The 70,807-nt window shown below is 34.7% G+C and overlaps 8 protein-coding genes and 1 long non-coding RNA gene across 12 annotated transcripts; 5 read left to right on the top strand and 4 right to left on the bottom strand.

Annotated features, from left to right (window-relative positions):
* Window positions 1–11,563: 11,563 nt before the first annotated feature.
* LOC140861661 (uncharacterized) lies at window positions 11,564–12,331 on the top strand. The gene has a single exon (XM_073264682.1). The coding sequence runs from the start codon at window positions 11,564–11,566 to the stop codon at window positions 12,329–12,331; it is 768 nt and encodes a 255-aa protein (XP_073120783.1).
* Window positions 12,332–21,830: 9,499 nt separating this feature from the next.
* LOC140864659 (remorin-like) lies at window positions 21,831–24,231 on the top strand. The gene is made up of 5 exons (XM_073268951.1): window positions 21,831–22,237; window positions 22,875–22,925; window positions 23,039–23,126; window positions 23,624–23,705; window positions 23,803–24,231. The coding sequence occupies exons 1-5, from the start codon at window positions 22,063–22,065 to the stop codon at window positions 23,995–23,997; spliced, it is 591 nt and encodes a 196-aa protein (XP_073125052.1). The 5' UTR covers window positions 21,831–22,062; the 3' UTR covers window positions 23,998–24,231.
* A 4,903-nt stretch (window positions 24,232–29,134) lies between these two features.
* On the bottom strand, window positions 29,135–32,213 carry LOC140866640 (uncharacterized). Of its 3 annotated transcripts, none has more exons than XR_012144947.1 (4): window positions 32,056–32,213; window positions 30,325–31,194; window positions 29,987–30,124; window positions 29,135–29,612 (listed from the first exon to the last, which is right to left on the bottom strand). It is a non-coding gene; the product is annotated as an uncharacterized lncRNA (long non-coding RNA). The 3 variants fall into 3 exon arrangements; XR_012144948.1 differs by having other exon boundaries at window positions 29,141–29,612; window positions 30,912–31,194; XR_012144946.1 differs by having other exon boundaries at window positions 29,143–29,612; window positions 29,987–30,127; window positions 30,912–31,194.
* Window positions 32,214–35,966: 3,753 nt separating this feature from the next.
* Window positions 35,967–37,543, bottom strand: LOC140867004 (transcription factor LAF1). Its single transcript, XM_073272071.1, has 3 exons — window positions 37,405–37,543; window positions 36,645–36,774; window positions 35,967–36,555 (listed from the first exon to the last, which is right to left on the bottom strand). The coding sequence occupies exons 1-3, from the start codon at window positions 37,541–37,543 to the stop codon at window positions 35,967–35,969; spliced, it is 858 nt and encodes a 285-aa protein (XP_073128172.1).
* Window positions 37,544–51,417: 13,874 nt separating this feature from the next.
* On the bottom strand, window positions 51,418–55,096 carry LOC140864355 (pre-mRNA cleavage factor Im 25 kDa subunit 2). Its single transcript, XM_073268493.1, has 7 exons — window positions 54,788–55,096; window positions 54,573–54,618; window positions 52,783–52,876; window positions 52,576–52,649; window positions 52,149–52,235; window positions 51,942–52,052; window positions 51,418–51,778 (listed from the first exon to the last, which is right to left on the bottom strand). Exons 1-7 carry the CDS (start codon window positions 54,904–54,906, stop codon window positions 51,707–51,709), a joined length of 603 nt encoding a protein of 200 aa, XP_073124594.1. The 5' UTR covers window positions 54,907–55,096; the 3' UTR covers window positions 51,418–51,706.
* An 873-nt stretch (window positions 55,097–55,969) lies between these two features.
* On the top strand, window positions 55,970–58,429 carry LOC140867411 (uncharacterized). Its single transcript, XM_073272475.1, has 3 exons — window positions 55,970–56,266; window positions 56,521–56,731; window positions 58,157–58,429. The coding sequence occupies exons 1-3, from the start codon at window positions 56,117–56,119 to the stop codon at window positions 58,222–58,224; spliced, it is 429 nt and encodes a 142-aa protein (XP_073128576.1). The 5' UTR covers window positions 55,970–56,116; the 3' UTR covers window positions 58,225–58,429.
* Window positions 58,430–59,627: 1,198 nt separating this feature from the next.
* On the bottom strand, window positions 59,628–61,863 carry LOC140866494 (uncharacterized). Its single transcript, XM_073271492.1, has 2 exons — window positions 61,595–61,863; window positions 59,628–59,895 (listed from the first exon to the last, which is right to left on the bottom strand). The coding sequence occupies exons 1-2, from the start codon at window positions 61,787–61,789 to the stop codon at window positions 59,821–59,823; spliced, it is 270 nt and encodes an 89-aa protein (XP_073127593.1). The 5' UTR covers window positions 61,790–61,863; the 3' UTR covers window positions 59,628–59,820.
* Window positions 61,864–63,659: 1,796 nt separating this feature from the next.
* LOC140894510 (fasciclin-like arabinogalactan protein 21) lies at window positions 63,660–64,694 on the top strand. Its single transcript, XM_073303013.1, has one exon. The coding sequence runs from the start codon at window positions 63,660–63,662 to the stop codon at window positions 64,692–64,694; it is 1,035 nt and encodes a 344-aa protein (XP_073159114.1).
* A 2,727-nt stretch (window positions 64,695–67,421) lies between these two features.
* LOC140865449 (protein phosphatase inhibitor 2) lies at window positions 67,422–70,400 on the top strand. 2 transcript variants are annotated; one of them, XM_073270104.1, is made up of 5 exons: window positions 67,422–67,500; window positions 68,230–68,301; window positions 68,775–68,887; window positions 69,562–69,735; window positions 69,925–70,400. In XM_073270104.1, exons 2-5 carry the CDS (start codon window positions 68,294–68,296, stop codon window positions 70,155–70,157), a joined length of 528 nt encoding a protein of 175 aa, XP_073126205.1. In that variant the 5' UTR covers window positions 67,422–67,500; window positions 68,230–68,293; the 3' UTR covers window positions 70,158–70,400. The 2 variants fall into 2 exon arrangements, with proteins under 2 accessions (XP_073126205.1, XP_073126204.1); XM_073270103.1 differs by lacking the exon at window positions 67,422–67,500 and adding an exon at window positions 67,649–67,755.
* Window positions 70,401–70,807: the final 407 nt, after the last annotated feature.

Here is a 70,807-nt window from a genome sequence, read left to right as displayed (position 1 = left end):
ATCTATTTGTTTAAGTTTTGATGTATTAGTTTCTTGAGTTATTGAGAAATTTAAATTTGAAGTAAAAATATTTTCTAAGGCATGAAATTTGAATGTTGGATTTTTTCAATGCGTTTAGATGGCTCGTCGTCGTGATCAGCATGCAGTTACGCCTCCACGGCCGCCGCCTTCACCGCCACCGCAGGTGGATGTAGGAGGACAGGTGCTAGCGGGATTGGCCCGCATTCTCGAGCGTCATGTGGATGCTCCTAGAGCTGGAGTGGGGACTGTTTATGAGCAGTTCCGGAAGATGAATCCGAAGGACTTCGCTGGCACCACTGATCCGTTGATAGCGGAGGGTTGGATCCGTTCTCTGGAGGTGATCTTTCGCTATATGCAGCTGGGAGATCCAGATAGAGTGAGGTGTGCTGTGTTTCTCCTCCAGGATGATGCCGCCCTCTAGTGGGAGGGAATGGAGAAGATTGTGGACCCAGCTACTCTACCTTGGACTGAGTTCAAGAAGCTGTTCTTTGAGAAGTATTTTACTGCTGATGTGAGAGCCCGTTTGAAGACGGAGTTTATGAGCTTGAGACAGGGAGATTTGTCGGTGGCACAGTTTGTGGTGAAGTTCGAGAGGGGCTGCCATTTTGTGCCTTTGATTGGAGATGACGAGAAGGAGAAGCTGGAGCACTTTCTTGTGGGGCTTTGACCCGCCATCCGTAGGGATGTACTTATGGCGGAGCCAGCTGATTATGCTTCAGCGCTGAGGCGTGCCTTGAGGTCCGAGCAGACACTGAGAGATATTAGCGCGGAGGCGCATGGCAAGAGGCCCTTCCCTCATCAGGGCCACTCTCAGCAGCAGCAGCACGGCAAGAAGCCGTATCATGGACCACCGAGACAGCAGGGACAGCAGGCACCACAGGGCGTCAGGCCCAGAAACAGGCTCCTCCCAAGGCTGGGGAGAAGCCTATTTGCCAGGTTTGCCACCGCCCACACTTTGGGAGATGTTTGAAGGACGCTGGAGTTTGCTTCAAGTGCAAGAAGCCAGGCCATATTTCTACCCATTGTCCAGATCTGAGGAGGCCCGTGCAGGGCAGAGTGTTCGTGATGGAGGCCGAGCAGGCCGACCCAGACACTACTCTTCTCACAGGTAATATCTTAACTTTTGGGTTAGAGCAGTTAAAGATTTGTTGATGCATGCGACTCTAAGTCTTTGCTTGTTTGAGGTTTTACTCTAGTAACTTGTTGCATATCTTAGGACCTTTGACTGTTTAGCATGAATAGTATCTTGTTTGGGAATTGTTGAATTAGAATGAGCCTAAGTAGAACTCGTGGTTTTAACTTCAACCTTTTTGTCGTTGTAACTGCTGCTTTGCAGGTAGGATTGTTGTGGCAGGAGTAGCGACGAGAGCCTTATTAGACTCAGGGGCTACCCATTCTTTTATATCGGAGTCTTTTGCCCTTGAGAGGGGCATTCAGAGCGAGGAATTGGAGGTCTGATTCTCAGTTACTATCCCCTAAGGGGAAGAGCTATCCACCAGGAGCTTGGTGAGAGATCTTGTATTGCTTTTGCAGGGTCAGTCAGTGGTAGCAGACCTCATAGTGCTACCTTTGCCAGAGTTTGACCTGATTCTTCGGATGGATTGGATGACGAAGAATGTGGTGATGATAGACTTCCAGCAGAGATCAGTGCTAGTCAGGCCTAAGGGCGAGGAACCGTTTTGGTTCGAGGCTACTAAGAGCTTGAGGAAGACTCAAGTCATTTCTACCATGCAAGCTCAGAGGCTTGTACTTAGTGGGTGCGAGTCATTTTTAGCCAGTTTATCTTTGACAGAGCTGCCAGAGCGACCAGTTATTTCTGATGTGGCTGTCGTCAGGGAGTTTGAGGATGTGTTCCCTAGCGATGTTGTGGGAATTCCGCCCGATAGAGAAGTGGAGTTCTCTATAGATTTGATTCCCGGTACTGTGCCTATCTCCAAGGCACCGTACAGATTGGCTCCTACCGAAATGAAGGATTTAAAAGAGTAGATTCAAGAGTTGCTTGACAAGGGATTCATACGCCCTAGTTTCTCCCCATGGGGCGCACCAGTTCTCTTCGTTAAGAAGAAGAACAGTAGTCTAAGATTGTGCATAGACTACCGAGGTTTGAACGGAGTGACTGTGAAGAACAAGTACCCATTACCTAGGATCGAGGACCTCTTCGATCAATTGCAAGGTGCATCCGTCTTTTCGAAGATTGATCTTCGTTCAGGTTATCACCAGTTGAAGGTGAAGGAGTCAGATGTGTCGAAGACAACTTTTAGGACTCGTTACGGTCATTACGAGTTCCTTGTGATGCCGTTTGGGATGACGAACGCGCCCGCGGTTTTCATGGATCTTATGAACCGCGTGTTTCAGCCTTACTTGGACCGCTTTGTCATTGTTTTCATCGATGACATCCTCATTTATTCGAAGGATAGAGTGGAGCATGAACAGCATTTGAGGACCGTTCTTGAGGTGCTTCGAGAGCACAAGTTGTTGGCCAAGTTTGATAAGTGTGAATTCTGGTTGGAGAAAGTTGCTTTCTTGGGTCATATTATTTCTAAGAGCGGTGTGGAAGTAGACCCTTCAAAGGTTCAAGCAGTGAAGGAGTGGGCTATACCGAGGAGCGCGTCTGAGATTCGCAGTTTTCTTGGATTAGCCGGATATTACCGAAAATTTATCAAGGGTTTTTCCTCCATTGCTGTGCCTATTACAGCGTTGACTAAGAAGAACGCCAAGTTTTTTTGGAGTGCCGAGTGTCAAAAGAGCTTTGATACTTTGAAGGAAGCTCTTACGACAGCGCCAGTGTTGACCATGCCATCCGGGCAAGGTGATTTTGTGGTGTATACTGATGCTTCCAAGTTGGGATTGGGAGCAGTTCTGATGCAGCGAGATAGATTTATTGCCTATGCTTCTAGGCAATTGAAGGAGCACGAGAAGAACTACCCTACTCATGACTTAGAGTTGGCAGCGGTAGTGTTTGCTCTTAAGATTTGGAGACACTATCTTTACGGAGAGAAGAGTCAGATCTTCACAGACCACAAAAGCCTCAAGTACTTCTTCACCCAGAAGGAGTTGAATATGAGGCAGCGTAGGTGGTTAGAGTTGGTGAAGGACTATGACTGCAATATTAGCTACCACCCTGGTAAAGCTAATGTGGTTGCAGATGCTTTGAGCAGGAAGACTGCAGTGATTACCTCCTTGTCAGTGTCTAGACCGTTGCAGGTTGAGATTCAGAGGTATGGTCTAGAGTTTTATGCAAGTGGTAGAGCTCCCAGATTGTCTTCACTAAGTGTGCAGACTACACTTTTTGATCGTATCCGTGCAGCGCAGTCAGTTGATGAGCAGGTCAGAAAGTGGAGACAGAGAGATGAGGAGAAAGGCAGCGGTTTGTATGCTGTGGTAGATGGGATCGTGAGGTACAGAGGTAGATTTTGGGTTCCCGCAGGTGATTCTCTGCGAGTTACTATCATGGCAGAGGCACATACATCGCCGTACTCAATCCACCCTGGTAGTACGAAGATGTATCGGGATCTTCAGCAGCTTTATTGGTGGCCAGGCATGAAAAGTGACATTGCCCGATTCGTGTCAGAATGCCTGACATGCCAGCAGGTCAAGGCGGAGCATCAGAGACCGGCCGGATTGCTTAAGCCTCTCCCTATTCCTGAGTGGAAATGGGAGAATATCACCATGGACTTTGTTGTGGGATTGCCAAAGACAGTGAGAGGTTCAAATGCTATTTGGGTTATTGTAGACCGTCTCACTAAGTCGGCTCACTTTTTACCGGTGAAGATGACTTTCACGATGACTCAGTTCGCGGAGTTGTATATCCGGGAGATAGTCAGACTACATGGTATTCCAGTCTCCATAGTGTCTGATAGAGATCCACGGTTTACTTCGTATTTTTGGAAGAGTCTTCATTCCGCTATGGGTACGAAGCTACTTTTTAGCACCGCCTTCCACCCGCAGACTGATGGCCAGTCAGAGAGGGTGATTCAGATTTTGGAGGATCTTTTGAGGGCATGTGCTATTGATTTTCAAGGTAGTTGGGAGTCGAGACTACCACTAGTGGAATTCGCGTATAATAATAGTTTTCAGTCCACTATTGGCATGGCTCCCTACGAGGCACTTTATGGGAGGAAGTGTAGATCTCCAGTGTTGTGGGATGAGATAGATGAGAGATCAGACTTTGGTCCGGAGATTGTTCAGTTGACCACCGAGGTAGTGGCTAAGATCCGTGATAGGATGAGGACTGCCCAGAGTAGGCAGAAGAGTTATGCTGATCACCAGAGGAGAGACTTGGAGTTCTCGGTGGGTGATCATGTATTCATCCGTGTAGCGCCGCTGAAGGGAGTTTTGAGGTTTGGGAAGAAAGGAAAGTTGGCACCGAGGTTTATAGGACCCTTTGAGATTTTGGATAGGGTAGGGGCACTGGCTTATAGAGTGGCCCTGCCGCCTAACCTTGATAAGATCCATAGTGTCTTCCATGTGTCGATGTTGAGGAAGTACATCTCGAACCCATCCCATGTGCTCAGTTCGGAACCGCTTCAACTATCTCCTCACCTGTCCTATGAGGAGACGCCCATCCGGATTTTGGATAGACAGGAGAGAAGACTCCGTAACAAGTCAATTCCAATGATCAAGGTGAGATGGCAGAACCATTCGGATGAAGAGGCCACTTGGGAAGCAGAAGCAGATTTCAAAGATCTCTATCCGGAGCTTTTTGGTGAGTTTTAATTTCGAGGACGAAATTCCTTATTAGGGAGGGAGGAATTGTAACACCAAGAACTTTTAAAATTTGAATATCATGCCTAAAATTATTTTCAGTATTTATATTTTTAATTTCTTGAAGTTAATTGTTTAAGTTTCAGTCAAAGATAGCATTGCTTTACTTATTTGAATTAAATGCCTTGAATTGTTTAGTTAGTGAGTTTCTATCCCGGCAGGCGACGATGGTGGGCTTCGGTGGTATATTTTCAAGACTTTCGTTTTTAAGATTTTAAGTTAGAGGAAAAAGGGAATTTTGGCCAAAAATGTGAATTTTGAACTTTTAAGGGGTCAAAAAGCAATTTTATCATTTTCTTGGATTATTTTCTAAACTTTTCATAAAATAGGATTTTATTAAATCCGGGCTAGTGTAATTTCAATTAAAATATTGAGAGTTGAAATTTTAAACTTAGAAGTTTTAAAGGTGCAAAAGTTTTGAGGTAAAGAGTTGTAATAGTGCTAGTAGCACTTTTACAAGTACAAAAGCAACTTTAAAACACTACACACAATACACTCTCATTTATTTCCCTCTAAAATACACATTTACAACCTAAATTAAAAACCCTAGCCCTTTCCCCCTCAAGAGCCGCCACCCCCCCCCCCTTCCCCTTGAGGTTTCACTTCGGCCGGCTCCTCTCCCTCGCCTCCTAGCTGCCGCCGCCGCCAACCATCGCCGTCCCCACCGCCGGAGGAACTCCACAAGAAGCATAGCTTGGTGTTTGGCTAGTGTCCAGCCCTTTCCTCCCCCTTGTTTTCGATTTTCTTGTTGGTAAAGGTTGGAAGGCAAGTATAAATTGTTCTTGGGCTTTCATTCAAGCAATATCTATCCCCACCCTTAACTTTCTTTTGCAAAATTTCGAAATGCATGATGTATATGTATGTAGGGTTTGGTTTTTGCATGATTTAGTGGAGGTAGGGCTGTTTTTTTTTTAAGTATTGCATTTGAGTTGTGTTTATGTGATTAAATGATGAATTTAGAAGCTATGGCATGGATTTTTATGAGTGGGTTTGCATAATTTCGAAAATTCAGAAGTGAGGTGCCCTAAATTTTGAAGTTTTGCATGTGTAAGGGCTGGAATTGAAATGATGTTGAGGCATTTAATTGATTTGCATGAGTCTTGATTGATTACCCAATATTTTGAGGCTTTTGATGCTTAAAATTTCAAGTTTTCGAAATGTGAGGTGAAAGTGTGGTTGGGTGTTATCCAAGTGCTTGGGAAAAGTCCTAAGTGATGTTATTTGAGGTGTATTGATGTTTGGTATGGAGAAAAGTTGAGGAAAGAGGGTTATGGGGTTGAATTTTTTAGTTAGAGGTAAGTTGGGTGTTGTTGAGTGTGCAGGGCAGTACTGTTAACGGGGCAGGGCAGGTCTTGGCTGAGGTCTGGGCAGTGTTAGGGCTGTACCATAGTAAAGTTCATGATGTTGTGGTCGTGTCGGTATAAAATGGGCTTATTTCGGATAAGTTTGGACCAAGTTATGAGTCTTTTAAATTGGAGGTGTAGGTGCAGATTTTTCTTTGTAAAAAGGGGCTGTCCAATTTTCTTGTCTTGTCAATTAGCTCGTTTGATCATTTGATGTTACCACCTATTCCTAGGGGTAATTTGAAGTGTTTGTTAAGTGTCGGTTCAAGCGAGACGGGTTTTGGTTAAGGCATGACAAAGTTTAGGGTCTTACGGTTCTCTTGCTCGGGCTACGTCAAGTTTGAGGGAAATTGTTGAGTGAAGTGTTTCTTTTGTCTTAGGGGCAGCCACTCATCCACCTTACACCCACATTTTTGAGTTGAGTCTCATGTCTTAAAGGTTGCCTATTCGTGTGCATATGACATGTTCTTGAGTTTCATAAAGTGAAAGGAAGTTTTCTTGTTTTGCATGCTATAAAGAGGTGTGAGTCGAGTCTTAATGAATGAAAAGAAAAAGAAAGTAAATGTTTTTGAATGAAGTGATTTGTTTGTGACAAAGAGGGGTGTTGCTAGGTCGGGGGATGCCTCGGTCTACTCACCAAGAGGTTATAGAGGTTTAGGTAGGGAGCAAGAGACATCTTGTTTATCCTTGCCACAGAGGGCAATGTGGGATCGGGAGTAATCTCGGTCTCCTTGCCACATAAGGGCAATGTGGGATCGGGAGTTATCTCGGTCTCCTTGCCACAGAGGGGTTAAGTTCGTCGGGAGAAATCTCGTCGTCTTTCCGGCATAGTGCACTGCAGCCATGATCATGATCGAAACAGAGGGTCACAAATCAAGGAACTGATTTCTATGAGGAAAAAGAAAAGGAAAAGAAAAGTTTAAAAGTTAAAGTTTCATTATTTCAGTTGACTCGTCTTACGTTGATGTCAGTCAGCCATGCATGAGGTTAAGTAAAGTATGAGGTTGATGTTAAGAAAGTTGAAAGTCTTTTATAGCGTGAGTTCATCAGTGCATGTTTTCTATACCTTCTAGTTTCATGCATATTACAGTTAAAGTTGAGCTATTGCATCACGTATTTTAAACCCTTGTTATTACACTGTTTATACTTGTTGAGTCTTTAGACTCACTATGCTTGAATGTTTGCAGGTGAGGAGACTGTTGTTGAGATGGAGGGGCATGATCTACTGGGATGAGGCCATCGGCGGTGCAAGGCCCAGTGACCGTTGCTTCTTTATGTTTACGTTTTTCCGCACATTACTCTGTTATGTAATAATGAAGAGTTATTTGAGTACTTTCAGTATTTATAGCCAGGATGTGCTTTCCCTGTGCTACAGTTGATGAATTTGTAGTATGTCTACACCTATGCATGTTTATGATTATTGCGAACTTTTAAATGCCTTAGTTTACTTTATGCTGTAACCGGGAGGTGGTTACTAGGATTGCATGTTTATGATTAGCGCACTTGAGTTTTTAAGTCAGTTTTTCTTTCCTTATTTGAATTGTTGACTGGGTTAAGATGGCTTGTTTGCTTTGCAAACAAGTCATGGCAAAAATTTTAAAAAAATCCGCAAATTTTCATTTAAATTATTTTTTTTAGTCTAGTAGTTAGGGTCGTTTCATTTTGTTACGTATATTTATTGAAAAGCAAAGATGAAGCAATTGAAGATTTCAAGAAATATAAGACTAAGATTGAAAATCAACGAAGTTCAAAAATTAAAATGATTCGAAATGATCGAGGTGGAGAGTATGTGGCTTCTTTTGAAGAATTTTGCTGAACTTCAGGCATCATTCATCAAACGACAGCCCCTTACTCACCTCAATCCAATGGCGTTGCATAATGCAAAAATCGAACATTAAAGGAAATGATGAACGCGTTGTTAATAAATTCGGGCTTACCTCAAAATATGTGGGGTGAAGCGATTCTCTAAGCAACTCACATTCTAAATCGGATTCCAATAAAAGGAAAAGACGAAACACCATATGAACAGTGGAAAGATCGTAAACCTTCTTACCAATACCTCAAAGTGTGGGGGTGTTTGGCTAAAGTAGAAGTACCTAAGCCAAAACAAATAAAAATTGGGCCTAAAACGGTTGACTGTATATTTATTGGTTATGCATACAATAGTAGTGCATATCGATTTTTAGTACATAAGTAAATTATTCCTGATGTACATGAATGCACAATTATGGAGTCAAGGAATGATGTATTCTTTGAAAATATCTTTCCATGTAAAAAAAGGAAAGAAATTAATTCGAACAAGCGAACTCATGAAAACACAACTGAAACTCCACAAAACAACGAGGAACCACGACGCAGCAAGCGTGTAAGAGTTGAAAAGTCGTTTGGTCTTGATTTTCTAATATACATGTTAGATAATGAACCAAGACCTCTTCAAGAGGCTTTATCAAATCCTGAAGCTCCTTTTTGGAAGGAAGCCATACAAAATAAAATAGATTCTATCATGCACAATCATACGTGGGAGTTGGTTGATCTCCCTCCGGGATGTAAATCTTTAGGATCCAAGTGGATTCTTAAAAGGAAATACAAAGAAGATGGATCTATAGATAAATATAAAGCTCGATTAGTGGTTCAAGGTTTTAGACAAAAGGAGGGATATGATTTCTTCGATACCTACTCTCCTGTTTTAGAATAACACCCATTCGTGTTCTCATAGCTATTGCAGCATTGCATGATCTAAAGATACATCAAATGGATGTTAAAACAGCGTTTTTGAATGGAGAGTTGGACGAAGAAATATATATAAAACAACCAGAAGGGTTTATTATACCCGGAAAAGAAGGAAATGTGTGTAAACTTGTCAAGTCATTGTATGGACTCAAACAAGCACCTAAACAGTGGCATCAAAATTTTGACACTGCAATGTTGTCAAATTGTTTCACAATAAATGAATGTGACAAATGTGTCTACATCAAAGGTACTAAAAATGCATATGTAATTATTTGTTTTTATGTAGATGACATGTTAATCATGGACAGCAACCGTGAATTGATTGTGAAAACCAAGAAAATGTTGAGACAACATTTTGACATGAAGGATTTGGGATTGTGTGATATTATTCTAGGAATTAAAGTCTCTAGACTTCCTACTGGAATTATGTTATCCCAAACTCATTATGTAGAAAAAGTTCTTGAACGATTTAATTCCAAAAATCGTCCTCCGACTAGAACACCTATGGAATTGGGTACACATTTAGCCAAAAATAGAGGAGAACCTGTTTCACAAGTGGAATATGCAAGGGTGATAGGAAGTTTAATGTACTTAACTAACTGTACCCGTCCTGATCTTGCATATACTGTAAACAAACTTAGTCGGTTCACAAGTAATCCAAGTGATGATCATTGAAAAGCACTAATGAGAGTGCTTGGATATTTGAAATACACTTCTAGTTATGAAATAGTGTATACAAAATATCCTGCAGTCCTAGAAGGATATTGTGATGCAAATTGGATTTCTGACACGAAAGACTCCAAGTCTACGAGTAGATATGTGTTCACAATCGGTGGAGGAGCGGTGTCATGGAGATCCTCTAAACAAACTTGTATAGCTCGGTCGACTATGGAGTCCGAGTTCATTGCTCTAGATAAAGCTGGAGAAGAAGCCGAGTGGCTTTGAAACTTTCTAGAAGATATTCCATGTTGGAATAAACCGGTGTCTTCCATTACGATTCATTGTGACAGTCAGTCAGCAATAGGAAGAGCACAAAGTAGTATGTACAATGGTAAATCTCAACATATTCGTCGGAGACACAATACCATAAGACAATTGATCTCGAATGGGGTTATTTGGTTGACTATGTGAAGTCAAAGGAAAACCTTGCGGATCCGCTTACAAAAAGTATAAATAGAGATCAAATGTACAAACTACTTGGAGGAATGGGTTTAAAATCCACAAATTAAAAATATTTATAGCGGTAACCCAACCTTGAGAATTGGAGATCCCAAAACATTGGTTCAATGGGATAACTAAGTTATAAATATTAGTCTGAGTGCTTGGAATTGTTACTTGCTCATTCCTAAAATATCCAAGTATAAATAACCTGCAAAATGTGGTGAGGTTAAGTTTTCTTTTAATGATTCCTATACCTATGAGGTGGAGTAACGCATGATACTTTTGATAGGAGATCACCTATATAAGTGCGAAGTATTGGCCGCTTTGATTGCAACACTTATGAATCTAAGATACGGTCCAGGACCGAAATGGACACAACGTGAGAACAAAATATGTTAGAGTATTGTTATGTAAGTACTATTGTCTTGGTTTACACAAACGGTTGACTAGTTCAAGACATCGCGTCACTATCCAACTAGTAAATCCGATAGTATTTTACTACGGTAGGTTCAAAGCCACAAGCTACCTATCCTGATGTAACAATAACTCAAAATGACTTTCTAGTGAGAATGCTAATTTACGTGAAATTCATTCATGTGGGGGATTATTGGAAATATTGAATGAATTATGATTGTTGGAAGAAATGGGCTTGAAAGGGTTTGAAATGATTGATCCAAATGGCTTGAAACACTTGTCCCAAGTATTGAAAAATTCAAAACTTTGGTGAAATAAATTGTAGGGAAATGGGGAATTGGTTGTCCCACATTGGAACAACTCCAATTTGTTGTTCACCTTAAATAACCCATGTTTGGTTTATGGGATTGGGCCCTTAGGGCACCAGATGTTTTGTAATGGGGCAAGACGTTAATCGATGCAACAAACACACACGCGCGCGCGGCCGGCCGGTCCGGCTAGGCGAGGTCTTATGATAAATTATTTTTTTTAGATAAAATTTATTTAAAATAATATTTTATTATTGAGTGCGCCCGGGCGGTAAATAATTACCGCTCGAGCGCATCACCTCGTCAAAGTAGGTGTGCGCCCGAGCGGTAAAATATTACCGCCCGCACGCGACACCTATTAGGTGCGAGTTCTGAAAAGTCACGACTCTTTTTGGGCTTTTTCTATCATGGGTTGCATCCTTACGCCTTCAAATGTGTTGTTTCATGTATAAGACTATATATACATTGGTTATAACACATAAAAGTTACATAGAAACATCTGATAACGTATATATCAGATTTCTGATTTCTGAAAAATCTCTCCCTCACTTTCTCAAAGAAAAGTTGAAACTTATTTTCGTTCGCTGAAGTTCGTGATATTTGTAGTGCTGCTATATCACGATCGTTAGTCGTTGTATCTTAGAGACGATTGCCGCCAACGTTGAGCACTGTTAACGGAAAATTTTGTCTTGCGGATAGAGAGATTCTCTTGCCTCGACTAGTTGTTGCCGTTGCTGCTGTTGTTGTACACGTTTTCAGAATTCGAAGTACACCTTTATAACAATCGCAAGACGAACTTTTTGTATTTCTCGGATTCTGAAGATGTCTACTGTTTTATTCACTCCGCTCACTTCCACCCCTGCACATGGAGAAAAGCCGCCAAAGTTTTATGGTGCCGACTTCAAATGTTGGCAGCATAAGATGTTGTTCTATCTGACAACGCTCAATCTGTCTAGATTTCTGAAGGAGGATCCCCCTATCGTCGTTGATGGCGATTCTGACACCCAAATGAGGACCGTTGTTGATGCATGGAACCACAGCGATTTTCTGTGCAGAAACTATATTCTGAATGGCCTTGATGACACTCTCTATAGTGTTTATTCATCAGTCAAGACGGCCAAGGAACTCTGGGATTCATTGGAGAAGAAATACAAAATGGAAGACGCAGGTATAAACAAGTTCGTGGTTGGCAAATTTCTGGACTTCAAGATGATAGACTCAAAAACTGTAATGAGTCAAGTGCAAGAGATACAAATCATCTTGCATGACTTATTGGCCGAAGGGATGGAAATCAATGAACCATTCCAAGTCGCGTCTATCATTGAGAAGTTGCCTCCTATGTGGAAAAACTTCAAAAACTACCTTAAGCACAAACGTAAAGAGTTGAAACTTGAAGATCTTATAGTGCGACTTCGCATTGAGGAGGACAACAGAAATACCGAGACCAAGTCACATAAAAAGATGGAAACCGAGGCCAAAGCAAATCTGGCGGAATCTAGTACGAGTCACAAGATGAAGCGCCCCCATGATGGAAAGCAAAAAGGGAAAGCGAAGAAATTCCAAGGAAGTTGCTACAACTGTGGCAAATAGAATCATATGGCAAGGGATTGCCGAATTCCAAAGAAAAAGAACACAAATCAGAAACGAAATCAATCAAACTTGGTTGAACAAAGGTATGTACCTTTAGCAATTTCTGATATTGATTTAAGTGCCGTTATTTGTGAGACCAACATGGTGGATGATCCGAGAGGATGGTGGATTGATACCGGCTCTACGAGTCACATTTGTGCCGATAAAGATATGTATTCCACCTATGCCACCGTTGGGGATCGAAAGTTGTTCATGGGAAACTCCGCAACGTCTGAAGTTGTGGGAGTGGGAAATGTGGTGTTGAAGATGACCTCGGGTAAAGAGATGACGCTCAAGAATGTGCTGCATGTGCCAGACATTCGGAAGAACTTAGTTTCTGGTTCACTCTTGAGCAAGGCTGGATTTAGAATAGTATTTTAATCTGATAAATTTGTGTTAACTAAATCTGGTGTATTTGTTGGGAAAGGGTACCAAGATAGTGGTCTCTTTAAGTTGAATGTAATGAATGTTTCCCGCCTTGAGGCGAAGAATAAAGTTATTGGTTCTGCTTACTTGACTGAAAGTTATGATATATGGCTTGAACGATTAGGACATGTTAACTTCAACACGTTGCAAAGACTTGCAAATTTAAATGTAATACCTATGTTTAAAAGAAATCCACAACATAAGTGTGAGATTTGTGTTGAAGCGAAAATGGTTAAAACTCCATTTTATAATGTCACGAGAAGTACTACGCCACTTGAATTAATACATACTGATGTATGTGATTTAAAAATGGTACACACACGAGGTGGAAATAAGTACTTTATAACATTCATTGATGATTGCACTAGATTTTGTTACGTATATTTATTGAAAAGCAAAGATGAAGCAATTGAAGATTTCAAGAAATATAAGACTGAGATTGAAAATCAACGAAGTTCGAAAATTAAAATGATTCGAAATGATCGAGGTGGAGAGTATGTGGCTCTTTTTGAAGAATTTTGCTCAACTTCAGGCATCATTCATCAAACGACAGCCCCTTACTCACCTCAATCCAATGGCGTTGCATAACGCAAAAATCGAACATTAAAGGAAATGATGAACGCGTTGTTAATAAATTCGGGCTTACCTCAAAATATGTGGGGTGAAGCGATTCTCTAAGCAACTCACATTCTAAACCGGATTCCAATAAAAGGAAAAGACGAAACACCATATGAACAGTGGAAAGATCGTAAACCTTCTTACCAATACCTCAAAGTGTGGGGGTGTTTGGCTAAAGTAGAAGTACCTAAGCCAAAACAAATAAAAATTGGGCCTAAAACGGTTGACTGTATATTTATTGGTTATGCATACAATAGTAGTGCATATCGATTTTTAGTACATAAGTCAATGATTCCTGATGTACATGAAGGCACAATTATGGAGTCAAGGAATGATGTATTCTTTGAAAATATCTTTCCATGTAAAGAAAGGAAAGAAATTAGTTCGAACAAGCGAACTCATGAAAACACAACTGAAACTCCACAAAACAACGAGGAACCATGACGCAACAAGCGTGTAAGAGTTGAAAAGTCGTTTGGTGCTGATTTTCTAACATACATGTTAGATAATGAACCAAGAACTCTTCAAGAGGCTTTATCAAATCCTGAGGCTTCTTTTTGGAAGGAAGCCATACAAAATAAAATAGATTCTATCATGCACAATCATACGTGGGAGTTGGTTGATCTCCCTCCGGGATGTAAATCTTTAGGATCCAAGTGGATTCTTAAAAGAAAATACAAAGAAGATGGATCTATAGATAAATATAAAGCTCGATTAGTGGTTCAAGGTTTTAGACAAAAGGAGGGATATGATTTCTTCGATACCTACTCTCCTGTTTCTAGAATAACACCCATTCGTGTTCTCATAGCTATTGCAGCATTGCATGATCTAAAGATACATCAAATGGATGTTAAAACAGCGCTTTTGAATGGAGAGTTGGACGAAGAAATATATATAAAACAACCAGAAGGGTTTATTGTACCCGGAAAAGAAGGAAATGTGTGTAAACTTGTCAAGTCATTGTATGGACTCAAACAAGCACTTAAACAATGGCATCAAAAGTTTGACACTGCAATGTTGTCAAATGGTTTCACAATAAATGAATGTGACAAATGTGTCTACATCAAAGGTACTACAAATGCATATGTAATTGTTTGTCTTTATGTAGATGACATGTTAATCATGGGCAGCAACCGTGAATTGATTGTGAAAACCAAGAAAATTTTGAGACAACATTTTGACATGAAGGATTTGGGATTGTGTGATATTATTCTAGGAATTAAAGTCTCTAGACTTCCTACTGGAATTATGTTATCCCAAACTCATTATGTAGAAAAAGTTCTTGAACGATTTAATGTCAAAAATCGTCCTCCGGCTAGAACACCTATGGAATTGGGTACACATTTAGCCAAAAATAGAGGAGAACCTGTTTCACAAGTGGAATATGCAAGGGTGATAGGAAGTTTAATGTACTTAACTAACTGTACCCGTCCTGATCTTGCATATACTGTAAACAAACTTAGTCGGTTCACAAGTAATCCAAGTGATGATCATTGAAAAGCACTAATGAGAGTGCTTGGATATTTGAAATACACTTCTAGTTATGAAATAGTGTATACAAAATATCCTGCAGTCCTAGAAGGATATTGTGATGCAAATTGGATTTCTGACACGAAAGACTCCAAGTCTACGAGTAGATATGTGTTCACAATCGGTGGAGGAGCGGTGTCATGGAGATCCTCTAAACAAACTTGTATAGCTCGGTCGACTATGGAGTCCGAGTTCATTGCTCTAGATAAAGCTGGAGAAGAAGCCGAGTGGCTTCGAAACTTTCTAGAAGATATTCCATGTTGGAATAAACCGGTGTCTTCCATTACGATTCATTGTGACAGTCAGTCAGCAATAGGAAGAGCACAAAGTAGTATGTACAATGGTAAATCTCAACATATTCGTCGGAGACACAATACCATAAGACAATTGATCTCGAATGGGGTTATTTGGTTGACTATGTGAAGTCAAAGGAAAACCTTGCGGATCCGCTTACAAAAAGTATAAATAGAGATCAAATGTACAAACTACTTGGAGGAATGAGTTTAAAATCCACAAATTAAAAATATTTATAGCGGTAACCCAACCTTGAGAATTGGAGATCCCAAAACATTGGTTCAATGGGATAACTAAGTTATAAATATTAGTCTGAGTGCTTGGAATTGTTACTTGCTCATTCCTAAAATATCCAAGTATAAATAACCTGCAAAATGTGGTGAGGTTAAGTTTTCTTTTAATGATTCCTATACCTATGAGGTGGAGTAACGCAGGATACTTTTGATAGGAGATCACCTATATAAGTGCGAAGTATTGGCCGCTTTGATTGCAACACTTATGAATCTAAGATACGGTCCAGGACCGAAATGGACACAACGTGAGAACAAAATATGTTAGAGTATTGTTATGTAAGTACTATTGTCTTGGTTTACACAAACGGTTGACTAGTTCAAGATATCGCGTCACTATGCAACTAGTAAATCCGATAGTATTTTACTACGGTAGGTTCAAAGCCACAAGCTACCTATCCTGATGTAACAATAACTCAAAATGACTTTCTAGTGAGAATGCTAATTTACGTGAAATTCATTCATGTGGGAGATTATTGGAAATATTGAATGAATTATGATTGTTGGAAGAAATGGGCTTGAAAGGGTTTGAAATGATTGACCCAAATGACTTGAAACACTTGTCTCAAGTATTGAAAAATTCAAAAATTTGGTGAAATAAATTGTTGGGAAATGGGAAATTGGTTGTCCCATATTGGAACAACTCCAATTTGTTGTTCACCTTAAATAACCCATGTTTGGTTTATGGGATTGGACCCTTAGGGCACCGGATGTTTTGTAAAGGGGGCAAGACGCTAATCGATGCAACAAACACACACGCGCGCGGCCGGCCGTTCCGGCGAGGCGAGGTCTTATGATAAATTATTTTTTTTGGATAAAATTTATTTAAAATAATATTTTATTATTGAGTGCGCCCGGGCGGTAAATAATTACCGCTCGAGCGCATCACCTCGTCAAAGTAGGTGTGCGCCCGAGCGGTAAAATATTACCGCCCGCACGCGACACCTATTAGGTGCGAGTTCTGAAAAGTCACGACTCTTTCTGGGCTTTTTCTGTCATGGGTTGCATCCTTACGCCTTCAAACGTGTTGTTTCGTATATAAGACTATATATACGTTGGTTATAACACATAAAAGTTACACAGAAACATCTGATAACGTATATATCAGATTTCTGATTTCTGAAAAATCTCTCCCTCACTTTCTCAAAGAAAAGTTGAAACTTATTTTCGTTCGCTGAAGTTCGTGATATTTGTAGTGCTGCTATATCACGATCGTTAGTCGTTGTATCTTAGAGACGATTGCCGCCAACGTTGAGCACTGTTAACGGGCAATTTCGTCTTGCGGATAGAGAGATTCTCTTGCCTCGACTAGTTGTTGTTGCCGTTGCTGCTGTTGTTGTACACGTTTTCAGAATTCGAAGTACACCTTTATAACAGGTTGTGCGAACAGTTTCTTTACATTGTTGTAATTGATTACTTGTACTCTAAAAAAAATTACATGAAAAATTCTATGAACATAACATTGAGATATCACTTTTTTGTCACATATGTGTATATATATATACCTACGGTTATTGAATAATTTGAATCTAACTTAATTAAATTTTTTTTTATTTGAATTGTTTCCCACTTATGGGGAGATGGCCAGATGGGTCATCAAATTTGTCACCATAGCAACAGAATATTTGAGCTGTCAACTTTTAATATTTAATTGCAAATTTATTTTTTTTCCCTTTAATGAATGTGTCTAATTTTTCTTTAAAGCGTGATCACATGATCAGATAATTTCCTTTATTGCATGCTTTTCTGTGGACCTTTTAATTGCAAATAATGAAAATTTAATTTATGTTTTGTGACAGAAAAAAAAAGAAGCAAAGAATTAATGGTTTCTGAAGTGGTTGGCTAGGTGTAATGGAACCCCACAACCCAACAAAAAAACCTAATTATTTAGTGTATCACCCTTTTTATATTGAAACTAATATTTTTATATAATTTTTAATGAATGAAAAATAAAATATGTTTTATTTGCGTGCACAATTTGTTGTTACCTGATCTGGATTTGACAACTATATATAATGTTAATTTAATTATTCTCAAATCTTGGTTTGCTTTTTTTTCCTGTACAAGATATTCATGTTCTAGTTTAAAGCTTTCGGTTCCATATGGAAAATATTATGTTTTTCTAAAAATTTTGAGGATATTTATTATGGCAAACACTTGTATGCAACCGTTGCACGGGTCATATTCGTGTGACGGGTCTCTTATATGGGTTATCCATTAAAAAGTATTACATTTTATGTCAAAAGTATTACTTATTATTATAAATATGGATAGGGTTGACCCGTCTCACGAATGAGACCGTTGCACAGGAGTGTTACTCATTTATTATTGTGCCCCGCCACAATTTGGTACATAAAATCTGATCTTAATTAAAATCAATATCGTATAATATCTTGATGCTTATAGACTTATAGTGCATGAACAAAGGTGGAATTAAGTATAAAGTATACTCAAGAATATGGTAGGAACCCTTTCTGCATTTTTTTTCCTGGGAAAAGAGAAAAGATTTTTTCATGAATAATTAATATTTTCAATTTGAATTATGAGAAAATATAACTTGTAGTTATCGGTACTGGCAAATTACACTTTCGGACATAACATACGATTCTTTTTGCGATTATCAAATTGAGTACTCTTTTTTCCCAAACTCTAATTTTAGTTTGTTTCTGTAAAAACCATTTCCAGATTTTATTTTTCAATTCTCACATAAACAGTCTTGTTGTCCTCTATCTTATTTTATTTTTTATTTTTTAAAAGTGTAATAATATTTTGATTATCTATATTATAATCTATACTATATTATTAAATTGAGACATTGCATTTACAGATCATAACCCCAAAATGTCAAATTTACAATGTCGCGCGTATAAAAAAAAATAAAATGTGACATTTTGCTGTTATGATCCGTCATCGCAGTATCAAATTTACCATAATTTAATTCAATATCATGTCAAGCATGAATCTCTACTTTGGTGCATTGGTATATCCTCACACTTTTTGTCATTTGATAGCTATTTATTTACAGAAATATCATGTTTTTTTTTTTTGCCTGTTATTACATATTTATATATAGAAACATCATTTTTGTATTTTTTTTTATTTCTCTATTTTTTTTTATTTTTTTTAATTAAAAAATAGACTATACAAGTACACAACGCGTGTATTCGAATACTAATATCTACTAAAGTTGAGGATCCTATTGTAAACTAAAACATTGATTTGGTGAATACTTATTTAAAATCACTATAATAATCTCATCATATCACTGATTTTTTTTATTTTCCTAAAATTGCATTTGCTACAGGGGCAGAGCCAGGATTCAAAACTACCTGGGGCTGGCTCCGCCCCGCCCCACCCGTTGTAGTTAATTAAAATGAATATTCGATTAAACTGAATCATTTTTTTAAAAATCGAATTATCGACAAATTAAATCAAATATTCTGAACTTTACTGCAAAACAGAACAAACCAAATCGAACTTAGAGAAAAAAATCAAGTTTTAATTTAAAAATGTAATATAAAATCTGAATTAAATATATTTAAATTTTTATTTATTAAACAATATTTTTTAAAATGTAGTTATATTGCCTCCTAATAATATTTATTATAAAATTTAATAATTTTAAATTTTTTTAATAAAATTCAGTTTGTCAGTTAATTCACTTAGGTTGGTTATTTCGGTTTTAAATAAATAGTTCGCTCACCTCTAGACTATAATAGATGTATGATATTTTAGTTAAAAATAACATAATATTTTTTTATTTTTTTCATTTCCTAAGTTACCGCACTATAAATCTAATCATCCAAAAAATTCTAACACATAATTATTTTCTAAATCTCATAATTATTCAATTTTTGGTTATTATAAATAGAAAAATATCAATACAAGGTACAAACCTAATAATACTTGCAACATCAATAATTCTCAACTACTTCAACCAATTGATTAATTTTCCCAAAATTTGCAACTATAAATTTTTACGTAAAAATTCAAACTCCAAATTCATATTTCATAAACGTTATTAGTCAATATTATCGCAATTCAAATAATAAAAATTAAATATTCAACATAATATTTAACTTGTCAAATTTTACTTCAAAGTTGTATAATTTTTAAACATACGATAATAAATCAAACAATAGAAGAGAATGAAATGTGATTTGTGAAAATTGTTCTATTTTTAAATTTTTTAGATGAGGCTGAATTTTGAAAAATTAAAAAAAATATGGGGCTGAAAAAAAAATTAAAAAATTAACACTAGTAAAAAAAATTTCAAATAGGGATAGGGTGGCTCCGCCCCTGATTTGATAGCAAAGATTTGATAAGAAGTGAGCACGATTTCTCAATTAATTTAGTCCGACGACAAGCGAACGAGTGCGGCTATGCTGTAGCAAAAGCCTCGCGTTCCTATGCAGCTATGCTAGTCCCATGGTGTGGAGCGAGACTCCAAGTAGTATTTTTTCTTTTTTGGATCATGTGTGTAATGACTCTACACATTATTAATAAAATTTTCTTTGTTGAGCTTAAAAAAAATGCATTTGTTAAAAAAAACTTGCAATCCTATATCTATATTTTTTAAAATTGAATCTATTAAAAAATAATGAATTTGAAAATAACAAAAACTACCGAATGAGATAATTATTCCACCTGTATGTTGTATTGCTTATTGCTACCGATGGTTGAGTCGATAGTGAAATTATAGAAAAATGGATATGGTGAACTACTTTTAATTTCTCTGACCAGAAAAAGGGAAGTGGCAGATGTAAAGAATTTTACCAAAAAACACATAGTAACGGTTAAATTTGGCTTTCAAAAAGGAAAAGGGACACCAAAAAGTGTTATTTCAAGTAAAAAGTCGCATTTGTGTGTGGACCACGTTTTATACGAACACATTTAAAGACAAAATAAGGTCACACCTCCCCTCAACGGCTCTCTTGGTCTTGGACTCAACTCCACATGCAAACATCAATTCTTACAACCCAAGCTTTCAAGGCTAAAGTTTTTTTTTTTTTTTTTCAGTAAATTTTAGATTTTTAAAACATTTATATATATATATATATATATATATATATATATCACTAATAATGAAAATGGATCTTCTTTTCTATATTTCACTCGAGAGTTTAAATATCATATTATCACAACAAAACTAAAAAGTCATCTCACGAGCCAATTTTGTAACATATCTTATAACTCCACATGAAATAATTTACTTTTATTAAAATTATTATTTCCACTATAAATATTGATCAAATCAATTGGTATCATATATCATAAGAAACCTAATCATATATCATTATTATTTTGTATTTAATAAGGTGGGGTTTCATTGTCAACAAATGAAATACAACACTCAAAATTGCATAGAAGCCCCATGGTTCTCGTTTGGTCCCTCAAGTATGTGGATGAATAAAACAAATAATTTATTTATATGCAAATTTGTTTTGGATTCTTTAATGATTTGTTTGGATGGAAAGCTTTGGAAAAAGAAAAAAAATATTTCAATTTGTTCATGTAGTTCTTATACTTGTGTATTTGAGATTAAATATCATTTAGCTGTTATTTTTATTTATTCTTATTTTAGTAGTTCATTTCAAATTCTTTAAATGAAATCTATTGATTTTTTTTTAAATGCAATACCTAAAATATATAGTCGAACTTGAGGTGAGACTCAATAGACAATTTCTTCGTACCCAATATCGAGAGGGACCAAAAAAATATTTAATATCTAATCATCAAACAATTACAATTGAAAATTTAATATAACTTGTATAATTCAAATTCTGAGATCTAATTGGTGAATTGATTCAAAATCTTAAATTTGATTCAGATTGAAAAAAGAGCAATGCTACATGTACAACCAAATTTGTACAACAATTTTTACACCACAAAAAATTCAATACAAAATTTTAATTTATCAAATCTCACGATAAATTGAATGCAAAATCTCACGTTATCATATCAAAATCTCACGAGATAATAGCAAAATGTGACGACATAATTGTTATAAATATCGTTGTACGATATATTGGTTGTACCTATAGCATTATTCTTAAAGAAAATATCTTCGTTCACACGTTATATAATATAAAATTTCAAGATAATTTGTATGTACAGTTGTACTCTTAACAATATTAACGTAGCCAGACTGTTTTGTATTAAATTCAATCTTCTCAAATAAACAGAAAGAATTCACCAAAATCCACAAAATTTGGTATGTAAATCAAAATTTTATGGACGATAAAATATTAGCATGGGGAGGAAAGTTTTCTATATTGATTTCACAAAAGCAATTGGCATTGTGAGCCAACTCACAACAAGCCAAACGTGTCCTATCTGTATCAATCATCCATCTCTCCGCTGTCTGTTCAATTCCAAGCGACACTTACCTTCCCTCAACCACCGCCGCAACTCAGTTAACTCTCTGATTTTTCGCTATATAATCTTCCTCCGTCCTCGCAGCCTTTTTCTTCTTTCAGTTTTCTTCTTTACACATAGCTAAATCAAGCCAAAATAGCTAAGTTTTCTGAGGTTATGGCTGAGGAAGCCAAGAAAGTAGAACCCGAGGCATGCGCAGAGCCGCCGCCGCCGGCGGTGGAGACGGTGGAAGCTCCGAAAGACGTGGCGGAGGAGAAGTCCGTTTTACCGGCGCCTTCCCCTCCCGCTGAAGAGAAAGCTGATGAATGCAAGGCTCTTGCCGTTGTTGAAAGTAATGTATCTCTGTATTTATGGGTTATGTTTCTTTACAATTTTCCATGTTTTGTGTGTGTTTTGATGGTATATTTTTGCTTTCTCGAGAAAAAAAAAAAAGTGGGTTCTTTCTGTTTGTGTGAAAAATTGTTTCTTGATTTGGGAATTTGTACTGCGACCTACTCCAGTTCACTCGAGATTTTTCTGTATGTTGTTTCTGATTCCGAATATTGTTGGGGTTCAAAATTTATTGTTTCTGCTCTCTGTGTGGGAAAAATATCTGATTTTGATGATTAAAGTAAATGAAATTTGTAATTTTTCTTTCTTTGGCTGTCATCTGTTTATAGCTTTGAGCTGGTACTTTTTTAAAGGAAAAATATGCCTGTTATCTGAATTTTTACTGTGAAAATTTTTCTCAAAAAATTAATTTTTTCGGGGTAAATAGTATTTGGTCTTTCCTTGTTTCAAAATGGTGGCTAATTTTTTAATTCTACGTTCCTGAAATTTCTGAATTCTTGAAATTCACTATGTCTCATCTGTACCATGTAAAACTAGAGTAAATTCAAAGTTCACTTTACCTGCATACATATTTGTTAGCTGATTAGTAAGTCCTTTATTCGAAATCTTCAAACATTGTTTTTCTGTGTTTTCCAAAGAACCAGAAGCTGCTGTGGAGGAGAAGAAACCTGAGAACTCTATAGATAGAGGTAATCATTACTTAAATATTTCTTTCTTTGTTTCTTTTTTTGATGAAGTAATAATTTGGTGGAAAACATGAGAGCTTTTCAAGAAATACTAATTTCATTGTATGTATCTGCAGATGCTGTACTTGCGAGGGTTGCAACTGAGAAGAGAATATCTTTAATAAAAGCATGGGAAGAAAGTGAGAAATCTAAAGCTGAAAACAAGTGAGTGCTCGCTCTCTATTCTTTGTTCAATTCTTGATTGGATTACGAAGGGTCGTTATGGAAGATGGAAAAATGTCTAGCTGTTCTGATAACTATATATCAATTTTTGTGAGTAGAGCGTTGGGAGACTAGACTTCTTGCAACTGGAACAAAAAATCGGTGTCTACGTCTCCTGAATTCTTTCATGCTTTTTTGTGTCTGTTTCTTGAATAGAGGCTCTTAAAGAGCTCGGCTTTCCTAGCTAGCAGCATGATTCCAAAGGTGGATCCAAGGGTGAAACTTACTGCATTAGAAAAAGGAAATAAAATTTCAAAAGATTGTTCTGCTACACTGAACAGTGGTAACAGTAAGGTCTTGTGCCTTACTTAAACATGAGAAGGCCTCAACGCAGCGGATTGAGATATCTTCTTGTTCGTGTTATAAGGCAGGCATAACAATGGAAATTTATTTTATCACTTGGTCACAAGGTTTTAATGATGTTTACGCTTCATTTGCAGGGCTCAAAAGAAACTATCTGCAATTGGAGCTTGGGAAAACAGCAAGAAAGCGAGCTTAGACGCTGATCTCAAGAAAATCGAGGTAACCTATACTTATTTGCTTATTCATTATCGTTACCAGCAAACTTTTAGCCCCGAAGTGGCTAAGGTCGACTAAATGCACTATTGATTTTCCATAGGAGCAACTGGAGAAAAAGAAAGCTGAGTACGTTGAGAAAACCAAAAACAAGATTGCTCTCTTACACAAGGCAGCTGAAGAAAAGAGAGCGATTATCGAAGCCAAACGGGGAGAAGATCTTCTCAAGGCAGAGGAAATAGCCGCCAAGTACCGAGCAACTGGAACCAGTCCCAAGAAACTACTTGGGATTTTTTAAGTATGAAGAAATGTGTTTTCCGCAGTGTTACAGAAGTATTTGTTTGTAAAGTTTTGTTCTTATTATCCCGTTTGAATGTCTAATTCTTGCAATGTTTTCATGTATTGTGTGGTAAAATTTGTTGTAGAATTGTTTGTTCGTTCGTTAGTTTGGTGTGCAAATTTCTGATTAGCGATGACTTCATTATTTGTTAAAACAAGAAATGCAAGTTTGAAGAATGTTTTATTACCTTGATATTGTGTTTTGATGAGGTTTTTTCGGTTGAGATTATTGATTGGTCATGTTTGGGAAGAGTGGGGGTGTTCGTCTTACGGTTGGGTTTCGTCGGTTTCAAGAGAAAAAAAGCTGAAAAACAATCGATGAAAACTATTTTTGGTTTAAATTAATCCGTCGAGTTATTTTGTTATAAAATGTAGAAATAACTCAAACCGATAGCACGAATATATTGGTTGAACTGATATATATGAAGTATGAATAGGGGTGCAAACGAGTTAAGTTGGTCGTGAGCAACTTGTGAGCAGTTCGGTCAAAACTCGGTTCGAGTTTAAGTAATTCGAACATAAATCAAACTCGTGCTCGAGTATTAAATATGTGTGCTCGAGTAAATCGAAATATACACGAGTCGAGTTCGAGTATGAAATTAGTTACTCGATCGAGTTTGAACTACAAGTCAAGCTCGAACTCGAATAGTATGACTCGATTAGATTCGACTTGACTCGTTTATACTTTAAGTATTAAACACACATTAAATGCGTATATTGGAACTGATTAAATTAAAATAGTTTATTTTTCAAAATTCTATAACCAAAATACTTCCAATGTCTCTTCTTTATCGGTTATCGGAAAATTCTACTGAAAGACATAATCTATTCAATCATGTTGTACAAAATTCGATCCAATCACACCCTCAAATAGAAATAATTATCATCATGATTTGAAATAACTTTTATAGTAGAGGTACTTTTAGTTTTAAAAAAAAATAGACGATAATGACACGAAATTAGTGATACGTTAAATAAAAGACAATATAGATATTATGATTTACTTGAATAATATTTCTAGTCGGGTAAGTGTTTTTTTTATCTAATAATTTTGTACTTGAGTTTTGTTTTATTTTATTCTGGCAAAAGTAACATCTGTTTGAAAATACAAAGATGAAATTATCTTAACAATATGATATGATCTTATATGATTTTAAAAACCTTATCTAAAACTCTTCGTAATTTATTAAAAATATAAATTTCCCATTTTAAATTTAAATTAAATTTTATATCAGAATAAAAACTTGATATAATTCAAATTCGTGTTCTACCGGAATCGCAACTCTGATTATAATTTTGGTAGGCAACTATTTCTTTGTATTCTATATATAGCGCTTCATGTCACATGATCTTTTTAGATTTTTGACCAAAGTTTTTTTGTTTTTTTGTTCTACTTCTACTTCTACTTCGTGTGAATTCAGAGTTCCCCTTGAAGTTTACTCCATCGCCAATGGAAAGATATTTAAATCAGCTAAGGCATGTCAAAAAAGTGCAAAACAAGTTCACCAACACAAACGACTCAAACGAAGAAGAGAACCCTTTGTACGATGATTTGTTCATCTACCAAAAATGCAGTTTTATACCCGAAAACGAGATCGGTCTTGGAGCCATGCTCCTGCCAGGTCCTTCAAAAGAAGCCGGTACCGAGCCGAGATCCTCTGCAAAAGTCAAGGAATTAGTCGTGGTTAAGCCGAAGTCATCTGAATTTGCTACAAAGGACATTAATGAAACAACTTCTCGCATGGTAGATTTAAAAAAAAGCTAGAATAGCACAAAGTTTTTCTCCTTTTTTTTTTGGAATTCCTCGAACAGGTTTTTACACAGATGTCGATAGTTGCTTGGTGGCCCAACTAATAGCCCATATTGGATCAATCCTTCAATATTTAAAATTTCAATCCTCACTTCTCTTTTGCCCTGTACTGAATATTTTCGAAACTTATTAAACTTTGAAGTTTTATCTCGTATTTCTTGTGTGCCAATTTATATTTTTAGGGCCAGAAAATCGTGAGAAAATATATAGGGATTAATCGCTAAAAGCAAATATGACAAAATAATGTTGTATGAACTATTTATGTTTCAAATCTCACACATATACATACATCTTTATGTTTTTAAATTTTTAAGCGTCCCGCCCAGCCAAAATTATATATACTAAATATAAATATAAAATATATATATATATATATATATATTAATAATATATAATTATATTATTTATATTACATAATCAATACTTTATTCCTAATTTGAGTTTATAATATTTTTGAATTTAAATAATTTTAATATATTATGATATTTTTAATATGAAAAATATATTATTATAATTTTTTTTGTTATTAATTATTAATTAAATAAAAAATGATATATTTTAACTTGTAAGAATATTTTTTTGTCCTAAATATTAATAATATAAATTTGAAAAATAAATTTAATGATGATTTGTTAATTTTTTAACTTATTTAAATTTTTTATTTAATATAATTTAAATTATATTTAATTTGGGGGATCCAACGGGTCTAACTTGGATTGGACCCACCGGGACCACGGGGTGGCGGGTGGCGGGTCGTGGGTTTGCCCAAACCCGCCCGTTGCCATCTCTATCCTTGTTTGTATGTGTTTCAAGCAGGGATGAAATCAGGATCTTGGTTCAGCCGAAAATATAATATAATTAATTAAAAAAAGACACTGGTTAATGTTGGAAAAAGTGGTTTTGAGGCCCATTAAGACTCAAAAATTAATCGAGCATCACTTGCCCAAGAAAAAATTGACCTGAGAATTGAAATCTACGTTTCGAGTAGATGATTTTGGTATATCAATTTGCTAATAAGTAATAATTGATTTCGGGTGAATGAAAAATTAATTATTTAAAATTAGTGTTCAAGACCCAATTATAGAATAGCAGGTTAATTGAGACTTATCCCACATGCAAAGTTTAGTAATTTATATTCTAACATATATACTGTTGTGTATATTTAATAATTAATTCAAGTCCAAAGGTAACATATATACTGTTGTGTATATTTAATAATTAATTCAAGTCCAAAGGTGAGGGAGATCAGAGATGTTAGGTAGGCATCGCTCGAGCCCGTACATCATCGCGAAAATGTATCCTTATATATGAATTATTTGGTGGATAAAATAAAATAAAATTGAGAGCTTGTCGAGGGAAAATAAATTTCCTCCAATTGAATGCTTTCTTTATTCAATTCTTGATATTTCCCCCCAATTGAATGCTTTCTTTATTCAATTCTTGATTGGATTATGAAGGGGCCGTAATGGAAGATGGAAAAATGTCTCGCTCTTCTGATAACTATATATCAATCTTAATTTGTGAAAAATATTTTGGGAGAGCACTAGACTTTTTGCAATTGGAACAAAAAATCGGTGTCTACGTCTCCTGAATTCTTTCGTGCTTTTTTTATGTCTGTTTCAAGAAATCGAACGAGGTCCGGCTTTCCTAGCCAGCAGCATGATTCCAAGAGTGAAACTTACAGCATTAGAAATTAAAATTTCAAATCTTAGATGAGATTTTTCTGCTACACTGAACAGTGGTAACAGTACTAAGGTCTTGTGCCTTACTTAAACATGAGAAGGCCTCGGATTGAGATATGTTCTTGTTCGTGTTATAAGGCAGGCATAACAATGGAAATTTATTTTATGCTTCATTTGCAGGGCTCAAAAGAAACTATCTGCAATTGGAGCTTTGGGAAAACAGCAAGAAAGCGAGCTTAGAAGAAGAAAATCGAGGTAGCCTATACTTATTCATAATCGTTAACCAGCAAATTAACTTTTAGCCCCGATCGAAGTGGGCTAAGGCCGCAATATTGATTTTCCATAGGAGAAAAAGAAAGCTGAGTACGTGGAGAAAACCAAAAAACAAGATTGCTCGCCAGCTGAAGAAAAGAGAGCGAATAACGAAGCCAAACGGGGAGAAAATCTTCTCAAGTACCGAGCAACTGGAACCAGCCCCAATAAAAACTACTTTGGATTTTTTAAGTATGAAGACGTGTTTTCCGCAGTATGTCACACAAGTATTTGTTTGTAAAGTTTTGTTTTTTTTTATGAAAATAGAAAGAAGCAATTATCTTAGCTACATGATATGATCTTATATGATTTTAAACATCTTATCTAAAACTCCTTTGTAATTCATTAAAAATATACATTCCCTTAAATTAAATTTTACATCTTAATTTAAAAACTTGATATCATTCAAATTCGTATTTTATTGGAATCGCAACTGTGATTATAATTGTGGTAGAAAACTAATTCCTTATATTGTATATATAGGGCTTCGGGTAAGATGATCTTTAAGATTTTTGGTGAAAGTTTCTTCGTTTTCTTGTTCTACTTCGTGTGAATTCAGGCTTTCCCCTTGAAGTTTACTCCATCGCCAATGGAAAGGTTTTTAATCAGCTAAGCCATGTCAAAAAAATGCAAGACGAGTTCACCAACACAAACGAAGAAAAGAACCCTTTGTACAATGATTTGTTAATTTATCAAAAATACAGTTTTATACCCGAAAACGATATCGGTCTTGAGGCCATATGCTTCTGCTAGGTCCTTCAAAGGAAGCCTGTACCGAGCCGAGAACCTTTGCAGAAGTCAAGGAATTAGTCGTGGTTAAACCGAAGCCAATTTGCATTCGCTAAAAAAGACGTTAATGAAGCAACTTCTTGCATGATAGATGTGAAAAAAAGTCGTCCGAGCAGGAACGGATCCAAAATGTTAACCTTGGTAGGCCGTATAGTAAATGACGACAGTTACGAAACTATAATTTTTCAATGGGGGTAGCAAATTTGTTCTTCGGATTTGTAGTTTGTGCGTTAGTTTCCTAGAACTTTTTTTTTTATATTTGAGTGTTTGAAAATTGAAATATAGAAAGGAGAAATTGAGAAAAAAAATATTTGTATTAGATTAATTATTTTTCTTTCAGGGAACGAAAAAACTTTCCCCGAAAATAACAAAAATAAATAAAATGATAATTTGTAAAGTCAGTGTGAAATATTTTAAAATAAATAAAAATATATGCTCTGTCTGTCACGTTGATTTAGCCTCAAACGTTTAATTTTTTTTCCCATCCAAGTTCTTCCTTCAATTTGATGGTTAAACTAAATGGGCAAAAGCTGGAACGTGAAACAAATAATCTCCAAAAATCTTGCTCCAAAAAATTTGTCTCCGAACATCCCAAAATCATTTGAAGGCGAAAAATTGTTCCATGAATCAATTAATTTAAACATTAGAAAGGAATAGTTGCCACATTCAAAGTTCACCATTCTCTTGGATCATCGATCTTTGCCTTCTGATTCCATTAAGCTAATTTTCCATTTGTTATGCCCATGTAGCCATTCTTCAACAATGCTATCCACTTGCATAACAAATTGATATGTGTACATAGAATTACAAACAAAAATTGAAAGAAACTAGAAAATCTATGAACAATGAATGATGCATGATTTGAAAGCTAGAATATCACAAAGTTTTCCTCCCTTTTTTTCGAATTCCTCCAACAGTTTTTTTACACAGAGGTTGATAGTTGCTTGGCGGCCCAACTAATAGCCCATGACTGGATCAATCCTTCAATATTTAAAATTTCAACGTCACTTCTCTTTTGCCCTAATGGACTGAAAATATTTTCGAAACTTATTGAACACAGAAATCCTTCGAATATATATCATGCAGAGGATGTTATTCTGACTTGCAGAATCACACACATAAACTATGTTTTGGAAGTTAGATTAGATGCAGATATGAGTTGAGTTGGGGGTGAAGCATATTACCCAAAAACTATGTAATCTAAACATCCTAACCTCCAAATAGAAAACAAATACTTTTGTAAAAAAAAATACTTCAAATGAATACGAAAGCAACGAAATATTGACGTTCCTAATCATCATTCAAGTAATTTAATTCAAGAAGAATAAAAATGGAATTTTCTGAGAAACACTCACCAGATTATGTTTGTTCTAAAGGATAGGCTGGGCAACTTCTGCGGTGCTGAGTTAGCAAGACCACCTTCCAGCAACACAGCTAGATCATCTTCCTTATCAATTTTATTTTCCATTTCGAGAAGATTTATATCTGAATGACTGCTGTCATAATAACAACTCGGTACCATAAGATGTAATGCAAAAGAATTATCTTTTACCCTTGCATTTCTCAGAGAATCTAAAATTTATGATTTGGAAAAAGCCACACATTTCAATTGTAAGGTGTAACAATGCTTCAGGATATGGAAAAATCTGTAGACTGTAAATAAGAAGAGGACAAAAGAAACAATGACGCTTACATTTTTGAAGGGGATGATGACTTCTGATATCACAACCACTCAGAATATATCCATGCAATACAAATTGTGATAATTCCAAGCAAAAACAATATCGTAAGTAACGATTTTACACTATGCCCAGTGATTCACAGAAGGAAATATTAACCTCAACAAGAGTACAGTCCCGATGAGCAAGAAGTAAAATCGGATTTTTGGGGGTGGGTTGACGACGACCTTATTTCACAAGTGTAGTCAGTACTTCCAGAATCAACTTTATACAAATACTAAATTTCCTAATCTAATCCAATAAACTTCATATTGGAGTAGGATTAAAAGTTTACAAATGATTACCAGGGTTAAGTTTAAAGGCGACAGACACGATTCAATTTTGTGATTACTTTCCCCACCATAGAAAGTGGAAAACGCATATTCAACATGGTCTTCTCCAACAAAAATTTGCTGGCCACAGCTTAATGCCACCATGTGACTACAAAGATTATGTGTGTGTTGGTTTATTTACACATAAATCTATTTTTTGTATGTCATCGGAGATCGAGCTGACAAAAGAACCAAGAGTGTAAAATAAAACTTAAAGGTTTCAGAATTACCAAGAACAATCATTGAAATAGAGGAAGTGTTTGCATCATATCCAATCTCTGATTCTGATTTTGTAGATCTTATGGTTGCTGATTCATGATTACCATACCCCACCTCCATGCGCCCATGATTCAGATTCAAGGTCGAAATTCTCGAGAACGAGTAGATGACCCTGTCATATAAATCACACAGCATCAAACAAGAATTCTGCCCCCAAGCCAGCATCCTGTAGCTGCTCCATCTTTCTGTTCGACACAGAACAGTCTTCTGCAGTTCTACCAACTAGCAAGCTTCCTTTAAACAAAAAGAAATCAGTAATTTTAGTGACATGTCAAAAGGACTTTAACTTTGTACAAAAGCTATGAGGTGGCTTGACGACTACCGTATTTATTTAACTAGCTCACCATCTGAGTATTCTGGGAATATGTTAAAATGTCTTTTGAACAAACAGAAAACCCTTCAGCTCCATTTTGTCTAACTTTATTAATAAGTATGTTTCCTTATTGAACCATCTTGATGGGATCGAACCTTAAGCTCTCATTATCAACACAATATTAGCCCACAAAATAATTAAAATTTTCAAGTTTCATATTAGCAAAATATCAGAACCATGACAAATTCACTGCCGATATTGGAATCCCGTCTCTTACTAATAATCCTAAACCGTGTTTTCTGAGGAATAAAATCTGATAATTTTCAAATATTTAATGTTTTCAAATATATTTTCGATACATTTGCTGCTTATTTGGTTATAAGTTATAAATCGTAAGTAGGCTTCTGTTTGAGTTCATAACAAAATATTCTTCAAAATGATTGTGTTTTTCTCTCTTATCCTAGTGTGTCTGTATGCATTGTAGAAAGGTGTTCTCTGATGATGGTTCATCTCAACCAAGTATTGTTGCCTTGCTTCCAGTCCAGGTGAGTTGTCATATATAATGTTTCACCACAGATTCACTATTGCTTTTTTACTATTGAGATATTTTGAAACGATTGTTAATATTCACATGTCTGTCAAATAAACAATTTACTTGGTCACACATTAAAGCTAGTAGGGAAAAATTGCACTTGCTTCAACTTGTATTCCAATTTAAAGGTTTGATTTCGGCCAGACAATAAATAAGTTTAGAACTTGATACCAGAAATAGACCGTCGTACCTTGAAAAGGAGGCGTTTGTGGTGGCGGCGACACAGAGGACGGACTCGGCGGCGTGCCGAGTGTGTTGGCGAGACAGACAAGAGTATGATGAAGACGTCTGCGAATCACTGTGCTTCACACCATCGATGAAAAACCCTGATTTGTATTCTGATTTCGACGAAACGAAGATCCGAATTTACCACAAGAAATGGACCGGGTATTTTTGAAGTGTTGGGTCAGCCCGTCTCATGTTCCATATCCGTACTCTTTACTTGAAATAATATTTGTAGTGGGGTATGTTTTTTTTATTCAATATTCTTGTACTTGAGTTTTGTTTTATTTTATGACAGGAAAAGTAACATCTATTTAAAAATACAAAGATGAGATTATCTTAACTTTATGGGTGGAGTTCATGCTACCCTTGAGGTAGCTACCCTCAAGGGTGATTCAACGAACCAGATCACATTTATATCTCAAATGATTTGATCTGGTCCATTTGATGGCCCTTGGGGTAGCTATCCCAAGGGTAGCATCGACATTACCAACTTTATGATATGATCTTATATGATTTTAAACATCTTATCTAAAACTCCTCGTAATTCATTAAAAATATATATTCTTTATTTAAATTTAAATTAAAATTTACATCATAATTTAAAATTTTGATATCATTCAAATTCATATTCTACCGGAATCGCAACTCTGATTATAATTGTGGTAGGAAACTAATTCTTTATATTCTATATATAGCGCTTGGAGTTAGATGATTTTTAAGATTTCTGGAGAAAGTTTCTATGTTTTCTTGTTTTGCTTTGTGTGAATTCAGGCTTCTCCTTAAAGTTTACTCCATCATCAATGGAAATGTTTTTTAATCAACTATTACATGTCAAAAAAGTGCAACATGAGTTCACCAACACAAACGAAGAAGAGAACCCTTTGTACGATGATTTGTTCATTTACCAGAAGTGCAGTTTTATACCCGAAAACGAGATCGGTCTTGGGGCCATGCTTCTGCCAGGTCCTTCAAAGGATGCTGGTACCGAGCCGAGATCCTCTGCAGGAGCCAAGGAATTAGTTGTTGTTAAGCCAAAAGAATCGGAATCCGCTACAAAGGACGTTAATGAAGCAACTTCTTGCATGATAGACGTGAAAAGAAACTCGTCCGAGCCGAGACGGATCCAGAATGTTAACCTTGAGGGATCGTATGCTAAGTGACGACAGTGAGAAAACTATAATTTTCTAGTGGGGGTCGCAAATTTTGCTTTTCAAATTTGTATTTTGTGCGTTAGTTTCTAAAATTTTTATATTCGAGTGTTTGAAAATTGAAATAAAAAAATGAGAAAATTGAGAAAAAAAATTTGTATTGGATTGATTGTTTTTTGTTCCAGGAAACGAAAAAACTTTCTCGAAAAATAAAAATAAATAAAATAATAATTTTTAATGACAACGCAAGTGAATTTAAAATAAATATATATTATTTAAATTGAAGGATTTTATTGAATTTTGTCTATTCCATAGAGTAAAAAAATTTGAAAACATAATTAAAATTAATTATCTCAAATTCATCTATCCAGTACAACGTAATTGATTAAACTAAAATATAATATGATGTAATACGTGACATTAGCTTCGAAACGATACTACCACTGTCACGTAGTCTCTTCAACGACTTGTACCTTTCCGCTCTCATTATTTGTTTGGGGTTATTTCTAGTTCATTTTCAAATAAATTTTATGCGTCGATTTAGTCTCAAACGTTTAATTTTTTTCCCATTCAAGTTCTTCCGTCAATTGATGGTTAAACTAAGGTAGTATTTAATAGAGCATTTATGAAGCAATTTTCAGTTTTTTCTTAACAAAATTTTAAAATTTTGTTAAAGAAAAGCTAAAAAATACTTCCAAAAACCTCTTCCAAATATTACCTAAATGAGCAATAGCTTGCACGTGAGACACATAAGCTCCAAAAATTTACTCGGAAATATTTGTCTCCGAACATCCCAAAATCATTTGAAGGCGAAATATTGTTTCATGAAGAAATCAATTATTTTTAAACATTAGAGGAATAGTTGCCACATTCAAAGTTAGCCATTTTCTTGGATCATCCATATTTTCCTTCGAATTCCATTAAGCTAATTTCCCATTTGTTAAAGCCCAAGTAGCCATTCTTTAACAATGCTATCCACGTGCATAAAAATTGATATGTGTACATAGAATTACAAACAAAAATTGAAAGAAACTAGAAAATCTATGAACAATAATGCATGATTTGAAAGCTAGAATATCACAAAGTTTTCCTCTTTTTTTTTCGAATTCCTCCCAACAATTTTTTTACACAGACGTTGATAGTTGCTTGGTGACCCAACTAATAGCCCATGACTGGATCAAACCTTCAATATTTAAAATGTCAATCGTCACTTCTCTTTTGCCCTAATGGACTGAAAATATTTTTGAAACTTATTAAACTTTAAGTTTTATCTCAGTATTTCTTGTGGGGCAATTTCTATTTTTAGGGCTAGCAAAATCATGAAAAATGCATAAGGATTCATTGTTAAAAATGAGGAAACACCGATATATTAATAATAATGCTAAAGATACAATAAATATCATGTACAACGATATTTACAACAATTATATCGCGAGAGTTTGTTATTATATCATGAGATTTTGTATTCAATATATCAATGATTTTGATAAATGAAATTTTTGTATTGGATTTTTTGTGTTTTACAAATTAATGTATAAAATTTGTTGTACCTGTAGCATTACGCATTAACTCATTGTGTTTTCAAATCCTCTAAGCGCATATATTTTTGTGTTTTCAAATTTTAAGCACGCACTCATTTGTATTACTTGTTTTCAGAGGTATGTGTGTTCACAATTTGAAAACGAAAGCAAAAATTAGGATTATCAGCGATGTCATGATTTCACATAGTAGCAGATATAATTAACCCAAAAAATAATGTAGTAATCATATATCTATTTAAGACGTAAGTAATGATATCCATAATATCCTCCCAAGAGTTAAATATCATTTTTAATTTAATAATAAAAGTTGATATTTACACTTCATTTTGTGTTATCTACACTATATTTCATGTGTAAAATATGCATCAAATTTATTCACAGATGTAATGTAAATAACAAAAAGTATAGCGTAAATATCAACTCCCTCTAATAAAACAATAGTGTATGCTTGATCTAGTATTGGCCCATCTCCTCTTCAAATCAAAAGCGTGTTTGGATTTTGTAGATATTTTTTTTAAAAAGTGTTTTTTAAGTTATAATTTTTTGCTTTTGAAAAAGTTCTAATTTTGACTTAAAAATGTACTTTTTAAGCACTTATTTGATCATCCAAACACCTTATTAACGAAAAAATCATTTTTAAATTTTTTTTTTTTTTGCCTGGTTTTTTATACCGGACCCCATTATTATATCTAATAATGGAGCTAGTTAATCGTTTTAAATACATTTTAGTTTCAATTATTATCAATAATACATAAAAGTTTGAACAAATCAAATATTGATATATATGATTAAATATAAAAAAAATTCTAGTTGTTGAATTTGCATTTTAAATATTTCTTTGTTTGACTATCAAGAAACGTACGTACGTTGGAGTATATATGATGCTTCGCTGGTTTGCCTTTTCTGATAACTTCTTATAATTTTCCCCGAGAAAAACTCCGAGATACACATCAACACGAATCATTCCAATGAACGTTCAAAATAATTATGAGCAAATTATAATGTAAATAATTAAAATAAATTGCTGCTCAAGCGCGAAAACACATTGTATTTTTTCAAAAAAAAAAATTTATTTACTCTTAAGGAAAAAAAATAACAAATTGCAGAGTGTTTGTATGTCTCTGTCTTATTCTCTGTGTTGTATGTAGTATTTTTGCTGTACATTATTATTTCTTGATTTGCACAATTTACATGTAAATATCATCACAGAACAAATCGAATTCACGAGTAAAAGCATTGATCAGACAACTATCTGAGATGATCTGATCCTCGAAACCGAACGGCGATTGTGATCGAATCATATCATCAACCGAAACGCAGTTGGATTGCATTTCGAATGGCCCTTCATTCAGAAGCAAACTGCGAACCAAATCGCAGTCGTCGAAATTCGGATTATCGAGCTGATCCACATTAATGGCACTCTTGAAATCCACCTCGCTGCAAGAATTCACCGAGTCCTGACCATGAAACTGGTCTAAAGCTAGCCACTCGGTGAAAAGAACTTTTGGCAAATTGCTCTTTGGAACTCCCCCGGAGTGGTCTGTTTCTAGTATCGGACCGTCTTTGATTTCGAAAGATTCAGCCATGGAGTGTTGGGAGATTGACTCGAGGGGAGGCAATGCTTCTAGTTTCAAAGATTGGCTACTCGCGCATTCGTCCTTGATTCGAGCTTCCGGTTCAGCCTTTTTCCCCACCCTTTTCTTCAGATAGGAATGCCAGTGGTTCTTTATTTCGTTATCAGTTCTTCCAGGCAAATGACGTGCTATCTGTGACCACCTGATCAAACATATACATTTATTTTTATATACAAAAACATATAAAATTTAATCTTCTGTATAATTTGCAAGGACTCATGAGTTTCTTACTTGTTGCCTAGTACTTGATGAAGGGCCAGGATTGTTTCCTCCTCCTGCATGCTAAACATCCCTCTCTTTAGTCCCGGCCTTAGATAATTAATCCATCTTAACCTGCAGCTCTTCCCATTCCTCTGCAAACCTGCCACGTAAAAACGACGATTGTTTCAGATCTCTCTGGCTATAGCTCGTGTTACATCTAATGCAACACAAGCAGAGTGTTGGCCACGACTAGCTACGAGATCGAGGAACGACTTAAAAGTCAACCATAATGCTGATTTCTAGCCTATAAATTTGGATGTTTAGATGGTTACTGTCACTCTACATCCTTGTAAACAATATGATTAAATCATATTCAACTTACAACATATATTTCTAATGTTGTTGACTTCTGGTAGCAAGCTTACTGGTTCAAATGTTATTCTATGTGTATATTTTACTGAATTAAGATTCAACAAATTCTGATGAAAAGTGTTAGGAATTAGAAGACCTTCTATATACATGTTGAGTTATCTTAATTAGTTTTATTACATCATCTTCAACGGATCAACAACCATTAATCAAGGTCATTTGGTTTGCCTTCATTCTTCTAATTAATTTCCCACTTGTTCCATTTCACATGTCAGTCTTCTCCTTCTAATTACACGAGTGCCTAACGTCGTCCAAGCCGATGATGAACAATAAGGTGTGAGCATGCATCATATATCTAATGTTCATGATGCTTAGCTTGTGTACAAAGTATATATGGGACGAGCACGAAAATTGAACTTACCGGCATTTATAGGAACCGAGCTCCAACAGCCATGGCCATGCATCATGATGTAGTTTTTCAGCTTCTGATCTTCGTCCGGAGACCATAGTCCCTTTCTGTGCTTCTTCTTTGGCTTGTGATCTAATGGCTTGCAACCCATTCTTGGACAAGATAATGCAAATGTTTCTTGTGATCGATGTGAGTTGTTTAGTGTGATGTGTTTGTACAAGAAATGGAGGTTTGGGAAGAATGTGGTTTTGATGTGAGGTTATGCTCGGAAATTTAAAGGTGGGAATTAGTAGGGAGAATTTTGTTTAAAAAATAATAAAATAAACATTGGGAAACAATGGCATTCATTACCTACCTCTTTTGTTTGATTAGAGATTATATTTAAAAATCATGTTGCGTTTTTTAATGTAGAACCATGGTTGATTGTGTAATTGTATTTCACATTATCAAGTGTAAACACAATCAAATTAATGGATTGGTTAGTGAAAAGTTCATAGTGCAGTTCTCTACCTTGAGCAAAGATGGAATGCAACATAATGGCTGGTCCTGTAACTCTGCAAAATTTTAATTTTAATTTTTTTTGGGTCTTTTTGCCGGTCCATTTACGGTCTTGTTCTTATAGTTTTTTTTTTTCTCGGTCTTAAGTCCTTTTCATCTGAGTGGTGGCGTGAATATGAAAATTGGACACACTAACAAATAACAATCCAATAACAAATGACAAATTGGAAAAAATTAAAATGTGTGAGGTGATGGAATTAGAGGTGTTCAAGTTATTAGACAAAAAGAAAATTGTAATTTCTCGATATTTGATCCTTATTAATTTTTTAATAAATTCTTAACTTTATTTTTTTACTTTTTTTATTACACTCTCGTTCACAAAAAATGCGTAGTTTTACACGAGACAATATTATAAAGATGAGTAACACTCCTGTGAGACGGTCTCATCCGTGAGACGGGTCAACTCTACTTATATATATAATAATAAGTAATATTTTTGACATAAAATGTAATACTTTTTAATGGATAACCCATATAAGATACTCATCTAAAAAAAATGACCTTTGAGATCGTCTCATAAGAGTTTTTGTCTACAAAGATAAGGAAGAGTGGAAGACATATAACATAACTCATTTTAAAAACATGTTATATGTACAATGAAAATTAAACAAGTTATTATTCATCATTTTATATCATACATCATTTTTGTATAAAGACTCCTATGAAACGATCTCATGAGTTAATTTTATGAGATTAATTTCTTATTCGACCCGACTCATAAAAAAAATTATAACAAAATTATTATTTTTCATTATAATTATGAGTCGGCCAACCCGTTCTACGGATATATATTCTTGAGACCGTCTCATATGATACACACTCCTACTTTTGAAATTACATATTGCACAAGTCTTTGTAATGTCCTACAAAAATTTTCCTATTTTCTGCATCAAAATCGTGGTAGTTATCGAACACAAAACCTCTTGTGAGACAGTCTCACGTGTCAATTTTACGAGACATATCTTTTATTTGGGTTATCCATAAAAAATATTATTTTTTATTATAAATATGGGTAGATTTGATCCATCTCACGGAAAAAGATCCTTGAGACCATCTCACAAGAGATATACTCTATTGAAATCGAAATATAACGTTTATTATATATATTTTTCAAAAAAAACTCATATGAGATCATCTCACAAATCAATTTTTGAGACAGATCACATATCTAACCCAACCCAAAAAAAAAATTATTTTTATGTCAAAAATATTTCATTATAAGTATGAATCAAATCGACATGTCTTACCACGATAGATCTTAATTATATCCATGACACTTACTCATTTATTTTTATTTTTATTTTTATTTTTTGTCTTCGGATGTGTCAGCTTGTGATGTGTGAAGTTGGATTACCTTATGGATTGCTGATTGGTCCACGCACTATGGTGCATGGTAGGATCAATTCCATGATGCACAGGATTGCAACTCTGCTAGATGATCGAACGGAATTGCAACTGCACAAGGGATCGGTTATTAGAGGTTATTTGCTGGCAACTACATGCATGCAAGATTGTTGCCCTATAAGAAGGGGACTACTCTTTGGAGATGCGAGGCACTTCATATTGTATCGATCTGATTTCTTTCTTTGTTGATTGTTATTCGAATCATTGTATTAAAGAGAGAGTGTTCTTGGTGTAATCCTCTTGTAACAAACACGATCGTGATTAGTGTATTTGAGCCTTGGGCAAGGCGAAGTGGATGTAGGATGTTCAATCCGAACCACTATAATTCTTGGTGTTTCTTGTTTACTCAATTTCTCATATACTGATTTTCAATCTCATATCATCGAATTAGTGAAGCTCCTTTGGGTGATCAATCGACTGTGTTTAAAAGGAAACTCAACAAACTGGTATCAGAGCTGCGGTTTGAAGATGGGAACCACTCGATTCGACATCGAAAAATTCACGGGAAAGAATGATTTCAGTTTATGGAGACTGAAAATGAGGGCTTTGTTGGTCCAAAATGGAGTAGAAGATGCACTCCTGGGTGATGACAACTTGCCGGAGAAAATCAAAGGAATTGATAAGAAGGAAATCCTTGCCAAAGCTCATAGTGCTCTGATCTTGAGTCTAGGAGATAAAGTGCTGCGTGAAATTTCAAAAGAAACTACAGCTGCTGCGATCTGGTTGAAGCTTGAGCACCTATACATGACGAAGTCTTTGGCCAATAGACTCTTTCTCAAACAAAAGCTATATACGTTCAAGATGCCGAATGGTAAGTCTATTGAAGATCATATTGATGATTTCAATAAAATCATTTTGGATCTTGAAAATATAGAAATTAAGGTGGAAGACGAAGACCAAGCACTGTTGCTATTGCGTTCTCTTCCTGATGGCTATGACAATCTTAGAGATACCATGATATATGGTAAAGATGCTCTAACTTTGGAAGAAGTACATTCGGCCTTGATGTCTAAAGAGTTGAACAAGAAGGCTGGAGTTCATACCAATGATCAGAGTGAAGGATTGTATGTCAGGGGAAGATCGGAGAAGAGAGAGTTTAAGCCAAAGTATAAGTCTCGATCGAAATCAAGAACCAAGTTTAAAAAGAGATGTTACAATTGCAATAAGGAAGGGCATTTCAAAAGGGATTGCCCAGAATGGAACAAGAAACACAACGAAAAGGAGTCAAGTTCAGGAGATGTAGCATTAGCAGAAGATGGCTATGAGAGTGCTGATGTTTTATTAGTAAGTACTGATAAACCTGAACAAGAATGGATTCTAGATTCTGGTTGTTCGTTCCATATGACTCCATGTAAGGAGTGGTTCAGTGCTTTTACCAAGACAAATGGTGGAAAAGTCTTGATGGGAAATAACTTGGCGTGTAAAATTGAAGGCATTGGTTCTGTTAAACTCAAGTTGAGTAATGGAGTGATTAGAACTCTATCTGATGTTAGATTTGTCCCAGATTTAAAAAGAAATCTCATATCTCTTGGAATGCTTGATCAACTTGGTTATGAATTCAAAGCCAAAGGTGGAATTCTTAACATCACGAAAGGTGTAATGCACATTATGAAAGGATCCAGAAACAATGGTCTGTATGTACTGGAGGGCAAGACATGCACTGACCAAAGTGCCCTGAGTGCAGAAGATAAAGACAGAACCAAGTTGTGGCATATAAGATTGGGACATGTCAGTGATAAAGGGATGGCTGAGTTAAACAAACAAGGGGCTTTTGGTAAAGATCAGATAAGCAAGCTCGATTTCTGTGAGCATTGTGTGTTGGGAAAACAGACAAGGGTTAAGTTCAAGAGAGCATAACACATAACTAAGGGCACCTTGGATTATATACACTCTGATGTATGGGGGCCTGCCAAAACCCAAACACACGGTGACTCGAGATATTTTATAACCTTCATAGATGATTACTCAAGGAGAGTATGGTTATATACTATGAAGCACAAGAATGAGGCTTTGCAAAAGTTCATTGATTGGAAGACACTGATTGAAAATCAGACGGGCAAAAAGATTAAAAGGTTAAGAACAGATAATGGCTTGGAATATCTGAATCAAGAATTCAATGCATTATGCAAAGGGGCAGGCATAGCAAGGCATTTCACTGTTAGGTACACTCCACAGCAAAATGGACTTGCTGAAAGAATGAACAGGACTATATTAGAAAGAGTCAGGTGCATGCTCTCGAATGCAAAACTTGGGAAAAGTTTCTGGGGAGAGGCTGCTAGTACAGCATGTCATTTGATAAACAGATGTCCTTCAGCTGCCTTGGACTTTAAAACACCAATTGAGGTGTGGTCAGGGAAACCAGTAGATTACCAAACTCTTAGATGTTTTGGTTGTACAACCTATATACATGCAAATGAAGGTAAGCTGTCACCAAGAGCAAAGAAATCAATTTTCCTTGGATATCCGGAAGGAACAAAAGGATATAGAGTTTGGATTTCTGAAGGTGGACTTGGTAAGGCAGTGATAAGCAGGGATGTTACTTTCAATGAAGATGACTTGTTAAACGATATGCCTCTAGAAAGAAAGACAGTCATGGATAATGACAGTAAGAGTAATGATCATATCTTGGTGGAGTCAGATCAAGGAGAGTATCTTGATACTACACTACAGCCCGGAAGCTTGGAAGATCAAGAATCATTTGAAAAACAGGATGAGTCATATTTGAGGGATTATACCCTCGTGAAGGACAGAGCAAAGAGAACCATAAAACCACCTGAAAGATATGGTTATGCAGACCTCATTTCATATGCATTAAGTGTGTCAGAAACCTTAAACGTGGATGAACCAATTACCTATAATGAAGCTGTCAATGGTCCACACAAAGAGAGGTGGAGAGAAGCCATGCTTGAGGAAATAAGTTCACTTAAAAGAAATGATACTTGGAAATTGGTGGAGCTGCCGAAGAACAGAAAGGTGATAGGGAGCAAATGGATTTTCAAGATAAAGGATGGCATTCCAGGAACTGTGAATCTCAAGTTCAAGGCTAGATTAGTGGCCAAAGGTTTTACACAAAGAGAGGGCATTGATTACAATGAAGTCTTCTCACCTGTTGTAAAGCATACATCTATCCGAATTCTACTGGCTTTAACAGCAAGCATGGATCTGGAATTGGAGCAAATGGATGTAAGAACAACTTTTCTGCATGGTAGCCTAGATGAAGTTATCTTCATGAGGCAACCAGAGGGGTATGAGGTAGCAGGCCAAGAAAACAAAGTATGCTTGCTTCAGAAATCACTATACGGTTTGAAACAATCATCAAGACAATGGTACAAACGTTTTGACAACTTCATGATCAGAAATTCTTTCCAAAGAAGTAAATATGACAGTTGTGTATACCATAAGTCGAATTCTAATGATTGCACTATCTACTTGTTACTCTATGTTGATGACATGCTAATTGCATGTAAAAGCATGAAGGAGATAGATAACCTGAAGGATAAGCTCAAAGCAGAATTCGAGATGAAGGATTTAGGTTCAGCAAGGAGGATTCTTGGCATGCAAATTACCAGAAACAGAAGAAAGAGATTGATGTATATTTCTCAGACAGACTACTTGAGGAAGGTTGTGACTAAGTTTGGGATGAATGAATCTAAAGATGTTGCTACACCATTAGCGTCACATTTTAGATTATCCACAGATCAGTGCCCTAAGGAGACTGAAGAGCAGTCTTATATGGAGAATGTACCATATTCGAATGCCACAGGGAGCTTAATGTATGCTATGGTTTGTACGAGACCTGATATAGCATACGCCATTAGCTTAGTAAGCAGATTTATGAGCAGACCTGGAAGAACTCATTGGAGTGCTGTGAAATGGATTCTGAGATACATCAAAGCCACCATGTCTACTGGCTTGATATATGGTAATTTACATGACACTACAGAGGGATTGGTTGGTTATGTAGATGCTGATTACGCAGCTGATATTGACAAGAGAAGATCGATCAGTGGTTACACTTTCATGTTCAAGGGATGTGTAGTTAGCTGGAAAGCTACATTACAAGCCATAGTGGCTTTATCTACCACAGAGGCGGAATATGTAGCTATTACCGAAGCAGCTAAGGAGGGCATTTGGCTTAAAGGCATCTTAACAGAACTCATAAGAAGAGATATCAGTGTTAAGATGTACACTGATAGCCAAAGTGCCTTGCACTTAACCAAGAACCCCATGCACCATGAAAGGACTAAACATATAGACATCAGGCTGCATTTTATAAGGGATTTGGTGGAGCAGGATAAGATTGATATGCACAAGATATCAACTGAAGACAACCCTGCAGACATGTTGACCAAACCCATTCCAACCATGAAGTTCCAACATTGCCTTGATCAGCTAAATGTTGGGGAAACTAAGGTTACTCCTTAGTCTTGGAATTGTCTTGCCCGAGGTTCATAGGTAATCCATGGTGGAGATTTGTGAAGTTGGATTACCTTATGGATTGCTGATTGGTCCACGCACTATGGTGCATGGTAGGATCAATTCCATGATGCACAGGATTGCAACTCTGCTAGATGATCGAACGGAATTGCAACTGCACAAGGGATCGGTTATTAGAGGTTATTTGCTGGCAACTACATGCATGCAAGATTGTTGCCCTATAAGAAGGGGACTACTCTTTGGAGATGCGAGGCACTTCATATTGTATCGATCTGATTTCTTTCTTTGTTGATTGTTATTCGAATCATTGTATTAAAGAGAGAGTGTTCTTGGTGTAATCCTCTTGTAACAAACACGATCGTGATTAGTGTATTTGAGCCTTGGGCAAGGCGAAGTGGATGTAGGATATTCAATCCGAACCACTATAATTCTTGGTGTTTCTTGTTTACTCAATTTCTCATATACTGATTTTCAATCTCATATCATCGAATTAGTGAAGCTCCTTTGGGTGATCAATCGACTGTGTTTAAAAGGAAACTCAACATGATGCAATGCAACTCTTGCCATTCTGTGGGTGTAGGCAATAAAATATGACGAGTACAGAAAAAGTTATTAGAACACATTAGTTAGACAGAAAATCCCATAATTGTCAAATGAGGACTTTCACTTGTTTAAAACTTGGTATAAAATGTATTCAAAGCGGCTAATGAGCATGGGCATTAAAAAATTTAACTTTAGGGCCCATTTCTTTCAAGGTCAAAAATGTTTAAAAACAAAAAAGGATTTACTTGGCTGCGCTCCACCGGATGTACAGCGACGTCGTCGCCATCCTCCGGTAACCTCGACAGGGTCTTTGCTGCGTGGACGTCGTATTGCATATAGGGAGGGGGTTGGCTAGTTCGTCCTATCCATATTATTGTCGATCATTACATTGATATAGTCACATCGATTAAAAATGAAATTGAGTTTAAAATAGTTATAAACAAGGGATTAGGATTTTTGAGTGTGAACGGATTTGAATTAATTTCTATAGAAGTCACTTGTGTTATTGCAGTCGCACTTATGCTTGCCTTACTTTCCACGAAGTAACATGAGATTTTCAAGCCAAAACTAATTAAAAGAAGTTGTCACTAGCTCTATACAAATATGATACCATAAAAGTTCAAATAATTCAACAATTAGGGAAAGAATTAAGATTTTAATTTAATATTGGCAAGTGATTTACGTGTGATATCTTCGTCCATAATTCGGTTTGGTCATTAGTAATCAAGTCTTCTTGGCGTGTCGAATCTTCATGTCCATTTTGACAAAATCCAATAATTAGCAATCATTTTGATTTAAAAAAAATCAAGAAGTTTCTTTATTTTTTAATTAACCTAAAAAACTAATAATTAGCATGTTGAGTATATTGTATTTCCTTTGGGCAGATTGTGTTTATAACTTAATCTTTTATTCATTAGCCGAAGTCTTCGAAATATGTAGACACAAGCACCCTCGTGGAAAACAATGTTAACCTTTATAAAAAAACACTAAACATTTTTATTAGGTTGAGTACGAACCTTAAACTTTGTTACATGCAATATTACTATATATTATATTATATTGGAATTAATATTACCATACACATTATATATATATATATATATATATATAACCAAGAATCTTATTTCCAACTTGCCTTTTTGTTTAATTAATCCTACATATATATTAGTTAATTTACATAACCTACCACGAATTTTTTTCCGTATTAAATATTAGACCAATTAAAATTTTGGGTTGTTCAATCTGATATACTGATTACTAATTTCTTTTGAAAATTTCCGTTTATATTTTTACTTTATCTTTTCTAAAATTTGAATATGCTAAATATATAAAAACAATTAAAAATATATTTAATATTTTTTTATTTTTCAATCTTTAGTTTTGTTATTTTGATCATTTGGAATGAAACCACTGTACAATAACCAATAATTGCAATTTGATTAATTTTTTTATAGGTATCAAATGACTGTCGTGTTGTATATTTAAACATATTAAAATAAATTATATAATTTTATCAAATAATATAAAATTTATATACACTGTTTTAAGAAAAACATAATGTAAGGTTTTAAATAATATAATATACATATAATTTTTTATTGTTGTGTAAGATTACTGAATTTTTGGTAAATCAAAATTTTTCACATCATTATTTGTGTATTTTCTGAAAAAAAATTCACAATAATTTTACATACCCTACTAAAAGTTGGGATTAATTAATTAAACTATGAATAATATTAAATTTTAAGATTAAAATATAATTTACATTTGTTATTTTATATTTTTATTATTTGTATATATATTATAATAAAAAATTATGATAATTTGTTGATATATAAAACTTTTACATTTTTATTTTTCTTATTTTTAAATTTAAGACTTTCAATACAAGAAAAGTAAATGCGATGGTAAATTTGTGTAACAAAGATAAAAGATAGTGTTATTAACATTTTCTCTTTCAGAGAGGTCATGCCAACGGAGCAAGACTGTTAGTCTGGTTTAGGAGAAAAAAACAAACAAACAAACAAAGCTAAAGAACCGGAATCAATTTTATTTTTAAAATAGTTTAACTAATTAATAACAGAATTATTGTATTTAATTTAATTAGTCTAGTTTAATATAAAACTTGTGCAAATAGAATTGAAGCGTGGATTGTAAATGATACTTTCTATATTCTAATTAATATTTCGAGGCATTTCGTAATCCTAAGACCTGGTTGTGCTCCCTGCCGAAGGACATATATTAATTATATTATTGTTTATAATATCTGTAAAATCGAGTAAAAAATATTTGGAACCAAAAAATTCTGACTAATGATTAATAAATAATGATTTGGTATGTATTAAAAAGTCAAGTGGAATTTTCGTGTCTGTATAAAATATTAAAAGATATCTTCAATTATTAAAATTCGAAAAGTCAATGACGCAAAAAATATGTAAATTATTAATGTTATTATATTTAGCTTGCATTTTATTTGAGAGTTGGTTAAAAAAATATTATTTAAGTTACCAATAAGCACAAGGGATTATTTTTTTTGCATATATATGAAGTCAAGGTGACAAAGGCCCCGTTTGGTTTCAAAAGCTAGGTCAAAAAAGCATTTTTTTAAGTGCTTTTCAGTTAACAATGTGTTTGGTTGACCAAAAAAGTGCTTAAATAAGCACTTTTTTGAGTCAAAATTAGAGCTTTTTTAAAAGCCAAAAATTGTAGCTTTTAAAAGCACTTATTTTAAAAAATCTCTACAAAATCCAAACGGGCTCAAAGTATCAATTTTTTTACCACATCTTTCTGTTTAATAATAACCACCTTTGTCTTTTTATTAAAAAACAACGAAGTATTTTTGAAAATTAATATACATTGACCCAAAATCAATTTTCTTTCTATATGCATTTATGGTACGACACATAATAATTTTATAAAAAAAAATAGAATTTATATATTATACACATATGCGGACCTGAACAAAGGGAAAATTAAAAAAATTCATTAATTCCCCGCGCGTCTGGCTTATGAAGAACACTGAAGTCAAACATTTGAGTTAGGTAAAGAAAATTATGATTTAATCGTGATAAAATCAAAATTTTGGTTTCGTTCATTACCTTAATTTCAACATATAGGATCAAACGATTGCCGCTTTATCAAAAATTATAGTTGACGTGGTGATAGTGCAACTAAAATATTTTAAATCGTATAACAACTCAAACGCGTTATGTTTCAATTAATATTTTACCCAGAAAAAATAATTATTGCACCTCAACACAAGAATTAGAAAGAAATTGATCGTTAAATTAAATATATATATATACAAGGTTACTCGTGTAGCTAAGCTGTCCAATTTTTTTTTATTGGTTTTAAACCTTAATCAAATCTAATGATCACATAATTCAAACAAATCTGAAAGGACTACCAAAAAAGTTTAACGTGTCAATTCTAGTTAAAAAAATGAATTTTGAAAAACAAAAGTGTGAAATGTTAATTTAAACGATTTACCAAAGTTTGATCCTATTCGAAAATTTGATATTGATCTTCATTTTTATTTTATGTAATTATATATTTACATAAACCTCTCTAATATGTACAATAGCCTGTAAACCATACATACTAAATAAACTTAAGCGGAAGACTGCGTGATTCGAACTTGGGAAGGCTTGTCCAAATCTTTGCTTATATATATTAATTGGGCGGTTGCTTTTTCATTGTAGGGGGAAAACGAATGAATTGTGAAGATATATATACGTAATTTTCGATTTCATCTGGTGAAAATTTGCATCATTTCGGAGTTCTTGCAATGAAGGTGGACCAATATACATCACGAATGTTCGTTGTGCTTTTTTAGTCAATCATTAATAATTATAATTGCTCATAGTAATTAATTAGATGAGGGTTTAAATTTTAATTCTCACAATTCTCATTAATGAGATCAATTTTTTTTAAAAAAAAAAATTATGACACATGCATACGCACGAGCGGAAATAAATCATTTTCTTCATAAGCTAGCCAGCTAGGCATATTTAGCGAGAAAGGACACACTCAATGAGAGTGAAATAACGAGATATATAGTTCGAAGAATTACGTAGGTCAAACGTTATATTTGAATTGTGAATCATTTTAAAGAATTTTTGCAAAATGGCCTTAAAACATATAAAAAAAATAAGGTGAATAAATTGATAAGATTATAATATTTCAAATTCATGGTCAAATAAAGGTCCTTTTTAAAAAAAGTATTACCGTAATTATATAATTTCTTCTATTCAAAATTAGGAGAACATAAACAATTAAATCTTTATTTGTGGTTGTAGTCATTTATACTGTCAAGTTTCAGTTTCACGAGTTTACTATACTTTCTTTTGTGTAGTGTTTGTCCTTCATTTTTCCGACTAGCATTGATATGTGGCACTGATTAGATGTTAATGTGGTTAGGGCTGATTCGATACGGTATATCGACTTTTTTAAAGAATACCGCATATTGTATCGAAAAAATCGATACTGATACTGTATCGACATTTTGGTATACCGAAATTCGGTATAACATAAATTCCATATCGTTCTTACCGAAAAATTTCGGTATACTGAAATTCAGTACGACATCGGTATAATACTGTCTATACCGACATTATTTAAAAAAACTCATGTTTTTCACCATAAATTTATACCGCTGTACCGACTTAATTAATATTTAATTATATATATATTAATTAATTTTTAAAAAAATATGAAATTGTTTGGTATTTCATTACCAAACTTTTCGAAAACGTATACCGATACCGATATCGATACCGAAATTTTTTATATATACGATTTTTTTTATACGGTATATGCGATATTTCGACATTTCGGTATTATTTTCCACCCCTTAATGTGGTGCTCATGTGAATGTCTCCATTCCAATGAAAAATTTATTAAAATTATCAAATTCGAACATAGAAAATTAAAATTGCAAATAAACAAGCATGCACGAGGAATATTGAAATTCATTTTCTTTTAAAAATATAATAATCTAATATGAAAATATGTCAAGGTGTCACTCCTACTGATTCAATTCAAAAGTTTGGTGGTCTAAGAATGTCAAGGTAAATGAAAATTGAAGTTATTTTTAATATTATCCGGCCTATGTAACTGAAAGTACTCGTGCAAAGTATAGTCTCAACCCATTTTTATAATCAACATTTTTTTAAAAAATTATTACCTTATTAAAAGTTCTTCGTTTTATTTGATTTTATATGTTTAGAAAACGAAGAAACGAATTGTCGGTACAAACATGGAATGTCAACAATTGGAATGTATAGATATTATAAACCAAAAGCAAAATATTTTCAAGAGAAACACTGAATCTGGATTTCTGGAATTTGTTTAATTAATTAAATGTGATATTATAATTTATATATATCCTAGCCTGGCCAATCTTCTGTAAAGATAGTACAATATATAAACATTTTATGCGTTAAGAACTTAACTTATCTTCTGTGTGTCAAAGTCATCAAGAATCTATTTTTACCTTTTCACTTTTTAACTTTTAACCTCTTCTCCATTAGAAAGATTCAATGTTTTGTAAATGCTACATTGTCAAAGAGGAATCGTGTATAATAATACAATAGCTCAAATATCGTGTTTCGATTGTTTGCACCTCCAATAATATCTTAATAATTAATATGTTTTTGTAAAACATTATTTATAAGATATGGTTTTATGATAACTATTTTTTATGTTTTGTGTTTTAAATTTTCTAAAAATTACATTTGAAAAACAAACGAGCGAACCAAACAAAAAAAATTTAAGAAATATTAATACATGAACAATCCAAATAGTTATTCTTTTAAGTAAATAATATTTTAATAATCCACAAGATTTTAATTTAGATAACTATGTAATTTACATGCACGCAAGTCGCAACCATGGGTCGAACTTGTTTGGGAGAGGGGTCAAGTGACCCCTCAGCTTTCAATTTTTTTAACATTATTTTGCTGCAAAATTAATATTATAAGAAAATATATAAATAAATTTTAACTTTCGAACCTCCACTCCTATTTTAAAAGAATAAAAATTAATGATTATTTTTAAAATTATTTGTAATAATCTATCACTGATAAATTTAATTTATTTCTTTCTAATATTAATTTAGTTTAGATGGTCTACCGTCTACATTTAAATTAAATTTATCATAACGTATTTTATCCATTATTTTAATACTCTTCTACTTTAACATTTTGTATCCTGATCCTCCAGAACTCGGCTCTATCCCTTCCGACAAATGCTCAATAGCACCAAGCATATATATATTATACTTAATAATTGATTTGAGTATTTATATACATTTGTATATAATATCACTGGTTCTAACTTTTATAATTAGTAATATCTTCGCGTGAAAAATAATATATTAATTAATTGTTCGTCTTTGCTATATCTCCAAGTATAATGATTTCCCTACATATATATAGATATTTCATATTCCTCCCATCCATAAACCGAAAAATGCAAAACGCTTAATTTATTAAATATGGTCCAAGACTCCAAGCCAAATCGGATCGAGAAAAAATAACTAGAAAAATTATGAAACATTTTTATCAAACACGACTTTTAATTTTTCAGAAAAAGGAAATCGAGAAGCAATAATATTATTATCTAGGTAAAATAGCGAACAAATTTGCAATGAAAGAAAAAAAACTTAATAAAAGACAGTCACATTCCGATTCTTTAAAATGTTTTTGCATTCAATCATCCTTTTTTTTCCGACTACAATGTTTAGGTGCTTCTGTTTCATCTACTCTCCATAACATAAAAAGTTTCAACTTTGTTTAAAAAAAACATATATATATATATATATATATAGTTTTGATATGGTGAGCACCTATCATGTGCACTTATGTGTGCACCTGCTGATGTGACGTTCACCTATTGGATGTAGAGGATTCCACGTCAGCGATGCACACAAAAGTGCACATCATGGGTGCTCATATTATCAAATATGTATATATATATATATATATAGAGATCTAACTTCTACGTCTTCCATCCAAACATTATAATAGTATGTACATCTTCTTTAAACATATTTTACGAAACCAAAGAAAATAAAGAACAATATGTTCTTAAAGCCTAGTAAAATAATTGTACATTTTTCACGTGTTAACGGATACATCGTGAGAAAGTTAAAAATAGGAGAACATTGCAATATTTTAAATATCATGAACACAAAAACACTCGGAGAAAGTAGAAATGCGCGGTAAAATGAGTTTGCTAAACCAACATGATTTGATGTTGAACCTACGCCTTGAGAGAGCCAATTGGTTAGACTCTCAAGAGTTTAAAAACGCTAAATGAGAAAACAAGTTCAACGTTATGCGAGACCTCGGTGGATACATCACAAAATGATCTACGGATGGATCATGTTGAACTGGAACCTGGATAGCTGCTGCGGGATGGTAGATATAACAGGTCCATATCTCTGACAGATCAACAGAAGACTTTGTAAAATTGTGCTTTTATATACATATATATAGGTACTGTATTAAGATGAATCTCCAGTGAATGCTGACAAAAGGAGTATACAAAATGAAGTAGAATAGTCATAAAGATCATAGGAGTTACTTAAGTTGTTCTACTCATACCTGGACATTGTCGTATAGCTCAAACAACGGAACAGCAAGAAGTTTCAAGTTCTTAGGCACGGCAAAATACTCTCGTTCAGACAGGTGAACAAGGAAAAGCTTTTTGCACTCCTGTGTTACCAAATGATATCGTTGAGTGTTATTTGAAAGTTAAATGAACATATAACGCGCTACAAGCTAATGCTGTGGTCAGACACACCGTGGTACCTTAGGCTTTGTTATGTGTGGGGGGCAATAAGGGTACATAATGGTTTCGAAGTTTGGTCTCCACCAGACTGCCACGCACTCGCCAATCTGTATGAAATTTTGCATCACGCAATAAGCATCTCAGAAGCAAAATTTAACCATTTGTCTAACCAACATCAAGCTGATGAACAAGAAGCAACAAAAAACAACGTATATGCGCACATGAGTCTTCTGTCTGAACAATATATCCGATGAATGACCATAGAACTCACATATTTTTCCTTCAGATGCACATATGAACAAGAAGATAAGTTTTGGACATAATAATAAAATTAAGTTCCATGCTACTGATGCTAATCCTTGTCAGAATAGATAGCTCTCTACTTTCCATTTTCACATTGGATTCTTGATATTTTCCATTACATACCAATGGTTCCTTAAACAGTACCTGCCAATCAGGCTGTAAAGAAGGTGAATTAGCAGCAAGTTTGCTCGATAGTTTCCTTTTCAACCCTTCAATCTCTGTGAAATGGTTTAAAGGGAACATAAAAACAAAAATAAGCATAACATAATGCTTGGAGATGGAACTTGGAAGGAAATATCTCTCTGAGTTCGCAGAATACAACGACCAATACAAAAGAAGTAATTATCATACCGTTCTCTCCTGGTTTCAATCTACCACCGGGCAGCTTGCAGAAAGTATTTCCAATTTGCAGAAGAAGGATATGGGGATGATTATGCTCTTGTACCTGAACGTTCAGGCTATTTCACTCACATTTTTAATTATAACAACAATAATAATAAAATAGTACAAGAACAAGATTAAAAAAAGTTTATGAGTTGATAAGCCTTATGCTATGAGAGAATTCTAGTTGCAGGTCCTAATTCAGATATGCTCATTGCTCAGGCCATAAATTTTCCAATCATAAGATAACATAATTGCAATTACGCAATGAGATTCTGGTACAATTGAATCTCCAATGAAGAGACCTCCAATAGGTTGATTTCCTGCTCATGAATGCTTTGCTTCCTAGGATGTAGTATGCATTTAATCCATCTGTTAAAATAACTCTCAGAAGAGAGCTCACAAATAAATTCATTGCAGACAGAAAAACCACAATGAAATAACAAATACAGACAACTTTTAAGACCATGTCTTATCACGTTATGAAAATGACACCGATATGTCAATTTCAGTTGTAAATGTAACCCAGAAATGTTACAGAGGGTACATGAACAACAATGAGGGATATTGTTTCAGGCAGTATTTCCTTGGAATGATAAATTAAAACATAAATATTAGCACCATTTTGTGAGATGACTGCATTTCGTAATACCTGGTATTCACTGTTATTCTTCTTTTAAGGCAGGTTCGGTATACGTGATACAAGAAGGATAGATGAATTATCTCGCTACACTCCATGTTTGGTGTGATTTTGGAGAACCCAATAATATCTTGGAAGCACATGATAATCTTCTGTACAGAAATGATGTGGCATCCTTAGGTAGAGGTCGTTTAAACGCCAACATTCTACAGTATTCATATTATTGGTAGGCAATTTTACATTTTCGCCCATTCAGATGCCCTTCATTCTGGTTGCCCTAGGCAATTATTACGGTACATTGGTAGTCTACAATGGCATCACAAGTCATAGAAAAAGAAGAAAATAATAAAACACAGTGGCGTGCATGGATAAAACACAGCCAGATCAAGCCGACAATCTCATGGGTGCTATGTTATGTACATTACACAAACAACAGATGTTGGGAATTCAATCAAGATGTAGAAACAAATGAAATTTAATTAACAAAACAAACAAACTGCTAGGCTATCTGTGCCTCTATCAATATATTCTGGAAAAGCAAATTAGTCCAAGCATCTAGTCCTCCAAGTTCACAGTATGAAAACAGAGATTGTGATAGAAAAATCAAAGAACTATGTCAATGATAAAGAATGTCTATAAGCTGATTGGAAACTTATTAAAAATACATGCATAATAGCAACAACTTGTTTTACTTTCAGAGTCAGCATAATAGGGTCAAGAAGTAATGCCCAACCAAACATAACAGAACAAAAGTGAGCGTTGCTTGAGTAGTTGAATGTGATTCTCACAGAGATGGGGCATTACGATAACGTTACTAAATAAAAGCATTACAGTGCTATGTATGAATGTAGAATTTCGACGAAAAAAACACCAACAATCTTGTTAATCAAAACTTTTAACCATCCAATTCAAAAAAAAAAAAATTTAACTATCCACTTCCCCCAATCAAAACTTCAGACCAGCCGGAAACTTGGAGAAACGTATTTTAGCCAAGTTACTCACACGTTCGTAAACTTGAACTGCTTCAAGACTCAATTTTCAATCTCGAATTGTGCACGCAAAAAACATCAAATCATTGAACATCCTAACGATATCCAAACCGAGGGCAAAAAACACATACCATCAAAATCCCCTCGACGCTAGTCCTCATGCCTTCTTTCATGTAACTGCAACCCAAAAAAGCAACAAAATGCTGTAAAGTTCGAACAAATTCACCTCTAGCAGTAAATCTCAAAACCCTAGACATTCCATAAATTTGATCTAGGGTTTTACAAACACAGTAAAATAAACTTAAAAAAAGGAAAAAAACATAAAAAGAAGGGGAAAAAAACGAACTTGACTTTCATACGAGCAAGACGATCAGCGACTGAAGTATCTTTCTCCATTTTCGGCTCTTTGGTGCCGAAAGTGTAGCTAGACAGAGGATATGTATTCACCACATGTGACGTCACCATTTTCCTCTCTCTCTCTCTCTCTCTCTCTCTCTCAGTGAAATCCTTCTTCGTTTCTTCTTCAATCGATCTTAGAGAAGATTCCAGAGAATAAATTTTCTGCACTTTTTCTGAAGAATTCTTCTGGTGGCCGAGTGGGAAGAATTGAAGCTTGTGGAGTGAGGGGAAAATTGGGGTAGCAGCTGATGAACCGAACCGAACCGAGCCGACCACGGAACTCGAGAACGTTGAATGATATAAAGTTCGGTTTGTTTTAGTTATTACTAGAAAAATAAAAATAAGCTTGTGGATTTAATTTTAATAATTAATATTATTTTAATTTTAACTTCTTTTTTTTTAACATGGTCAACTGTAATTTTATTTTATTTTTTGTATTTGGATGGATGAATTCCAAATTAAATATTGAATTCATATAAACAAATTCGTTGGTTTATAATTTATCTGGATAAATGCATTTTACTATTGATGTTATATCATAATACTCTCATATATAATATGAAATTATTTTGAATCCGTTATTGAGATAGGTATTAGATGCAATCCAAGAAAGACTAACAAAGTGACTCATGGTATAATCCGAGGATGTTTACAATCTAGGATGAGTTCTTTGTTGATGGATGGTATTCCATGGTTTTTTTAAACCCATCATGACAAATATCTAATGAAATGTGTTAATCTTTAAAAAAATGATTTTTGTTTTCTCTAATAATGTGACTTTGCTATAATTTGTTCCTGTGAAGATAAGATCTCAAGTTTATATCATGTAATCACTGAAATATTAAACCAAAAAAAATGAAAAAAAAGTATTGAAATTTGTAGGCTATTATGCTAGTTCGATGATTTATCTAGTGCACACCAAAAGATAACAATTGCGAATTCTTACGTCATAAAAATAAAAAAAATGAAGGAAGAAAGAAAGAATTAGATTTAATTAATCAAAACTGATATACTAATACTAGCAAATGATTGGAACCAAAAATTGTAACTACAGTCTGCACCCTCCGACTTAAATTTTCTCATCTTTTCTTTAAAAAAAACGAAAAAAATAAAAAATCCTCATCCTTAAACGACGTCGTCGCATGACTTTGGGAGCTTTGGCGCCAATTGGCCTCGTGAAATCCTACACTCAGGGACACCGACTGGTGAGTATTATACACTTGACACTTCAACTCCAATTTTCCCAAGAATTTGAGAATCGGAAGAAGACAGGCGAATGCAAATCAAGGTAAAGTGCAGTTGTGGAGAAGGCAATTGTCCAGAATGGGCAGTAGTGGAGCTTCAGGGTTTTGTTGAAGCCCAGCCTTCGTTTCAGGACCGCCTTCAGAACCTCCAAATTGGCCTTCTCTGCCGCCCTTCTTCTCAGGTTATCCGTGAATTCTTTTTTGTGCCATCCATGTGGTGTTTTAAAATCACTGGATTTCTCCATTTTTTTAAAATGAGAATTAAGGGTTCTCTGTTCTGTTGTGATTTGAAAGAGCGTTCGTGGGTCTGTGTGTTTGGGAAAGTTTAGGCCTTTACTGTTGTTTGAAGGATTCTTGTTGAGTTTCCTTGTGGGTTTTCTGAATGTTTACAAACTTTTAGTCTTCTGAAGTGTTAGTTTCATTGGTGGGTATTCAGGAAAGTTATACATTCACAGTTGGATATCATGAGCTCATGGGTACGAAAGTGACTTTGAAGAAGCCAATATTAGTGTTGAAGAAGATCAAACTTGGAAATGATGGATGTGAAGGCCAACGCCCAGTCAATTCTTCTTCAGTGGAATTAGATGTGATTGGGATTATTCGCCATAAGATTTTGTTCAAGACCAGGCCTAAAGCACTTATATCTAGTAAGGGCTGATTTATCATTAGTCGGTGACTGTGTTTTCAGTTGTCCATCATTTCACGATATTATATAACGTGAGGTGTTACAGTTGTGCCTACTTGAGAAATTGATTCATGCTAGCTGATCGGACTCCACTAATTTCTCTATATATGATGTCGTCATGTCTTGCTGAAATTTGTGAGCAGATTGTAGTCTAAGATGGTGAAAGTTGTTGACCAGAAGCTAATAAATTTACTTATAGTTCACTAATTGAGGTATGAAAGTCCCAGTTGGGATTGAAGTGACCTTTTCTTATATCATTGGCGTGTAAATCAAATTATTAATATAGGAAGTAGCTGATGTAACTCAATTAACTGTCTTTTTCGTCTCACTTACATAGTTTTATAAGTCCATTCTTTATATTCGAGTGGAGATGGTGGCAAGGAGTAAAATAGGCTTACCAGTTACCACACTTTTCTTTTCCTTCAAAATGTTCATACGATGTTCTATCTTCTAATTTGAAATTTCCACGACACTACAATAAACCCATCTTTACCGTGTGCCGGACTTAGGTTGGTGTGAGGGTAATGCATTGTGGATATACTTCTTAGATCTTGTTACAAAGAAGCTAGGGAAGAAGCTGTGACTGAAGTGAATTTAGTCCCTGGTCACACAGGCTTAAAGTCACGCTTAGTGCCTATGGCAGGTAATCTTATATGGTTGAGATCATTAACATCTGGCAAACCACAAGGTTTTTGGCTTTGCTGTGATGTGTATATACGTTTATTGTTGATGAAATGAAATGTATGCTTTTAAAGTGAAGTGATACCATTAATTGCTTCATCTCTTTTGAAAGAAAGAGGTTATCCAAAAGATGGTCTTAGACATCTCGAGAAATACCGTGTATAGAATATAATATCCAATATATGAGTTCCACATGCATTTTATGGAAACTGAACACATATTTGATGCATCATACAGTGTATATCATGTGGATAGTATTTCTACAGTTAAACTGAGCAACAAAAAAGATTTGGCAACTAGTCTTGACGGCAATCTCGACGGATCAATATCACCAGGAAGTAATAACCATTTCGATGATGTAGTTGCAAATTGACAATTCACTGATTAAATCTGAGGAACCGTTGATTTGTTTTACATTATGCTTAAGTTTCCTTTCAAATAACCATGCTTGTTGCACTAGTGCATGTAATCCTGTTTATTGCTTGCCGTGAGTATAGCAAGTGATGAACCAGTAAAGTACCATAAGAATGAAGAAGCAAAAGATTTAGTTGTTGAATCTGTTTTCCCAACAGACCATGTTTTTTCGCATCAGCGGATATTGGCACCAACTACACATCTTAATTTCTTCAAAAAACACAATTACTTTTTCTTTGATTGGTGTTAAGACTCGCTCGTCTAAGCGATTACACGTTTTCTTTCTTGCCAGGACCCCAACCATCAGTCAAAGCAAAGTTCAGTGTGCTGGGTACTGGTAGTTCAGTCACGCCATCGTAGCTGGGGGAACAAGCTGTTTAAATCCTAAGGATGTCCATTAGAACTGGTGCCTACTTTCTTCCGAGTCCTGTATCCATTTCATAGCGATATGATGTTGCACATCTCAAAAATCCTATAGTACTTAATGTTATATCTTTTGTTGGGTTAACTATATTTCATACATTAACAGAAATATTAGCACCTTTCTGTGAGATGACTACCTTTGTCAGACACCATGTATTCACTATTATTTTGTTTTAGCATCAGTTATCGAAGTAGAGTATTATGTACTATAAGTAGGGGTGTAATCGAGTCGAGTCGAGCCGAGTAGCACACTACTCGAGCTCAACCTCGACTTATATTTAACTACTCGAGCTCGAGCTCGAGCTCGATCGAGTAGTAAATTTCGTGCTCGAGCTCGAAAATTATATATATATATATGAATAAAATATATATTAATAAATAAATAAATATAATATTATATTTATATATTATATTTATATATATTTATATTATATTATATATATTTATGTGTTATCGAGTAGCTCGCGAGCTACTCGAACACAGATATTTAAAGCTCGAGCTCGAACTCGATGGATGCTCGAGCTCGGTCAAATCGAGCTCGAGTCGAGATTTGACCGAGCTACTCACGAGTTACTCGCGAGTAGCTCGGCTCGTTTGCACCCCTACCTATAACTTCCAAGCCTCGTATTTTCACCATGTTTTATATTAAATAAAAATAAGATAATATGTTTAATTATAATATAATAATAATTCAGAAAAATATTTAACTTTGTAGAAATATTTACATTGGCAAATTATCGTGTGCGTGAATGTCAATATACTCTATCCCAATGTTACTTACAGGCATGTCTATAATTCTCTTTAATTTAAAAGATAGATTTAATCATAACTTCTTTATGCAGTTTAAGATTATGAAGTGATTTATGTATATGTATTACAAAGAGTATATTTTCTCAATCGATTTAATTTGAAATCAATTTAATTTTTTGTAAAAAAGTTATTTTAAATTGATTTGTTCGATTCGATTTTGGTTGTTACTATAAAAGTTCGATTTAACCACATAAACCCATTTTTTTGTAAAAATAAATAAATCACTGTATTATTAAGTTCTTAATACATACAAAAATTTATCATAACATGCGATCGGAATTTGTTGGATCACACAATTGAAATATCAAAAAATTCTAATAAATGGATCATAGGATTGAAATATCACAGTTATAATAGGCTACAGAAATGGAAGTAAAAATAGTTTACTGTTTAATATATAAAATTCAATCTTATTTCCGAATTAAACCCAAGCATAAACAATATCCGCAGATTGCAGCTCATAAAGATACGCTTTCAAAATCCAAGGTTTCAAATTTCTTGATCTTAAACTTTAGAAACAATAGCAGCACTAGCACAAAGAAAAACATTATTTCTTCTTCTCAGTGTAGCGAATTTGAAACGCCAATTCACATATCCAGTCTCTTGTTGCTTCGTTTAAATACAGACATTTATCGATTGTTTCGGGATAAAAGGAACCTTAGAACACACCTTCCAGAATCTGTAACAGAACAAGCAATTGCATTTCAGAAACTTTATTACAATCTAGTAGTCCTTGTTCCCAAAATTCTTGCACCAAATCTGGGAGGGGATAGGCCGAACTGGAAGATGTGGACGTTGCTGAAAAGAAAAACAAAGTTTTGTTGACTACACAATCAAGTTAAGGGCGATTATGTGGCGTACAACTTGGAAAAATGCATATGACATACGACCTTGCAATGGCAGACATAACAAAAAAAAATGACAATACGAACTAACTAAGAGATATGTTCAAATTTACATCCATCATAAACGAAAATCCACAATCGGTGGGGCTTTGCAATAACATTTAAGAATTATAGAGAAACCAGATCTCACGACTCTTTTTCTCCTTTCATCACTAGAATCTCGCATCCTTGTGTCCGAGGATGGACGAGTTCGGCTCGAACCTTGGGTAAACACATACATTCTAAGGTTGTGAATCTAGGTGTGAGATGCAAAATACACATATCTTAATCCTCTCACCGTGATGTTGGGAGGCGTCTCGCTGAACCCTAGGGCATGGCAACGTTTCAAAAATCAGATGAAACTCGGTTTTACTTGGAGAGACAGAAAACAGGGTAAAAGTCACACCCCACACTTGTCAAAACACATACTAATACATCTACAACTTCCCAGACACATCCTCAAGTTACAATTAGTAAAATGTAGACTTCCACAACCTTCCCTGATTCCCATCAAATACAAAATTAAATCATACATTCCCTACAACCCTGAGAGAGGATCTTAAAAACTTGAAGGCGAAGGGTCAGGAAAGCAAGGAAGATGAAGCTTCCTCATTGTCTTGCAGTCCTAGGGAAACCCTTAAAATCTGTAACATGATTTTCATAAAAACAAAAATTTATAACTTATAAGCTTGCCCATGATAGTTTCTTTCAAAATTCAATAGTTTTCTGTTAGTATGCAAGTCCAAGAATGAGCTCAAATACGAAATACTACGATCTATTAATTCGGATAACAATATATATCACACCACATATGCTTGATCATAACATCGATCACTCCCCGAGAGATCAATTCGGACAACAGTCAACTTCGTAGAGCTTATACTCACCTATCATACATAGTACACACATCTTAATCGAACCTCAAAAGTAAATATGAGCCACATTATTGATCCAACAACAATCTTCCCATATTGCTCGTTCTACTGTATGGATATAAGCCCCATTGGAGGATTAAAAGAAAAGAAAAACTAACACATTATATGGAAAAACTGTCGATCTTAAATCTCATCCCACGATTCTTATTTTAAAAAAAATCTCATCCCACAATTACTTGTAAAAAATTATTGTGCTATCATGACACTTCCTTTGTGTATCCCTATAAGTGCATCTTCCACATTTCTCCAGTGGTGTTCCCTGCACCACACTAACTGTCACTAAGTATACGCAAACATCCAAGCCTTTTGTGTGTAGCCTAAAAAGGCAAAATTACAACACCAACAAAATGAAAAAAAATAAACAAGAAAATAAAAAAGATGAAAACTTCATCGACGACAAGGAAATAACCCAATTCAACCCCTCAAATACTCGAAAATGCAATCAACAGTAGCAAATTTTATAATCCCATTTATCAATAACCCAAAACTTAGAAAATCCAAACAATCAAATGAAGTAAAATAAAGATAAAATCCAGATTCTAAATTTTAAGAATGATTAAAATTGAGTATAAAAATGGCGAACACCACGAAATTCCCAATCCTTTAGATGCAATACAACAAAATCAGAATCAATTTTTTTTTAAAAAAAAATACTTCACCTAAATCGCTATGATTTACCTCAAGTTCTGCAGATTTCATTGCGATAGGAATACAGATCAGAACGATGCCACACATTGCAAAGGCCGTGTTGCGCTTCCAGTGTTTGGGGCGGCAGTTGGGCCCACCCGTCATGCTCCATACTTTCGATCTGAAGTCTCCGCCGCCGTGCCCGTGGGCTCCTTCAACGTGGTGATGCTCCCCGCCGCCGCCCATTTCTTTATCCGGTCGAGCTTTTTCACGGCTGATGATGCAGGTTGAAATATGAAAATGAAAGTTATGAAACAAAAATTATCGAAAATCAAAGTTTTGGATTTGGGTTTTTGCCCGAAATAATAAATAAAAAAAAATCAAAAGAGCCGGTTCCTTAAAAAAATTATATTATTTTATTTTGATATTTATGATTGATATTATTTAGAAAAAAATTATATTGGAGAAAAAATAAATCATATAATAAAAAATAGTAATACTTATACCCACGATTTTTTTTTATCAAATATATAGACATACACCATATTTAATAATTATATTTTTACATTTTTTTTACCAATATATCATTATTAACTACATCTTAAAAATTATGCAATTATTTTTTGAATAAATTAAATAAAAATAAAATAAAAAGTGTATAATACATAATTTATTTTTCTCATAATTTTTTTTAATCGGTATGAAGAAAAAAATAAGATTATATAATCGACATGGAGAGATTATTAAAAAAATTAGGAATGTAAATCTCGTTTTGAACCGAAATGGCAGAAAAAATTAATTTAATTCAAAACTTAGGTTTATGGAGTGTTTGCAATAGATTGTGCTTTTGTAGAAGTGATTAATTTATAGATTATAAAAAAATTAAGAAAAATCAAAAGTTGGTAGTGTTTGAAAATAAATGTGAAAATCTAAAAATCAAAGTTTTTTAGTGTTTGATAAATAAGTGATTAGAGTTATTTTAACAATGACCTTCTTATTAAAATCATTTTTTGGAGAATCACAATCACCACATGACTAGCTTTTGGATTTCAATAAGTATAAGTTAACACATAATCTAGGTTTAAGAAACACATAAAAATAATTTTTTAAAGCCAAAAACTAACAATCACTTTTTTTTAGTGATTGCAAATACTCCCTCAATGTTCGATTAATTTGTTTATCGGATTTTTGAGAAACCGATGTGAGTTATTATTTCGATTTGTTATCGGAATTTTAAGAGGAAAATAGATTTTAATTGAAAAAAAAATATCTAATTGGTACTGTTTTTGCCCGAAAATATGGAATCGAAATTGGCCCAATTTCTGGACTGCCGAAGGAATTTGATGGCTATGGGTTTTGAGTTTGACCAATGGGCTAGGGTAAATGAAATAAATAAACGCCCATAAATTGGAGAAGGTTGGTTTTTGGTCAAAATGGAAGTGGACATATGGATTGTGAAAATGGCCCATGAACTGAGGTGGAAAGGTGTTGTAAGAGTATAAGAGAGGCCCTCGAGTCTCGATCAATTGTCAACAAATCAAACAAAATTTTGTGAAATTTTGTTAAAAAAAGGTGAAAAATATTTCTTAGAAAGTCTTCCAAACACTAACCAAGTAAAAACTCCTCTCAAGAAATTGCAGACTATTCAAATTTCCGATTTAGCTCCCGTATTTTCCAGATTTTTTCACCTGATTGCCGACTTTTATTTGCTTAATTAGATTGTCAGCCGCTTATTTTAATTCTCCTTATTGTTTGGCACGCCGGCCGACCCATCCAAATTTTTTGCCAAACATATATAGACCCATATTTCCAACCTCATACCACAAATTCATGTTAATGTTTGAAGATGAAAAATAAGATAATTATCATTAGTGAGTTTAACAGAACTTATTAAATGAAATCTCTAGTAATTAACAAGTTAACCATTTATAACTGTGAAGTATAATTTTGTTTATATATATTTGCACACTCATAAGATCTAGTGGAAAATATATATATTTCCAAAAAAGCGAACTACTTTTTTTAAACTTGCCACTCCTCCATTATTGCTCTCCTCTCTCCCTCGTTTCAAGCAGCGATTTGTATTACGAAATAGCTCACTATTCCGCCATCGCCAATGGCGGATTCCACCTCCACTTGTTCGCACTGGTGGCACGCTCCATTCTACTTGGCCATGTCTTTGACCCTAGCATTCATATCCATATCAACTCCCCACCATTCCGGGCCCGACAACCACTCCCCGTCGGGCCACATGTTGGCCCTCAACGCCTCCATGGCCCTGCGTGCCCACGGCGGCTTCAGCACCATCGCCACTCTTCTACAGATATCCCCCGACCTGTTCATCATCTCCAAGCCCGAATCCACTCTCTTCGCCATCCAAGATTCCGCCATCTCCAATCTCTCCATTCCCCCGTGGGCAATGCGGCAGCTCCTCCGCTACCACGCCACCCCCTCCACCCTCCCCGCGGCGGAGCTGCTCAAGAAACCTCCCGGGTTCTGCTTCCCAACCCTTCTTCAAGACAAGAACCTGGCGATCACCAAGATTAACGACGCGAAAACGGGCTCGAATATCATGATCAACAACGTCCTGGTTTCTCACCCTGATCTGTTTCTCCAAGGCCCGTTTGCCGTGCACGGTGTTCTCCGGCCTTTCGACCCGATTTCGCCTGATGTATGCATTAATGTTTCCGCTGCTGAGACCAATATTCTTGTTCCTTCCAATCCTACGGATAACATTGAATGGAATATCATCGTCAGAATACTCAGCTCCCATGGATTTGTTTCTTTCGCGATTGGTTTAAACTCGATTCTTGACGGGATTCTTGAAGATTACAATAATTTGAGATGTGTCACTGTCTTTGCTCCCCCGAATTCGGGCTTTATCTCGTCGCCATCGCCGTTTCTGGAGAGAATCGTGAGACTTCACATTCTTCCACGGAGGTTTACTCATGTGGAGTTGTTAGCGGCGGGGAATTCATCCCTGAAAACGCTGGTTCCGGGTTACGGGCTCAAGATCAACACGTATATGGAGTTTCTGGAGATTAATGGAGCGGAGATTAGTAGACCAGATTTTTTCTTATCCAAGAAATTTGTGATTCATGGAATTTCCAAGTGTTTTGATTCGGACGAGTTTTCAAGTTCATTGAGATGATATATGGTTTTCTAAACTTAAATGGACTATTTCTGTGTTTACCTTTTTTTCTGTTCGGATTAAATGTCATCTGCAAATGGTGAAACAAAATCTTATATCAAACATCAATATTGCATTATTTGTGGGTCGATTTTAATAATTTTTCCCGACGCGTTGCTATATCGATATCGATGTAAAATAACTAAAATTTTAAAAATAAAATAGAACACTAAAATCAGAAAGAGGAAACATTTCTATACAAAAAAAATACATATATACAATTTTGTCATTACATAATGTGAATTTCTCTTAGCAAGAATACATCAGTCTGAATAATCTTATTTCATGATAATTGATCACCGTATACTATACTCATGATTTGACAAATGAATTGGGCATGCGATCTAATTAATGATTCGTTTAAATATTTAATTACTTTATATATAATTGATATATTATATATCTAATCACCATATTAGTTTTTTAAAAAATATTTCTTCAATATTTTATAAGTTGAAAGCGTTGTTTGGAACTTGATTATCCTAGGTATTACTTGAAATAGATATATAATAATGTCTATGAATTCTAGAGCCAGAAATGGTCACATGATTCAATGCAGTCGAATGACATAATAAACCATGCCATGCCACCTTCTACGAGGATCGATCGAGTAAAATTAGTAAACCAAAGAATAATTGACTTTTGATCAATTCAAATTCAAAACCACACTTTCAACTCATAAACAAGTAAATATTTATTATATATAGAACTTGCGGAAGCAAGGAGAAGCTAGCCTGCAAGCCTTAGGTTGACTTCTACTTCACTGTTTATTAATGTAAGATAAAATATTGATTGGTTATTCTTCTTACTAATTAGTTAATATTGTGATCAAACTCTATAAAATATTATGGGTAATGCTACATGTACATAGAGTGTTACACGTTGGGTTACACAATACACTTTAAATTACATGATTATCCCTGCACTTTATTTGGAAAAAATCTTTCAAAAATGCATGTAGGATAATTATGTAATTTAAAGTGCATTATGTAACCCAACGTGTAACACTCTATGTGCATGTAGCATTACCCAAATATTATTGTCCAAGCATATTGAATTATTATTCTTGTATTATGCATATTTAATCAATTTTTCAACGAGCACAAGTGGCTTAATGAGTATATGAATTTTAAAAATTAACCTAAATTACTTATTAATTAATCCTTAAAATGTGCGCTAGCCTAGCTTCATCTTGGTCTTTTGGCAATTGGCATGCCATGATCAAGAAGATTTAATTATGAAGTGACTTATAAAGGCCAACAGCATGTTCTACTCTTGGATATAAATTTTAATTACGTGTCACGGAATTTATATTGTTTTTATACGGAAAAAAAATTATATATATATATATATATATATATATATATATATATATTCGGTACAACAATATGCTGTCTCGATCCATCCCCCCTAGTTCGAGCAATCAAGATCTCTTGGATTGACTTTGAGAAAAATATTTGGGTACTTGATTAATTAAGTCATTGCAAAGCCCAAGTATAAATAGGTTCGAATACAGTTATACCTGATATATAGTTCCTAACTTGTGACAGAAGAATCTTGCTTTGTTTGAAGAAGAATATATTATATATAGACTATCTTGTGCATGATAATAATTACATACATCTAGCTAGATATGAAAACATTGGCGGTTTTCGAGTTCTTTTTCTTTTCTTGCTCGTAATTCTTGTAGCATCAGTTGATCCAGCAAATTGTAGGCACATCAAACATGGTGCCTACGAAGTGCATACCATAAGAGCTAATTACTATGAATCCTTAATCTTCTTGAAGTACCACGTCTCTGCTGCTCCATACCGAGTAGAATCGAAGGAAAACGAGCTCAAGACGCTGCGCATTGTGTCGCGTAGGCTTGTTCCTGACGGCCCCAATCCACTCCATAATTAAGCTCGGGACACAGGAATCCTGTTTGTATTTAATTACATGAAAATTTTATTCTTTTTTTTTTTTTTTGGTCTGATCGGAGATCGATTAATTGTGGAAGATACATATGTATATACGGGTTTACTTTGTTCGCCTGGGATATATGCGACTTGTTCCCATTTCTAATTATCACAAAATATTCTCTCATTGCTCGGCCGGAGACGTTGGGAGTTGAGGAGGAAATTAAAATTTGGTTTTCTATCATATACACAATCGGATATTAGCAATCGTCATACGTGATTTTCACGTGCTCGATAATTTAATTATTTTTAAAAAAATTATCACGGTGAAAAATTATGTAGGTAATTTAATAAAGATTGATAAATAATGAAATTTGAAAAATGAGATATAGATAAAATGAGATAATGATGTTCATAAATTTTAAACTTATATTAAATTTATAATACACGAAAATAGGTATAGATTTTCATAAATGTTAAACTTATGTTAAATTTATTTTTTTCAATTTAAAATTTGACATTAATAAAAAATTTGTGAAGAATACGATAAGGATATACAAGAAATAAAATGTTAAAAAATATATATTTTTTAAAAAAATAAGTACACCATATTTTTGAAACAATAACTTATAAATCGTTTGAAAAAAAATTACAAAAACAAAAAAAAAAAAATTAATAATTTATAAGTTCGGTCAAACCCTTCGCTCGGGTGGGCTATGGTCAACCTTGGCACATTTGGTATTTCACATTAACTAGCGGGATAGTTTCGGTAGTCGAATGAAATCCCGCGAAGCGCGAGTGAGTGAAATAAAAAGGCATCGGCCTGGAAACTGTAGAACTTGGGACAAATTACATCCTTCTTCTTTAAGGTATATAGCCATTTTACTTTTATTTAATTAATTTTCTTCGATTTCTTGGATGATTTTCTACTTGTATTGTCCACCATATTCCTGGATTTTTTTTTAAAGGTTTCGATCTCGATTTTTATTTGAATTTCTGAATGAATAGTTGTAATTTTAAATCGTTCTCGATATGATTTTGGTGGATTTTTGTCTCTTCAGTTTTCGTTTATTGTTTTATGATGGTTTCCTTCCCTTGATAATCGAGGCGCTGAATTGTAGTGGGTATTGTTTTTCTGAATTCTGTTTGAATTAGGGCTTTTGTCGGCTCTCTACTTTTCTTTACCTGTACTGTTTTGTGGTTTGTGTGCCAATCAGAGAGGAATCAAGGATTCACGAACATTAATTTTATGTTACACCTGTTATATAATCCGTTACAGCTGCTATGTAATCAATATATAACATGTTGAAGTTTTTTTTAAAAAAAAAACACAGTAGCCAAATTCGCTGCTTGTAGCTTGATTGCAATTCAACCTAATGAGAATCTTGGTACTTGAATTGTTGAGGTTTCGTTTTTTTTTTTTTAAGAATTGGTGGGTGGAACGTGAATATGGTAAAATATGATGCTGTATAATGTGGTTGGATTTTGTTCAACACTTGAACATGCCGTACTAATTCGATGTGGTTTGTTTTTCTTTGTTCAGTATCTTCTTAGGCTTCATGATTTGATTAATGGATATATTTGTTTTCTTCCGACAGTGTAATCAACCAGTTTTTTGTTGGTGGTGGTGACGCTGCTTCCAAGAAGCATCGGATTGCTGAGATGAGCAAGTATTGTTTTACATGCTTTGTCTTTTACCATTTTCTTTGATAATTTGCTTGTACTCGAAGTTATGGGGCCTGAAGAATGTCCAAAACAATTGATCTGGGACTTTTAAAAATAATTTTGGATTCGCCTGTGGCTGGACATTGCGTCATGAACTCCATTCACTTGTCTTATTTACTTGTATGCAGAATTGAGGATTGGAAACTTTATTTTTGGTTCGGATACAATTGGTGTCTTTAACCGTGTAATCTAAGTTATCAGGTTAAGTTTGGCAATTAACTTTAACAGTAAGCATTGGCTGTCTTGTATGTTATAGATTTGTCTTTTGAAATATATATTTTTTGATTTCCAATATCCTTTTTTCTCGAAAAATGGAGCCTCTTTATCAACATATGTGTCATCACGTGAAATGTTGTTGATATTTACCTTTAAGTTCTTGTTGTAATCATGCTTACACTGGCATTTTATGAGGTATCAGGACTAGAGTGAAATGGGATGAAAATAATCTGGGTGAAATTGAGGCAAATAAGCCTGTGAGGCAGAAAATAACTGAACCAAAGACACCATATCATCCCATGATTGATGATGATGGTAGGTTTCCCTTTTCTCATATGTTTTGGTATATGTTGTGATTTTGGCATTCTTCTAAATTTTTGTCATTATATATGGTATCACCTTCCAGAAATATGTTGATGATTCCCGGATATATTTGTGTTTTATTGGTATTGTGAACCTATATTTTGCTGTGCATGGTTGTTTAGAGATATAGGTAATTGGTGTAATTCTTGCATTACCGCAGTACATTTTGCGGGCTATTTGCTTCCGCATTAGATGTTTGACATTCCATTTGTGTGTGGCTTGTGGATTTTTTATGATTGCATATTAAATACATATGCAACGTTTTCTTATTTAGCTTGAGATAGTCTCACATATATGATATTCCATCCGTTGACGGGCCTCATTCATACTGCCAATTTGCTGAAACTCGATCCAAATTACTACTGTATCTTGCTTGCTAATTGTAAGGCATGTAACTTCTGTTCGTCCTCACTTACCCATAAGTTGCTATTTTGTTTGTTTATATTTGGCATTACTCCCGTTTGGTCTGTCTCTTACAGTCTATGAGCCATGCCAACACTGTCCACATATCTAGTTTCAATATTTGAGAACCTTTTTTGTAAAAATCTGATTTTAAGTAGTTATTAATTGTCGAAATGATTAAAATGGGTTAAGACATTTCCTCACTGTTTTATTCACGGATGCAGAATCGCCATCGCCTATTCGAGGGAGTTCTGAGGATCATTTTGAAGAGGCAATGCATGCAGAAGCTATTCGTTCAGCATTAAATGACGTAGCTTCCTCGAGCAAAACTAACTCGCTTCGTTCAGGCTGGACATCTTCTGAAGATGAAATTGATGCAATGGAACAAGATGAAGAAGGTTCTTTTCTTGTTTTTTTTCAATTAAATTTTTCATGTCAACCATTTGGAAGCTGGACGTTATCCATGAAAAAAAATGAAGTTTTTATAATTTTTTAGAATAGGTTTCATTCCTGCGAGCACCACAAAGTTGCCCCTACGTTTGTCCCTGCATCTATTAAATATTCGTGTTCTGATTGCATTCTATTAGGATCTGATTCTGAGAGACGCAAGAGCTTCAGGGAGCATAGGAAAGCTCACTACGATGAGTTCCGCAAGGTTAAAGAACTTCGACGCAAGGGATCCTTTCTCGAAGAAGGGTCCGACGAGGAACCCAATAACAATAGAAACAAGGCTGGAAATGGTGATTCGACTCCATCAATAATCGATGGAGTCAAAGACATCGACATTGAGGGATTCTCGCCCTCTGCTAATGGATCTTAAGATCTGTTTACGGACACCAAAATACAACTCTTTTAAGTGTCTGTCCTCACCATGGTTTGCTGCCATACTGTGATTCTGGAACTCAGCGCGTTGAGTTTTGTAACTGTGTATTTATGCATTCACATTGGCCTTAAATTTGGAAACATAGATATTCACCATGTGTGCTTGGAATTATGCCTTTTCCTATAATGTGAGACTTTCAGTTTTGCCTACTGTTTAATAAATGAAATCTACAATTGTTTATGTTGTGGTACGACTTCGTAAAGATGACTTCCCCGAGGTCAAATGTTCAGGAGTTTGATTACTTTTATGATTTATCAACATTTTCTCGATTGAGTTTGTCCTTACGAGCTTGTCTGGTTGATGCGCATCCGACTCAACGAATATGGAAGTGGGTTCCTTGAAAAAAAAAATAATAACAATAAAATAATTTAAGAAGTTGTTAAATAATCTTTGAACAAAAGATGTCATTTGAAAAATATAATATAATTTGTTATCAAGTCAGATTTTATAACAATGGTTTACAATACAAATATATGTTTTCTGGAAAAACAATAATCCTCATTCCTTACTAACGTAGTAACGTAACATATAATTAATTCCATGTATCAAAAGACAAAAGCATAGGGATATCATCCTTAAGCCGGCAC

This window comes from Henckelia pumila, chromosome 4 (genome assembly GCF_033568475.1).
Source record: "Henckelia pumila isolate YLH828 chromosome 4, ASM3356847v2, whole genome shotgun sequence".
In the NCBI taxonomy this organism is placed as follows: domain Eukaryota; kingdom Viridiplantae; phylum Streptophyta; class Magnoliopsida; order Lamiales; family Gesneriaceae; genus Henckelia; species Henckelia pumila.
This window is presented reverse-complemented; position numbering and strand designations above follow the sequence as displayed.

Bases quoted from the DNA above. Each gene is read 5' to 3' on its own strand.
- LOC140861661 (XM_073264682.1), top strand. From the start codon at position 11,564: ATGTCTACTGTTTTATTCACTCCGCTCACTTCCACCCCTGCACATGGA.
- LOC140864659 (XM_073268951.1), top strand. From the start codon at position 22,063: ATGGCTGAGGAAGCCAAGAAAGTAGAACCCGAGGCATGCGCAGAGCCG. The intron at 22,926-23,038 runs GTAATCATTACT...ATGTATCTGCAG, and splicing joins TGAGAACTCTATAGATAGAG to ATGCTGTACTTGCGAGGGTT. The intron at 23,127-23,623 runs GTGAGTGCTCGC...CTTCATTTGCAG, and splicing joins AAATCTAAAGCTGAAAACAA to GGCTCAAAAGAAACTATCTG.
- LOC140867004 (XM_073272071.1), bottom strand. From the start codon at position 37,543: ATGGGTTGCAAGCCATTAGATCACAAGCCAAAGAAGAAGCACAGAAAG. The intron at 36,775-37,404 runs GTAAGTTCAATT...TTTACGTGGCAG, and splicing joins CTCGGTTCCTATAAATGCCG to GTTTGCAGAGGAATGGGAAG. The intron at 36,556-36,644 runs GTAAGAAACTCA...ATGTTTGATCAG, and splicing joins CATCAAGTACTAGGCAACAA to GTGGTCACAGATAGCACGTC.
- LOC140864355 (XM_073268493.1), bottom strand. From the start codon at position 54,906: ATGGTGACGTCACATGTGGTGAATACATATCCTCTGTCTAGCTACACT. The intron at 52,877-54,572 runs GTATGTGTTTTT...CTGAACGTTCAG, and splicing joins GCGTCGAGGGGATTTTGATG to GTACAAGAGCATAATCATCC. The intron at 52,236-52,575 runs GTACTGTTTAAG...AATTTCATACAG, and splicing joins CTTTACAGCCTGATTGGCAG to ATTGGCGAGTGCGTGGCAGT.
- LOC140867411 (XM_073272475.1), top strand. From the start codon at position 56,117: ATGCAAATCAAGGTAAAGTGCAGTTGTGGAGAAGGCAATTGTCCAGAA. The intron at 56,267-56,520 runs GTTATCCGTGAA...GTGGGTATTCAG, and splicing joins TCTGCCGCCCTTCTTCTCAG to GAAAGTTATACATTCACAGT. The intron at 56,732-58,156 runs GTAAGGGCTGAT...CTTTCTTGCCAG, and splicing joins GCCTAAAGCACTTATATCTA to GACCCCAACCATCAGTCAAA.
- LOC140866494 (XM_073271492.1), bottom strand. From the start codon at position 61,789: ATGGGCGGCGGCGGGGAGCATCACCACGTTGAAGGAGCCCACGGGCAC. The intron at 59,896-61,594 runs GTAAATCATAGC...TTTTCTTTTCAG, and splicing joins TGAAATCTGCAGAACTTGAG to CAACGTCCACATCTTCCAGT.
- LOC140894510 (XM_073303013.1), top strand. From the start codon at position 63,660: ATGGCGGATTCCACCTCCACTTGTTCGCACTGGTGGCACGCTCCATTC.
- LOC140865449 (XM_073270103.1), top strand. From the start codon at position 67,664: ATGATTTTGGTGGATTTTTGTCTCTTCAGTTTTCGTTTATTGTTTTAT. The intron at 68,302-68,774 runs GTATTGTTTTAC...ATGAGGTATCAG, and splicing joins CGGATTGCTGAGATGAGCAA to GACTAGAGTGAAATGGGATG. The intron at 68,888-69,561 runs GTAGGTTTCCCT...TCACGGATGCAG, and splicing joins TCCCATGATTGATGATGATG to AATCGCCATCGCCTATTCGA.